The following is a 72,089-nucleotide window of genomic DNA, read 5'->3' as shown; positions in this document are numbered from 1 at the left end:
GCTGGACACCCCATTGCAGATGAGAACAGAAAATCTACATTAGAATTGCTGAATATTTGTCAGACAGAAGGAAATACTACGGCTTTGGAAGGATGCAATTTGTCAGAGGAATAACACTTATCATGGACATTTACTGAAGTACTTCATGCCCCATCCTACAAGCACTCCATATGTGAAAATCCCATTGATTGTTAGTCTTTGGAAAGTAAAGGTTTATTTTGCAATATGTTTGGTTGATATTTACTTATCTGCAAGGAGGGAGTATACAATTAGATTTATATCAGAATGCCTTATGTGGTTAGGCTTATTTTTTGTAAAGTTACAAACAGTACAAATCAAATTAAAAGTCTGATCTCTTTACGAAGATATGGTGACTGAGCCATGTTCTTTTCCTGCAACAGAAGAAGGGATGGACACCTAAGAACCAGTTATAGCTGCCTGATTACCTACCCTGTGCAGTTCCAGCCCTGGTGTACATTACAGCAGCTAAGTGCCTACTAAGTCCATAGCCATGACAATGGTCTCCAAAGGACCATGAGATGGAGCTTACTCCCATCACCTGGCAGACTGGCTTCATAGCCAATTATTGCACCTGTGATTGATTGATTGCCTCCTGCCAGAGAGAGTGGAGGTAGGTAAGGATCATTACACACATGGGCCTTATAAGGAACCAGAGGCAACTCAGTAGAGGTGAAATAGTAGTACAAACACAATTTGCCTGTGGAGAAACTTGCAAGGCATAGATATTGAAAGGGAGGTGGCTTGAAATAGGGCTTAAACAGGCATGAAGCCAGGTAGGAGAATCTAAAGGGAGCAGGTTTGGCTCCTGTGAGGGGAGAAACTGAGCTAAGGTTAGAAAAAGCACTTCAATGGAGCCTAAGAACAGCAAATGCTTATTAGTTAAGCATAGAAGGGAGATGCCAGAGGTCTGAAAACCAAAGGAAGTCTGGGTTAAGCATGGGGTGTGGAGAACCAGCAAAATGGGGCTTAGAAGTAGGAAGTGGCCTAGGGAAACAGCAGCATGTCTGAACAAGGGTTTCAGCCTTAGTAGCCGCTTAGTATATACGCCGTGGGCTGGGACTCAAAGTAGAGGATGGGCCTAGGTTCCCCTATAAGTCCCTGGGGAAGGGATATGCAAACCCAACATGAGGAGTATTGGGTGGGGTGTGACTGAGGGCTCTTTCTTGTTGAGATGATTTGTGAACTTCCAGTTGGAACTTATTAACCTGGCAGGAGACTGAACTTTATAACTTGGCCTGAGGGCCAAGCCCCGGAAGATGCAGTGAGAGGCAGATGGCATACAAGGAGCACTGGAGACAAGGACCACTTGCAGTATCACAACCTGACATAAGAGGGTGCTAAGTATACTACCTTACAGACCATCTCCAGCTAAGAATAGAAGGAGCATATTGGCCCTCTAACCATATCACTGCTTGTCCACAGAATCTCTCCTCCTTCCTAGCTTGGTGTAGGAGCTGCTTGTGCTAGCTTTAGTTACACTAAAGGTTACCTTCAAAATTTAGGTTGAAATACCACATGATATTCCCAAAACTATCATTCAGAAGCTAAAACAGACACACCAGATTATCATGCTATTAACCTAACTTTTACAAATATTGTTAGTTTGTCAATAGCACATTCAGTATTCCTTAGTGTTGTTTTAGTTTTCCAGTTCTGTACTGGGAAGTGATGGCCCAGATCCTGCAATCCTTAATCATGTGAATAAACCCATTTACTCCAATAGGACTATTTATGTGAGTAAGGGTATATGGTGTCCAGTGCTTGAATTGGTAAAGCTGTCATGCTCTTCTACTGAAAATAGAATATTTGTTAAGAATTAAAGAGAAAAAGCCAGTCATTTAACAGTGTTTAAAATATGCTTAGCAAATTTACGTTAAAAAAAAATCCAGTTAATCTAAGTATTGACAAGTGTTGCAAGTGAGATTGCTTAAACACATTCAAAGGTAAACTTTTTTGCATTAAAAATTACTTTGCCTAGCAAAGATACCAGTTTACATGAGAGTCTTTTTTTAAAAAGCCCAGACTTTTGCATTGACAAGGCCATCAATAAGTGGATTCTGGGAAGAAAAGACGCATCACACTGAAGAAAGTTTAAACCCCACGTGCTTTGCTAAAATAAAGATCATTGCTGGGAGACTGATGGGAGACTGACAGCCTGACTTATTCAGAAATTTCTGAAGTTGTGAGTAGTTTATAAAAACTCCCCACCCACATTATTCTCTGTGAAACATGCTCTTATAGATCTTCTCCTTCCATTCCTTGCCATTAAATTATCTTCTGAATGCTTTGTGCTTTGCCAAATACAGACAGACCAAGTTTTCTGTGTTACAGGGAATGTAACCTAAGTAGTTTTCCTGTCACTATAAATTTATCAGCTGAAGTGCATTAACCCTTTCTATATGTTATATATTTACATGCTAGTAACTGTTTAGTAATTACAACAGAAAAAAATAGCATGAGATATTGCAAAGGTTCAGGTTTTTTCCTTTATTTAAATATCCCTTTTCTGTTACATTTGGCACAAATATTTGTGGATGTGTTAACGTGTTATCATACTGTAGCTAAAAATGACAAGAAGGCTTTTCTATGCAAATCCCCTGTTTTCAGATGGGTGAAAAACTTCCACAAAATAATCCTTTTCAGGTTAAAGGTTGGCATGCTTGGCCGCAATCTGAGAAACAAAAACTTGTTTTACTCCCTTCCTTGCCCCTCCCCGACCCTTCCCCACATTCCCAGTCAAGAGCACACAAAATTGAAAGGTTTTGAATGGAGATGGTCCCGAGCCATGAGTTCGGATCCAGATCTGGATTTCTATTTCTAGCATTTGTAGGGGTGTTCTGGCAGGTGTCCATTTCTAGACTTAGGTAGAGATGGACAAACTGCAAAGGTTTGGAGATTTGATTTGGATAAGCACTCACAAGTTCTTATCTGAATTTCCCAAGCTATCCAGACAAACTAAGTTTCCAAAGGCAGGCTGGAAATCTAATGAAGCCATGCTGTGATGTGGTATTCTTAATTTCTTACTTAACATTTGCAAAGTTCCTTGAAGATGTAAAACTCTGTGTACCTCGCACAATCAAAACTCCCACTCACTTCAGGAAATGCTGTTGTAATTCACGTGAATCATATATCTTTTCCATTTTACTGTGAACAAGAAAAAGCAGAGACTTTAGATATTTCTAACCATAATTAGAGAGGATGCTGAATCTGAAAATCCAATTCTAACTACCAAAAGTATATCCATTAGCTCCACCCCCAAAAGTCATCTCCACTACCTGCGAAGTTTGGATTCTTCCCCAAAGGGACGCTGAATCCTTTATCCTCCTGCTATTTCTGTAATAAGCAAAACCCAAACTTCCCCACAATCTAAGATCTGACATTTATAGTTCAGGCTCATGTTTAACACATGGTGAACACCACTCAGTGCTTTTGTGCAGCCACAATATCCCTCCTTAGCTCTTTACTTACATTGCAATTGATTAAGTTGTAAAGCAATAAAACAAAATCCGTTAGCAGGTGTGTAAATGGAACTTGCAGTGAATGAAGTGTGGGAGCAGAGACTTTCCACAGCAGGATCTGTTACAGTTCAGTTCCGGACTGAGGAAACTGAGTGAAATAGTTTTTCCCCTGGAGTTGCTACAAGTTTGGGAAAAAAAGTCATTCCACTAATACTCTCAGCTAATAGATATGCCTCTAACTCAGTAGATAAAACTTTTATTTTGTCATCCAAATCATTCCCACATGAAATATTATGAATTCCTCTCCTGTGAGGAACCATCACATTAAACTGACCCTTCATCTGATTTTTACCCACACAGGTACCTTCCTAAGTCCTGAACAGCAGACCCCCACCATTCTATACTTAATCACTTATACTTACTAGGGTGCACTTAAGCCTCTGCAAAGTTTTATATATTTCCTTTACAAGCCTGAGCAGCTAATGATTATGGCTGTAGTCCAGTCTCCATTAGTTTGATCAAACAACAGAACTGTTCATCTTGGGAAAGATTATATATAGATAGATATAGATATGTACACACACACATACGGGTCCTAGAAAATGACAGATGCTAGCCCTCAATAAGCTGGCTTAGCCAAAGGACGTCAGTTGCATCCCTCAGAAACAAAAGAAACCCTTCAGAAAATTAGTTCTGTGGACAAACAATTGGCTCCAGCCCAGGAGATAACAATCAAAACAAATTATCTCTCTGGTTCCCAAGATGCAATCCTTAATTTATAAGCGGAAAAGGGAATTTATGGACTTGGAATCTGGTCTATCATCGGGGAAATACTTCTACTTTATGCAGTCTTTTTTGTAACCCATAAGAAAACCACCATGCCAAGATCTATGGGACATATCCTGCCCTGTTTATTCAGCAGTAAGTCCCTGAGTGCCATGTGAAAATACCCTCTAGCCCAGAGATGACTTGGCCTGGGAAGGTTTCACAATGTCAGAAAGTTTTGCAGTTTTTTTCTGACATTTCTGATTTCTTTTCCCCATGTCTATGAAGCAGCGACTCTCAGAATTGGATAGAAGGGGAGGAAAATTTCTCCATCTGTTGGAAGTCAGGAATTTCCTCAGCAGAATGGCTTTACATTGGATTCCGTGCAAGAGAGCCACTAAGAGCAGGTCTCATGTGAGGTCTTTCATCCTATCCCTACTTGGCCTGAAGGGGAAAAAGATAGAGAAATTTTTGCTGCATGGGCTACATGTATCCCCTAGGCCAGTGATAGTCAGACCTCAGTGATTCAGGAGCCAAATTAGTGATCACATTACCCAAAAGAGCCACAGTAGTGTGAATTCGTTGTCTCATTTACTATAGTACTATTCATATTTAAACAGCATGACGGGGAAATATTTCGCTTACATATATTAGATATATAAAATTCTCACAGCAAGTAAGTTAATAACTTAGTGCAAGTTGATAACTTAATTGGTTAATAACATAGTAAAAGCATCCTGATTGGTTAATAATTAAATCACACAGTGTTTTAATATCATGTACTGTCAAGAGTCACATTGCAAGCCGCAAGCGGCTTTTTAAACTGCAGTCTGAATATCACTGCTCTAGTCTGATCCTTTCTCTTCCTACAGTCCTAGCTCCCTAAACCAAACACACTTCTCAGTTGGTTTACCTTCTCTACTGACCCCACATACCCTCGTCTGTGACTGTAACTCAGAGATATTAAATAGCTCAACAGGAGCGCCCAAAGACAGAACTATTACATAGCTTTTTTATTACACAGCATGCCCCTTAAGGTGAACATATGGCTACAGAGAGTTACCAAATCCCTTACATAATGAGCAAAAAGAGCAAGACGACTGAAATCAAGGAGAGCTTTGCCACTTCCATGAGAACAGGATCAGAATGTAGGAAGATAAAGAAAATGAGAATTGACCACATTAACAGCAGGGAAGAGGAGAAGAATTATTGTGGTTCAGAAATGGGGAAGTAATAAGGAATGATTAAAAATAATATTTTTCAAGAGTTAGGAATGGGATGATTATCTTAATATGAGGAACTGTAAACATTTTATAAAGGGAGCAAGTATTATGGGAGAACAAAGGAAAGGATCAGCAGTTATGCTGGAGTCAATAATAAAATAACCTGGCAGGATTTAGTTAGGAGTAATGCTGGCACTCAACTCATATTTTGAAATTGAATAAAACTGCATGAAATTAAGCTTAAGAAAAGTGATAAACATGTACACAGCCAGGTGAGGAAGAAGCTTAGCTGCCATGCCTTAAACATTGCCATTATCCATCCCAGTGAAGTTGTATGCTCCATTTAAAAGTGGGTGACGTCACCAAGATTTTCAAGCAACAAGCTATACAGTGCCCTATTTGAGACTCCTTAAAGAGCCTGTGAGACAGCCAAGGAATGAGAGGGAGGTGAGGGAGCTACCTGCAGGAGACTTGAAGTGTGGAGCAGATTTGCTAAATGAGCTAACCAGAGACACCTGGTGCTGGGAAGGAACCGCAAGCAGCTGGTTCCTTAGAAGAGAGCTGAAACAGTTGTTGAGGGGAGCTGACTCTGAGATGTCTACAGGGGAGTCAGCTCTGAGCAGGACAGCTGCAAGCTGAACCCAGGAGGGTTACCCCAAAGAACTCATGAAAAGGAAAAGGACTAAATGAAGGAACTGTTTCACTCACCCAGGCTTTGAAGTAAGACCCATGCCTCAGGACAAATTTTTGTGACTCTGAGTTTTACTTTTGAGTTAATGTCTGAATAAACCCAGACCCTATAGGGATGGTGATTGGACAAGCAAGTGTGTGGAATCTCTGTAAAAAAGAGACAAGAAGAAGAATAAAGGGCAGGGCAGGGCAGAGCAGAGGCACTCTGGCCACAAGAGGATATATGGGCCTAGCCAAGTCTTCTACATCTCATGCCTGAACAGAGACTTGAACCTCCACTCCTCCAAGAGGGGCCATGGAGGAAATATTACTAGTAATGATACAGCAGCAACAAGCTGAGTAGGAGTGAAACCATCAGTTTTAGGAGGCCTTACTAGCCACTCAGTAATGCATACAGGAGACCCAGCTGGCCGAACAGGAAAGGAATCAAAAGTTCCAAGCCAAGGTGGCCAGGCTGTTCATGCAAGGTTTGCAGAGCTGTCCCATGAAAGTGTTCCCTGCTAAGACTCTTCCAGGGCCCATCCTAACCAAACTGACTAGCTCTGAGGACCCCAAATCTCAGGTGTTACTGACAATATTCAAGTGGGGGCAGCCAGCACTGGCTGGGAGAGGAGCTTCTGAGCCAGGCAGCTCACCCCTTGCCTAACAGGGAAGGCCCAAGCTGCTCACAGGGCCCTAAATGCAGAGGAAGCCCTATCCCAATCCGACCTGAAGGCTGCCATATGGGATCAGCTTGGATTCTCCCCTGAGGCCTATCAGAGGAAGTTTAATGAGGAACCTATCCCAAAAGGGGGGCTGCCCACGGGCTGTAACCCAACAGCTCCATGATTTGGCCACTCACAGGCTGACTCCAGAAAACAAGATTATGGGTAACATCATGGACAGCACTGTTTTAAAACAATATTGGAAAAATTGTCCCAATAGAGTACAAGCTTGGTCCATCAGTTCTGCCCAGCAACCATTGCAGAGGCTGTAGAGATGACAGAGCGGTTTTGGAAGCAGACGCCTGAAGTGTTGGAATAGTGAAGTCACTTGAAGCTCATTGGAGCTGGGCCTGGTTTTGGGGTCCTCCCAACAAGGAGGTATCTGCACTGTTGGGCCTCCCTTGAAGGACAAAACCTCTACCTTGTGGGGATCTCAAGGGTGCAGTGCTCCAGGCCCCCAGGGGGCCTTTGGTAACTGGTCAAGATGGCCCAATCAAATGTTATCATTGTGGGGAGCTGGGACACATGTGGTGAGAATGCCCCATGATGTGGTGTGACTATCTCATGTGTTACTTCATCCAGCAGAGTAAGACCTCAAACCCACTATAGAAGGGGGTCATAAGATGCTTAATGATTCCCATCATGATAGGGAACCAGGAAGAAGGGCTAATTGATTCTGGCTGTGGACAAATGCTCCTGAGCTGCAACTTGATCCACCCAAGGCCCTTGAACCTGATCAGACAGTTCAGATTTCCTGCATAAATGGGGAAAGGCATACTTACTCAACTGCCTTGATTATTTTACAAGTAGCTGACCAGTTGGGGTGTCTCAGGGTAGGGGTAGTGGAGCATCTTTGTTGGCCTGTAATCCATGGTCATGATTGGAAGCACCGCCTTGTGCTCCTGAATAGAAACTCAGTGCCTCTTACCCCAGATAGCTCGCAAGAACCAAATCAGTCTTGGGCCTGTGCTGAGCGTGCCCTGACATAGTCTTAGTCTGGAGGAAGTCTGGCCCAAGAAGATCTCCCAAAGAGCCCCTTCTCCCAAAGGGCCTCCAGCCACGAGAGAAATGGAGATCCTACCTGCTCTGTACTACCATCCTCTAGATGATACCTTTGATCTAATTGCTGCCCAGAATGAGGATCAGACCCTCTGAGAATGTTATAACCAGGTCACCGTGATCAATGGGAAAGCCACTCCCAGACTTGAGATTAGCCCCCTCCATCACAATGGTTGGACATCTGGATAAGGCAAAGATGCTTTAAAGACTACTGGCTTGGTTCTTTTGGCCAGGTATATTTTGGGAAGTTGCAGATTTAACTGAAGCAGATTTACCAGGTAATTCTGCTAATGCCTGGAAAGCACAGGAAAACATCTTCATCTAGTCAGAAGAAGGAGACAGGGACTTAGGACCCCAGCTCCTGAAACTGACAGATATAGGAGTTATGGGGTCGCACTTGAGGATGGGCTGCTCACTGGCTAGAGAAAGCAATTAGAGACCATGATGTACTTGTACCTGGACGTATTTTCACCATTTCCAGGACAAATCTCCCTAGTGACCGACCAGATTTGTATGAAATTGGGGATCCAGCCTAGTTGAAAGTTCTAACCCACCCTGGAGGGGTTGAAGTCCCAGTTCATACAAGAGGTCCAGGAGATGTTAAAAGTAGTTGTGATTGAGGAGTCAAGAAGTCCCTAGTGTAGTCCAGTTGTCCTTGTCCCTAAACTGGATGGGACCATTCAATTCTGCAAAGACTTCCACCAAATCAAAGGGAACTCTGACTTTGATGCTACCTGAAGTCTGCAGTTAATCACCTGCTCAATCAGCTTGGCCACACCTGATACATCTCAGAGTTCGACTTAACTAAGGGCTATTGGCAGATCTTACTCTGCCCGATTCCTGTGCCAAGACAGCCTTTTCAACCACCTTAGGCCTTTTTCAGTTTATTAATATGCTCATGGTTTACACATCACCCCAGCCACCTTACAAAGACTAATGGACCAGGTTTTGTGGTGCCACACCAACCTTAAACAGCAATCTACCTGGATGACATGGTAATCTGCAGTCAGGATTGGCCAAACCACCTCAGGATATAGCTACAATCCTTCAGGCCCTATGAGATGCTAATTTAACTGCAAACCCATTAGAGAAGCGGAAGACCACCTACTTAGGGTATTTTAAAGTGGGGAATGGTAAAGTACAATCCTTGATCAGCAAAGTGGAAGCCTTAGACAACACAATTCCAAGAACAAAAAAAGCAAGTTTGGGCATTTCTTGGGCTAGCAGGGTATTTATAGCTGATTTGTGCTCAAGTCTGCCTCCCCAAGGGCTCCCCTTACTGATCTCTTTTTAAAAAATTTTAAAAAAAACAACCCCTCATCAGGTCACTTGGTCTCCCCGTTGTGACCAGGCATTCCAAGAAATTAAGCGGATTCTCTGTAACAAACCCATACTGTGTAGCCCTGATTTTTCACAAGAATTAATTTTACTCATGGACACCTCACACAGAGCCCTGGGCAGAGCACTGCCACAGAGCAGTACTGCCCCAGATGTTCCAAGGTCAGGAACATCCTATTCTATATATGAGCAGGAAATTTCTGCACCGTGAAAGCTGCTATTCAGTCCTCAAGAAGAATCATCTAGAAATACACTGGACTAGGAAAGCTCTTGTGCTATTATTTGTTGGGGACCTTGTAACAAAGTGTTGGGCAACAGCACCTGAGCCAGCACTCTGATCACTGCAGCACCAATTAAACACTGCATAACAGACCTGGTGAGGAAGAGGTGTGCCTAACTTGTGGGTGGGGGAGAGCTGGAAGGCTAATAAAGCCATTAGGCAGAGGATACAAAAAGTCATAGGAAGGGAGTGACGGGAGCAGACAGAGAGTGATTGCTCTTCCCTGCTTGCCTAGGAGCTGAAGGCTCCTACAACTGTAGGAGCGCAGCTGTATAGTGTACAAAGGTGGTGGGAACCAACATTGTAAATAAGCTGCAACCGGGTGTTTTACCAGCAAAAATGTCTCTTAGCTGTTTGTGCATTTAAGCAGAGGCAGGGGTGAGTGGGTCTTGCCACAGACCCCCTTTCTTCTCATCAGTGATCGTGGAGTACTCCAGTAGCTCCAGATAAAAGATTCAAATGGCTGAGTTAGCCATTTGAACCTCACCTTATGGCCCTTTTGTTTAGAGCATCATCCCAGCAAGAACCACCAGAATGCAGACTTTCTGTTCGGGACAAATGAAGGTGGCAAGCCATGCAGTGACTGACACGCCCATTCCAGGCAGGGGGTGGTATGTTAGATAGCAAAGGGATTGAGGGAGCTGCCTGAAGAAGATTTGAAGCCTGGAGCAGTCTTGCTAAATGAGCTAATCAGAGACACCTGGCACGGGGAAGGAACTGCAAGCAGATGGTTCCTTATAAGAGAGCCGAAGCTGTTGTTTCGGGGAGCTGACTCAGGGAAGTCTACAGGGGAGTCAGCTCTGAGCAGGACAGCTACAAGCCAAACCGAGCTGGGTCACCCCCTAAGAATTCATAGAACGGACTAGATGAAGGAACCCTTTCACTCACCCAGGCTCTGAGGAGAGCCATGCTTTGGGGACAGATTTCTGTGACTCAGAGTTTTACTTTTCAGTTATTATCTGAATAAACCCAGACCTTATAAGGGTGACGATTGGACAAGCAAGTGTGTGGAATCTCTGTAAAAAAGGCCTGGAAGAGGAAGAATAAAGGGCAGGGAAGAGACACCCTGGCCACAAGAGGGCACACAGGGCCATCTACTTGTCTACAAGGCCTAATTTTCAGAAAATGGAAGCTCAGCACTTTCTGAAGATCAGGTCCCTTAGGTGTGTCAGGGTGGGCTTCCTAAAATCACTAGTTACTTTTGAAAATCTTGCCCGTATGTTGTTGAACTTAAAACACATAGTGGTTAATTTAGTTAAGCATTCTAACTCCTCTGCTAAGGATTATCATACATGATGCCAAAGCTTACTTTGTGCGAGGGCTGAGTCCTGGCACCTCTAGGCTTATCAGTTCATAGCCCCAGCACCTACAGGCTTGTTGCATCAGTTATTAATGTAAAAACATTGCTTGAACCCTGGCATCTAATTGCTTGAGCCCCGGCACCTCTTTCATTACAAATTAAACATTGCCTGGGACACATGTCTATCACTAACTAAGAATGCAGGCCTTGGGTTAAGCAGATGCTCTATTCTGGTTACAGAGATTTTTTTTTTTTTAGACACACTTGACATAATTGAGGTCAGAGTCTCACTTTTATTTTACTAAATATTGGAGCTGGTCAAACCACTGGAGAACTCTTTTCATGAAAAAGATTCGTTAAAGTTTTGAAAATTCTAAAGATTTCAACCATCAAACTTTTTTTAAAAAGCACATTGAAACACCCAACAAGAGCAACTCTGGGTATAAAACAAAATATGTTGACCGTCTTCTGTGGAAGAAGTATGGCATTGTAAAATCTTGCAAGCATTTAATAAAATGTTTATTAAAATATAAATACAGAATAAAGGCAACATAGCTCCAGGACCTGGCAATGGGATACAGTGAATCACCTGTTTGAGTAGAAGAGGAACATTTACCAGAAATTGTTACTTGATAGCTCTTTTATAGCCTTTGTGAAATGGGTTGATGATTCAACAAGAACTAGATGGAGACTAGTGCCCAAATCACAAAGCCACCATAGGCAATCATGAAAGAGCACATTAATTGTATTGCTTATGGAAAGCAAATTATTACTCTTCTAGAGTAGAGCTCTGAGCTCTGCATAGATGTAGGCATCCTCTCACACCACATGGTCCTTAGTGCAGGATTGGCTACATTTGGAGAATACTGATCAGCAGTGGGTTGAAATATATTGCCCGTGCTGTAAAAAAACCTCTGTCTTAGTAGAACTTTTGTATCAAATGCTCAGACTGACATTTTTCATAAGTACAAAGTTCACTTAACACACATGTTAAAAATGATTGTTGTTGGCACTAAATACCATTTAAAATATATCATTTGTTAGTCTAGCCTTATTTTACAGCACTTGCATACACTTTGGGTTTATTAAATTTTAGTATCACATCTTACCAGTTGTCTCTCTAAAAACAGGCTATTTGGGGGTCTTATTTAATTGCTGACATTTAATTTTTGACTATAATGTATTTCTTAATATTTCTGAAGAACACAAGTTCTTCAATTAAAGTAATGGAGATTGGGAAGAGGGATAAACAGCCTATAGTAATTAAAGACAAGGACATTATACAATATAGCTGCCTCTCTAACAATAGTTGCTATGTTTAACAATATATAGTGGGTGGGGTAGTGCCTATTCCAACAACTGAGCCTGTCCTGTCTCCATGTCAAGTTGCTGAGACAGTGTCACAGAACTGGAAAAAGTTAATCATGTTGGGTGACTTGTGCAGTCTAACTTGGCTGTTGAAGTGTTAACTAACCGTGTGTGTCAGCAAACAAGCCCACACTCCATCAAAATATTCCAGCTTCTAAAAATTTAAATTCTAATCCCTAGTCTATGTTACTGAAGAACAACAATTCATCAGCAGTGTCATTTATGAGTAGGTAGGCCTGAAAATCAGGGTCATGCTTAGAGTATGCAGCCCTCCCCATATGTGACTTTTTTTTTCTTGAGAGGGAGAGAGTAAAGTAGCTGCTCAAGAGTTATAGAAGAATTTGCAAAATATATTTCTCTTAAGGCTTCAGCCCTTAGGAAGCTATGCAGGAAGTAAGAGCAAATTCAAGATGAGTTCTGTTACAAAAAATGACTTCACAACACACAGGATCCAGTTGTGTACCCCCAATCCATGTGTGGATTGAGCCTTCCTCTCTCCCTTTACACACAAAAGAGGAGTCCAGCTCCCTCTGGCACCATTCACCCTCTCACTAGGACCCCACAGAAGGCTCTTCACAGAACTGGGATCTGCACAAGGGGAAGTACTAGGCCAGTGAATGGGCAGCCCCAGATGGGGTGGGACTGGGGCCACCTACTGATTCTTCCCCTGAGCACTGTGGAGATTTCTGGAGCTGTATTATCTGGTCCTCGGTGCCCCCTCAACACGTACCCTCCAGGGGGAGACCAGAATAATGCAGCTCATGGGAGCTACACTGCCAGGGAACAAGGGGAATAGCTCCTCATTAGTGGCACAGGGCCTGTGCAGAAGTATGGACTTCTGTGTTGATGGCCCTGCCTTCCTGTGACTCTCTAATCATCATAGTTCCTCAGGTTCCTCCAGGTTACATGGAGGCAAAGTCTGAAGCAAAGTGTAAGGGGAAATGACTATCATTCACATTCTTCCTCATGTTTTTCCAGAGTAAGTTGGTCGGGGTTTGCAATAGGCCTCTCATTTCCTGCACCCCTTCGGATGCTCCATAGGTGTGGGATGTCCCTGTCCTGTGAAGTTCATTACCATAGAAGGAGTTCAGGTCCAGCAGAACTTAGTACAGTGGTGGGCAGCCCATGGCCCGTCAGGGCAATCTGCTGGTGGGCTGTCAGACAGTTTGTTTACATTTGCACGGCCTCCTGCACCTCTCAGTGGCTGTGGTACACCATTCCTGGCCAATGGGAGCTGCAGGAAGCAGTGCGGGCCGCAGGGAGGTGATGGCCGCCACTTCCTGCAGCTCCTATTGGCCAAGAATGGCGAACCGTGGCCACTGGGAGCTGCGGGCGGCCATGCAAATGTAAGCAAACTGTCTTGCTGCCTGCCAGTGGATTACCCTGACAGGCCGCGTGCTGCAGGTTGCCCACCACTGACTTTGTAGCTCTACAGGGCAGGCACCTCCTTCTGTGGTTGAGAATGATGATGTCTAAACAGGGCAAGCTGGATAAGAAGAGAGGACAGAATTGTAAGCAGTCATGCTGGTGAGAGAAGATAGACATGTCAGGGAGGAAAGGAGCTATTAAGAAGATTTTTCTTTTCGGGTACTTAGGCAAGGCAATATTTTAGAGGCCTCAAAGGGAGATTTATGGACATAGTGAAATACAGGCAGAGAAATTTTAAATTCACTTGGAAAAGGTCACCAATTCTGCAATCATAGAACACAGTTTTAGCTCCCATCAACACAGTATCCAAGTGCTTCACAATTCAATTACATTTTATGGTGCAGTGCCTAATAGACTTCATGGAGTCTTCTGGCTTACCTGGAAATATGAGGTTTCTGTCTAGTTATGGTGAGAGAGCTTTCTCAAAGAGAGTGTTGTAATATGCTCTAAAAGAAGAGTAAACTCTAGATCAGGGTAAGCCCCCTGGCAGGCCAGGCCGGGCCAGTTTGTTTACCTGCCGCGTTCACAGGTTTGGCCGATCGCAGCTCCCCCTGGCCGTGGTTTGCTGCTCCAGGCCAATGGGGGCTGCAGGAAGCAGCACGGGCCGAGGAATGTGCTGGCCGCTGCTTCCCGCAGCCCCCATTGGCCTGGAGCGGTGAACCACAGCCAGTGGGAGCTGCAATCTGCCAAACCTGCGGACGCGGCGGGTAAATAAACCTGCCCAGGCCACCAGGAGGTTTACCCTGGTGGGCTGCGTGCCAAAGGTTGCCGATCCCTACTCTAGGTTGTCTAAGTTCTCTGGAAGCTCATTCCATCCCCAGATCAAGAATGCTTTATTCCTGCATCTTGTGAGCTTTGCCCTGAGTTTTGTGAGTTTCAGCGTCCCAGAAGAGCATGAGTATCTTGGCAGGTCATAGATGGACTTGCAGTTGCAGATGTAAGTGAGTCCTTATCAATTGATGGCTTTGAAGATCACAACCAAGGCCTTGAACGGGCATCAGAAGTAAACTAGGAGTCAGTGCAGAGAACAGAGGATTGGGTGATATGTTCACAGCACCCCATTGCATTGAGGTGGCAGGTGGCTACATTTTGCTGGAATCTCTGCAGTGCTTCCCCATTCAGTGAACTACAGTAATCCAGTCTGGGGTAGATAAAGACATTGATTACTGTGGCCAAGATTTCATGGGAGAGATGACATTTCCAAGCAATCTGAAGGTGGAAGGATGCGGTTTTGCCACTGGTGGTACCTAATCATTTAAAGTTAATGAAGAGTCCCTGAAACTTCACACCACCATGATAAGCAGAGTGGGTTTTTGGGTAGATGCTTATTATGGAAGCAGAAGACTGTGTTCCAGTTAACTCCCTGAAGCATATTCCCCTTCCAACCAGCATCATGTGGGTTGTGTTTGAGCCACCTGTTTTTCATTCAGGGGCTGATCTCCTTCTAGGCAGGGTGACATCGTGGCATCCTTTTAATGGCACTAGTTGCTTCTGTGGAAGATGAAATATAGAGGTGGTGGGTGATGTTATGTTGGCAGCACAGCCCCTGTCATCTCAACATTTCTCTCTGTCATCTCAGATAGGTATTGAAGAGGAATGGGTACAGGATGGATCCCTGGGAGATTCCATGTGGGAGGAGAGGGAAGGGGAGGGGGGCCTTGATGGTAGAGAAGTCTATCCCTACTCTCTGGATGAGGGAAGATTGGAGCCATTGCAGTGCTGCGCTATTTAACTCCTGCTGTACCAGTAAGTGGCTCAGTATTGGCTGACTGTCCCAAAAGCTATGGAGCAAGAGAGTAGAATCTGCACTGAGATGTGGCCTCCATCCTTTGCCATGAGTTGGTCATCTTTTAGTGCTGCTAGGGCTGTGTCTGTCCTGTGACATGGTCCGAAGCATCTAGGAGAGGCGTGTCAAACACACATTCAGTTATAGCTCCCCCAGGACCCTTTCCTGTGTCCTGCAGCTCCACAGCTGCTGCACTTCAAAAGAGCCAGTCTGAGTGGGAGGAGGGAGCTCATGCCTAATCAGTCACAGGCAGCTGAGCCATTTTCTCCTTCCCCACACTCCCATGGCTCCTGACCAGTAACCACTGCCAGCAGGTCTCCGGCAGCCCTGGTTTAAAGGACTCCTTCCTAATTTCTCTTTTCCCCCTTCCTGCTGCCACCTCAATAGGCCATTTAGCAAAAGCATCTGTAAGGCAAAGGCCAATGTTGGATTAGAACAATCATATGATTTCATAGTTGTACTTTAAAAAAAATTCAGATCAGCTAATTGTTGAATTTAAAATACCATACAAGTAGGTGTTTTTGTAAGTAGAATTTTGATTTCCCATGTTATCATCTTGTCTGTAATCCTGGAAGTCTTTTAGATCTCTTTCAGTGGATCTTTTAAATCTACTTTATTGAGAAAAAAAAGTTATATGGAGTTCTCGGCTAGTGGCTCAAATATTCTAAAATACCCTTTAAGGGAGATAGAATATGAAAGGAAAAGGGGATTCTTTGACAGCGAGACTGGGAAGCTGATGGGGGAAACCAAATTAATACTTCTTTCTTTGACTTCATTATTTTAATCAATATACAAGCTATACAGTATTAATAGTAGTCACAAGCTATACCATTGTCACAAGCGATACCATATTAATAGTAGTAGTACAGTACCATAAGTCCCATTTGAGATCAGGGTCCCACTGGACATTTTCACGGACACTGTTGCCACGAAGAGATATCTTCAGCTATAAAATGAGACACAGATTAAGTGGCTTGCCCACAGCCACACAGGAAGGCTGTGGTAGAGCCAAGATCCCAGTTGTCCCTGAGTTCCATTCCAGTTCCTTAACCACAAGACCACACTTCATTTCTTCTGCAGCTTCAAACACTGGAAAACTAAATACTTGCTTAAGTCCGTATTCTGATATTGCACTTCTGAGTAGCACTTTACTGCTTGAGTGGTCCACTGATTTCAGTAGGATTCCCGGTGGAGTAAGGCACTATTCAGTTAGAGTAAATGAATCAGAAACTGCCCTTTCAATATTTTAAAGGACCCAAAATGTTATTAGTTATTGCCACAAACCAGAACACCAAAGAGAAGCCCTCTTCAACCTAGGGATAGTACAGATCTGACTACTTTCTGAACATGGTGAGTTGGGGCCCAACTTCAGTTTGTTTAAACTTTACCATATAAAATGATGCATTTCTATACAGTATAGATGAGCTCTGCATTATAGCAAGCCTTCGTACTATCCTATTCTCCACTAAAAATCTATCTTTCTTTATTGTTTTCCATACAGTCCCTCAACTTGTAGCAACATTATTCCCACTGGTTTTCTGGATGCTTTGAACTCTGGAATCAGGTTTTTACTAGCATCAAAGCTACCGAAAGGGGATTCTAGCAAATCAAAATAATATTCAATTCATATTTTATTGAATTTCTCAATAGCAGTAAAGGAGAAAAATCATAGTCACTAAAGATAACAAAAAGCAAAAATGTAGCACACATTCTGCTAGCAAGTAGAATTACTCCATGTGTGGGAATAGGAACAATCAGTTCTCACCTAGCATTATATTAAAGAAGATATTCGGAAACTACTGAAGCAGCTACCAGGATCTGAGACATCATAATAGGAAATATTTTTAGTGTCCAAATCCAAAAGATTTAAAAAAAAGTTTGGATGCAATGCAACAGGTTGAAAACTATGTCCAAAAGTAAATAAAAAATATTGTCTGAGTGTTTTTCAATCATGCCAACCCAGATTTAGCTAAGCTATAACAATAAACTGAGAGCCTATTCTCTGTGATAGATACTTGCTCCATCGCGGAACTGGGATTTTAACTCAGTTGCAGCATTTATTTTTGGGACACTCTGTTTAAATTAAAAACTGTGAGACGGTTACAGCAGTAGCTTACCTCTCCATTGTCAGACGTGGCCACTGCCGCAGCTTCACTCATCTTGGTAGGATAGTTTAATTTAGCCCACCCGCTACACTAACAACTAAAATATCCACCCCTCGCAGAGTAAGAAAATATTTTGTTTGATTTTTGAGCGTACAAAATATCAGTCCACAAGGAATTATTGTATGAAAGGCATGGGTGTAGTACTTTGGTACCATACAATATTTGTTTCGGTGGAGAAAATCTGTGTGCATTAGCTACACCTACTTAATAAATTGATTAGGGCAAAATTCAGACAAAAGAAATTTTGCGGGTGATATTCTCAGCCCTAAAAAGAATGGCATCATAGCTGAAAATAAGCATTTCCCCCTACATAATCCCTGTATGTTCAGATCAACAGAACTATCAAAATCATCTGCAGTAGCACCATCTGATGACATCCAATAATGTCACAAATGGGAAGGACAGAGTAAGGCTCAGAAAGGAACCTTACAACCTAAACAATGGAGTCAATACCAAAGTTACGCAATCCACTATTTTATTGTCTCACTCCAATCTGGTTATAACTTTTCCCAGCTGGTGCTGCCAGGTCTCTCGGTGCAGGTTTGCTGAGGACTGGAGGAATTTTATCCATCTCAGTGAGGATCCATCTCTTTTTCCCACAAGATCCATGGGGTTTAATTCTAATAAGACAAATCCATGCAGCCCAGTTCTGGCTAATAAAGTAATATAAAGAAGAGTAAGAAGCAGTTCCCAGCAATGTACTCCCTCTCCAAGTAGTCATGTTACAGACTTCTGCAGATGTGTGCATGTGTGGTGTGTTTCTCTCTCTCTCTCTCTCTCTCTCTCTCCCTTTCTTGCAATTTACCCCTTACTTGTTTAACATGTTACCATCACTACTAAGCAATCATTTGCATGTATTATTATTACTAGATTCAAAGATGAAAGCCAAACGGTCCCTGTCCAAGCAAGGAAAGTACATGATGTTAAAAGAAAAATTATCACGTCAGTTGGAGTTTTCTGTTTTCCCTTTTTTTAAAAAAAAAGCTCTTCTGGGAAAAAAAAAGTCAGGGGATTTACTGAAAGCCAAGTCGGTTGGTTATGAGTCACCTTCATGACTTATAAAGGGTCTCAAGTTGTTTGGAGCAGGCTTTCTTTACCTAACTTGTGCTGCAAGGATATCAAGGTGACCAGCCAGACCAACAGACCTGCCATGCAACTGCTGCTGCCTCAGTTGCTTCCCTTGCCCCTGTTTGTTTCATTTTCTCTCTCTCTCTCTCTCTTTAGAAGAAGAAAAAAAATCAACAAGCCCAGTGCTCTTGGTTAACAAGTGAGACAGAACAAAGGAAGTCTGTGGCCTCCTCACTGCATTGGTTTTACTTGCATCTTTCTGTAAAGAAATTGCCTCGTAGCAGGTAGGTTTTGTTGGTTTGTTTGGGTTTTTTTTTAATGAAAATATCATGTGTTACAGGAGACGTGGAGCTGTCCAAGGGAGGGGACCCATAGACAGGGTTCAGCGGAGCTCAAATAATCAGTGCAGGCTCAGTTTCAGAAGCGTGTGCACACATACATCCACACACAGAGATGCACACTCACAGGAGCACAGACACCGTGCCATCACTACCTTTGTATCAGATTCACTTCTCTAGATTCATACACCTACATGTGACTGAAGTCACATCACACCTCGGGAAGACAGACACACGGTGGATTCTGTTGCTGCTTTTTAATTCCTTTCTGCCTTCCCCACCTATTTTCTAACTTGTTTTGAGATGCAGGTTAGAAGATCGTGTTATATAAAATGTCAGTTATAAACCCCTATTTTAAGAGGTTTCTGACTCCAACATAAGTATTCCCTCTGGTCCACAACTTGCCATAGAGACTGTCAGCTGGGAAAATAACCCGTTTTACAGATTTATTTTGACTTTTTAAATTTTAGGGACGCAAATTAAAATGGAGAGGTGGCCAGTTCCGGACCTCATTTTACAAATACACAACTGGAAAATACGTCCTTTAAAAGATCCAGATGTGCTTCTGTCACTTGGGTTAGGCTTTTTTCATTTTTTTTTTAAATGTAAATGTTTGGTAAATCATACTCATACAAGACCTTGTTTGATATGCATATCCACATTAACAAAACTGCAGCGGTATGCTGAGCATTGATACCTTACTTTGTAAAAATTCTGAAATTTACAACTCCCAATAAAAATTGACTGTGGACTAAAATTTGGCATTCAGTCTCAAAGCTCAGCCATGCTTTTATTTTATTTTTAATGTGGCTATTTTTAATGTATAAAAGTACAAAAAACATTTTATAAAAATATATGCTAAAGGATTTTAAAGATATTTATTCAATAACATGAAGTAGATCTCTGGGTGGGGGGCAGTTTAATATTTAAGTGAACAACTTTTGAAAAATGTGCAAAAATTTTTCACACATCCTTCTTCAGAGTTCTTCCAGTGTCTTGAGTCAATATGTTTATTCAAGAGAATGGGACAGAGCTGTCAGATTAAATACCTTTCAAATAAATTTTAAAGAGTACGATACTCTCTCTAACTCAGAAATTCTAGACATCCATGTACATATAGACAGAGGACATATTCTGTGCATACCCAACAATTGGTATACAGGGGAATTACTGTACATGTCTAATGCCCACTTTTCAAAGTTTAATATCACTAGAATTTTTAAGTTCTCCTAAATATTTAGGACAATTAGAATATATGATAATGGAATTATTTGATCCCATCTGAAACTTGTACATTATGCACAACTGACACCAAATAGTTTTGTGGGTTTTTTGGAAATGCAGGGGAAAACATTCCCAAAGAGACTCTTATACTGTACCAAGTTTTAGCCTTGATAAACTGCATAAAAAGTGGTGCCTTGGTTTATTTTCTTTTTATGGAAGACAGACTCTGCCAACCTTACTGACACTGACTAGCATGGTACTATGCAGTGTAAGTAAGAATGGGAGAATCTGGCAGGGGATTTTTTTAAAACTGGTAACGAGAGGAAATGATTGGCAGCACCTGTTAGAGTGAGATATGGGACAGCAGGTCCTCTGTAAGCTTTTTCAGCCAGTCCATCTGCAAAAACACCTCAGTCCAGACTGCCAAACATACCTGTTTTTTCTCCCCCCAGTGTTGAGCCTCTGGTCACTGAGTAGGGAGTAGATTGAGACTGTGCATGTGATCTGTGTCACATTTGAGCTCAGGTATGCAGAGGAAAAAGACCAGCATACTAAGGACCTGTGCCAAAGCCCACTGAAGTCAATAGGAGTCTCTGCATTGACTTAATGGGCTTTGGATTAAGCTCTGACACATCCGAGCATTCAAACATGTTTGTAAGTAAAGCTACTTGTGAGTATTTCCAGAATTTGGGCTTTGGTGAGCTGTTTCTTCTCCCTTGCATTACTCCACAAAGAGGAGGATTTGTATTGGGAGTGTTGGCACAACCTTCCCTGCAACATCACAAAGCTCAATGTTGTAATGATTTTCTGCAGCACACATTTCCTTTATCTTCCTTGAAATGACTCAGTTCTTTAGCAAGCTGGAAAATGAATTATGTCAGAGAATTAAAATAGAAACGTGTTCAGAGTTTCTCCAAGAAGTCTAAATTAGTGAATATTGGGGGGGGGGGGTGTTAATTAGCAGCTTTCCCTCTTCTTCTGGATCTAGAGCAAATGATCTGATAAAATCATGGCCCCTTGAAGTCAATGGCAAAACTCCTATTGACTTAAAGAGTCCAGAATTTCACCATGGTGTTTAGGATTTCTTAGTTTCAGAGGGAAATGTGATCTAACCTACTTTGGTTGACTGTATTAACAGGTTTTTAGTTTGTTCTAAAGTACTGAAACATGCTGTACCAATCACAATCACAGCAGCATTCTAATAATCTCTGTTTTTACCTCATGCTACAGAGGTGAGTGACAACCTGTAGCCACTGGGAGTTTTAGGCTCCTGTAGCCAATTGGAGTTTTACTATTATACTTCAATGGGGCTAGGATATCACCATAAATTGGCAAATTAAGGTTTCTCCTCACATCATAAAAGGGCTTTGGGGAAAAGAAATATTGAAAATTACATTTGCTTTCAAATGAACAAATTATTGTCTCTGTTTCATTGTTCATTAATAATAATCTGCAACTCACAGCACTTGGTATCATCTAACCAACTTCAAACACTATAATTCGACAAAGCAAAGAGTAGGGCAGCCCTTATACAATGTAGAAAAGAAAATGTGGTATTTTTAAAAAGTGCTAATTGGTACCGAAGACCAATTAATTGTTTGCCTTTAGGGCAAAACAGGACAGGCAAACTGTCTGTTCAGAAAACAGCGTGATAACAAGGTTAAATAGCTGCCAATATAAAATAATAGTGAAGAACAAAAATAGAGCTGATCTAAGCTAGTTAAAAAATGTTCAGGCTGGAAGCATTGTGCAGTTCTGCTCTTAAAGTGGGTTGAGGTAGTTAACTCCAAGTTTCTAGTCCTATTGATGTCTAAGGAGTTGGCTAAATGCAATGGCATGCAGTTTGTAAAGGGATGCAAAGCTATGATCTGACCTGCAAAAATATCACAGAAACCAGACTTAACACTGAGGGCCAAATTCATTCCTGGCATTCATCCCTCCATTGACTTCACCAGTTATCACAGACTTCAGGGAAGTTATGCTGGGGATGAATTTAGTTGCTTGCAAAACATGCACAGTTAAAACAGACTAGTTTTAAATACTCAGGTTCATACATTTTAATAAAGAAAAGCAGGCATATGAGATTAGGGAATAAAATCAAAAGTAAGGAATTAAGTATTTCAAAAGTACATAAAGTGCTTCATATTGCGCTAACAGGCAAATGTAAATTTAATGTGGGAAACATCAGACTAGTCGAAGCAATACATTGTGTATGTGTAATTTAAACAACAACACGAACCCTAGAATTGGCTTTCCAAGTCAGTGACAGAAAAAAAAAATACAATATAGAGTAGGGACTTGATCAGAACTCACTTGCATTAGTTTCACTCCATTGTAACTCCATTGAGTTCAGTGGTATGAGTCATACTTTACAACACTGCATGTGAGATCAGAATCAGTCCTAGGGCTTCCATGGGGTGCCGCTGTTAGATTGATTTCAGTCACAGAGGGACCTCTCCTGTAGCATGTATTCAGGCAGAGCTCCCATTGAAGTTGATGGGAATTTCAGTATGTATGACTGAGATGTAAATAAAGAGCCTATCATTCAAAATTGTCAAAGGGATAATGTGAACCTCTCAGATTACACTACAATTAAAGAGTTAAAAGGATTGAATCCTCTTCCGACTGAAGAAAAATTCAATCCAAAAAACATTGGAAAAATTCCAGTTAAATTCAGTGGGACAAGAAGCAGGTCCAAAACTGACTGAAGCTATATTAGGAAAGCTAGTGTTGGGACAAGTCATTGGGACTTGTGCTCCTAAATCACTTTATGGGTTTCTGAAAATCTCACCCATCGTGTATATGGAAAGGACTGGACAAAATATTTAGACTACAGAGCAGTAGATTCATGAAGGTTTAAAGTCACTGGATTAATCTTCCCTTTTGGAATACATACCAGTCCATCTGTATTCTCCCTGAATTCAACTGGATTTGAGACAGATTCCGCCACCCTCACTAATTGTGAGTCGTGCCTTATTGCATGAGAAGTGCCCCCTGAATCAAAATGGGTCGGAATAAGCCCATGAAAGTGGACTGAAGAGTTTATTTTTACACCACCTTAAAGTGGCTAAGGTAGGGTGTGCTGTCTGCAGCGCACGTGTTCACGGTTTGAACAGCAGCAAAACTAAAAGGCAGGTTGTGCTAGTCGTAGTGCGTTATGCTATGTGGTCTGCAGAAACACTCACTCAATTCATCATTACATTACAATAGTGAGAGATGCGTAGGTGCTGCGTGTTCCTAGGAGATTAAAGATAAATAATGATTCTCTCTTAACTATTATTAGCTCTCCACTAATAATTTGGGCTTAGAAAAGCGGGGCTGTCTACTGACATAAGAAGTTATGAATGTGGTGAGTTGTCATATTCTGGAAGAGGCCTTCAGTGCAAAGTCAGTCATATGTATTATGTTTGTATTATTAAATATATTTATATTTGTAGTTTTCCAGAGGCCTCAGTAAGGATCAGGAGCCTGTTGCATTAGGCACTGTACAGAAATAGAGGCGTACAGGACCCCTGCCCTGAAGAGTTTGTATTGGAGCAAATTCTATATTTTTATACTTATATGAAAGGTGGCATGAGAGGGAAACAATCTTTTATATTTTATAATTAAACGTTAGTGTATCCCAGCCGCCTCTCAGCCTAGCCAGCAGATTTCTTGTAGGTGTCATGGTAGAAGTGGAACTTGAGGCCAGATTTGAAGTAAGAGAAGAGAGTAGTTTTTCAGATCTGCTCAGGAAATGAGTTCCATGCATAAGGGGTGGAATAGGAGAAAGCACGAGGAAGATTGTGCAAGGAGTGGATAAGTGCAGCAAGCAAGCAGTTGAGGCACACATCACTGGTGTGCAGGGACGACACAATATGAAGCAATTCCAGATAAGTCAGGAGGGCAGAGCTGTGACTGACAATGAAGGTTACAGTAAAAAATCTTGAAATTGATACAGTGGAAGCAGGGGCATCATTGAAGTGACTCAAAGGGAGGGGAGGCCAGAGAAATGAACAAAGAAAATGATCTTAGTAGCTGAATACATGGGGGGTTATGAAGATGTCAGGGAAGCCAAAGAGCAGGAGGCTGAAGTAATTAAGGCAGGAGATGATGAGGGCATGGATAAGGATTGTAGCTGTCTGAGTCTCAGGTTATTTGCAGAGTTGTTGTAGCTGTCAGTCCCAGGCTATGAGAGAGACAAGGGAGGTGAGGTAATATCTTTTATTGGACCAAATTCTGTTGGTAGAAGGTACAAGTGTTTGAGTTACACAGAGTTCAAAAGCTTGTACCTTCCACCAACAAAAACTGGTCCAATAAAAGATATTACCTAACCCACCTTGTCTTTCTCAGATCATTGACAGAAAATATGGTGATTTTTTTAACAGTGACAGAGAATGGGGAGAGCAGAGAGGGTTTTTGAAGCAAGATAAGAAGTTCCAGTCTGTTCATATTAAGTCTACATCGATAGTGAGATATCCAGAAGGAGATGTCAGAGAGGATTAGATGGAGGCCTGCAGGTCCAGGAGTGGCGAGGTAGATCTGTGAGTCATTAGCAGATAGATAATACCTTGATAGTGGGGGTGATGGCCTAGAGAATGGATATTAGACACACCCAGGATGGAGCCCTATAGACTCCCACAAAGAACAGGAGAGGGAAAGACCTGCTGAAAGAGACACCAAAGAAAGGATCGGTGAGGCAGGAGGAGAGAATCACAGTAGCCAAGGGAGAACAAGATTTTAAGAAGTAGGGTGTGGCTGACAGGGTCAAAAGCATCAGATGGATCAAAGTGGAGGAGGAGTTAGCCTAAAAGAAATAGATAGAACTTGGTGAGAGCTGTTCAGTGGAACACAGTTAGTGGAAACCATTTTGAGGGGATCCAGGTTGGAGTTGGAGGTTAGGAAGTAAAGGCAAGGGTTGTAAATGGCATTTGAGTTGGAGAACAAGCAAGATACTTTGGTATCACTAGTAGGAGGAGGAGAGGGTGTTGGAAAGAGGAGGAGGGAGGTCACACAAGATTTTGTCAATCTTTTCTATGAAAATTTGCATGGGGAGGTAGGAGGGGATTTTATTTTATTAAGCATGGGTGGAAGGATGGAACATCTTTTCCATTACCTAAAAAGCTAGTTTCTACAACCTGGAAAGAGAGCACCATCATATCCACAAACTTGCTAATGTAATGGAAAGCAGACAGCTGTGCAAAAAGCTGTTACAGAGGTTCAGTGAGAGGAAATGTCATTTCTCACCACTTCCTGATAAAGTAAGACTCAGTTGTTGTTTTAGAACTTAGAAATAAAACATTTAACAGGATTCTGGAATTTACACAATGACTGAAGCATAATGGGATGCCCAATTCACCCACACACACAGGGCCCACACAAGTCCCTCTCACCACCTAAGTCTCACACTGATATTCCATGGGGCAGTGGGGACAGCAAAGCACCACTGACAGGGTCTTTGTGCTCACCAGAGCTGCCTCCCCTCCAGATTTTGGCTGATTGTCTGCACTAATCTCAGGCTCCAGCCTGCTGCTTCTAGCTTTTCTTGTAGCCAAACAATAAGATGGGATGTGTGTGTATGTAGCTTTTCCTTCCAACCACCATTAGAGGCTATTGGCTTTTCTGACTGCCGGAGGGAACCAACTCAGCCATGCCCCTTTGTTCTTCCTCTGCCTCAGCCTTTCTGCTGGAAGACTGTGCGCTAGGGAGCAGGTTGAAAAAGAAGAGTGCCTACCACAACAAGTTGCTGATACATGCCAAAGACCCAACATTGTTTTGGTTATTAAAACCTATGGGAGTCTGTGGGAAAACTCTAAATGGATTTAAATACATTGGGGATGTATGATGCAAATGATTCTTACTTGGGACACATTTCAGATAATGCAGCCTGATGAAAATGCAGTGCACTGCTCATGTATGCTGATGGGATCTTCTGATGAAATCAGTGGCAGTGTTCCGTGTGATTTCAATGGGCTTTGGATCAGGCCCTTAATTGAGATGTATGCCCATTGGACAACAGCAGGGAAATAAGCAACAGGGAATGTAAATACATTAAAAATGGGAAACAATACAGAAATTGCATTACTGAAATGTCTTCCCATCTAAAGTACAACTAAGTTGGATGCTTTGTCCTCAAAAAAGCAATGAAAGGTTAACCTTGTATCCCCATGCCACACTCACCTCACAGTAGTACTGAGGTAAATATTACAAAAGCTTTAGAGACCTTTTACCTCATTTAAACATGCTGTATTACATTTGCATTTCTAGGTAACAGCTGAGTTCAATGGGAGTTTTGCCTGAATAAGTAATGCAGACTATGGCCCTTAATCACTGTTTTAATCCTGGGTCTGGAAATTTCCAAACCACTGGTTTTTTAGCTCACTAAAAACTCTATTCACTGTGGAATTTTTGTTTGCCTCTTAGATATTTCACTTGAATCATGCACACATTTAAGGAGTTTCATTTTGAGTGGAGTAAAGCAGAAGGTAATTTCCCTAAAATCTCTAAATTAGACCACAGATTCATGACATTTTAACTTCCCCTTTGCGCTTGTGTTGATAAATGTAAGAATGCTATAAAAATACACACAGGTCTCAGTCACTTATATACAAAGAAAGTGCCAAAAACATGTCTTTACAGAACAAGTTTTACAAACTTATTTATTGTGATTTGGGAATAAAATGGTTATTGGATGGATTAAAAGACAATACTTCCTTTTAAACAGTTGATAAATCATGCTATGATCAAAAGATGAGGCAGATTTGGCAGAAGTAACATTGAATGGTATATTGATTAGGCTGGAAAAAGATAGTTCTCAGTGGCTGAATCAACTATTCTTCTCCCAAACTTGACTAACTGAAATCTGTCTAAAGTTTGTGTAATATGTTAATGAAAGAAAATTCTGTCTGACCCCTCTTTCTTTAGTAGATTCATTTCCATGTGATCTTATATTTGAAACATTATATATAGTATCTTATCTTATCTCTTACTCTTGCTTCCTTGTTGCAACATGATTACTCTAGCTTTCAGGACATGACTCACAGATGGGCAAGATCAGAAGACATAAACCTTAATAGTAAATACAATCCACTCAACAAAGTTTTCTGTATTAGTCTATGATATTTATCCCTTTCTTCTATTATTAAGTATTCTCCATCAAAGCATCAGTGTCTTGTAGGTCTTAAAAAGTGTTTATTAGACAGTGGGCTGTTTAATAAACAGAGGAAAAAACCTCAATTCTCTCTCTTCACCCTATTGGAAATTAGTATATACTTCTGAAGTATATTGGCTCCAGTCCTTCAGCTGGATCTATGCAGGGGGCTTTGCACCTACATGGTGCCCAATGATTCCAGAATCCAGCTGGAGGATCAGGCCCTTTATTCAACCAGCAGTAAATGCATATTGATGAGGCTACAATTGCTATAGTTGAATTTTCTATATTTTCTCAGAATATCTAGAGCCTGTGATAGACATCTTTATACATTTTAAGACAATATAAAATTAAAAGATGCGCTTATTATAACCAATTATTGATCACATGCTAATTTTCAGATGATTATTTAGTACATTTAAGTATCTTGATTATCTATTCCAAAGATTCAAAAATATCCAAGACACTGTAAGCAGCATAATAAATAAAACTTGTTCTCTCTCCCTACATCACTATCATTCTTCTTGTGCAATGCAATTTAGAAAAAAAAGGAAGATGAAACTGAAGTGATAGGAGAAATAAGTCAGTAAACACAATGGGTTATTTATTCTTACTGATATTATAAAAATAACTTTAAAATTATTATGCTAGTCTGAATTTAATATAACTACAATCCTTTTTTTACGCTATGGTGTATGTTGTCACTCTGTAACAATTTACTGGATGTATTTCTCTCTTTATATTACAGGTAAACCAATGGGAAAAACCAGTTCAGTTCTTTGTGGCTCATACTCAGTTCTCTGGAGTTCTTCTGTAGGCTGTATGTTGTTAATGCTAATCGTGATAGGGGTTTTTACCTATGACTGACTCCTACATGTTAGCATTAACACTGTATGATGCCTTTTACCAGAACCCATATGGAACAAACTGCCACTGTGGGAGGAAGACAGAAAGCATGAATGAGTCACTACAGTGCTGGGAAAACCTCCATTCTGCATGTAAAAAGAAGGGCTGCTCTACATACAGGCATGTTTGTTAGAATGTATTGGTTTATGGTTGCTGGAAAAGGGGGAAAAAGCAGCTTCATATATCAAATGCCTCTTTAGCAAGATTTATAAATGGATGCATTTTGGGCTGACCAACTTATATTTCATTTTACCCTATTGCCTCTCAGATGTAGCGAGTTTTCTTCCCACACAAGTCACTCCTTTGCTTCATCATTCCTTTATTGCGGGGAGGGAGGGATGATTAATTAAACCTATGGCATGCCTAGCTGTGCACTGTAGTCATTTATAAGAAATATTTTTATACATAGGAAATTTGACTCACAGAAAGTACTTTACCATGATTTTTAATGTTGAATATTTAGCAGTTTTTTTGAATGTTGCTTTTCTTAGGAAATTATGATTGTGATAAATTATGATACATCTTAGTCAAGGATTTCAAATGCTATGCAAACTTTCTGAAGCCGCACAACATGCCTGTGAAACAAACAAGCTATATCCATTTTGCAGGTGGAAAACCTGAGGCACAAAGCTGTGAAATGCTCACACTGACAGAGCAAGCGAGTGACAAAGCCAGCCTAGCTGCCAGTCTCTCATCCTCATTACACCTACTTTATTAACTCAACAATTTAGTTATGACACTTGAGATTGACAAGAAAGAAACTCAGTGGCGAATGTGAGATATAATGGGATTCATATTTAGGCACCTGCAAAAAATATATGTTTAAACTTTCACAGGTCCTAACGGTATGGTGAACCCCCAACTATTGTAATATACAGTTTGTACAGAGTTAATTATATAGGGCACAGATCCTGCACACACTTGTGAATGTAACTTTACATGTGTGAATAGTCCCACTGAGTTTAACGTTTCTGTTCATTTGTAATTACTCACAGCTGTAAAGTGTTTTCAGGCTCAGGCTCTTAGTCTGGTGCATCTTGTGTGGGAATACACATAATGCTGACCGGGGACAGGAGCTCAGCTTCATTCCTCCACAACAGAACAGATTCTGAATTTTTTGAAGTTAACATTTCCATGTATCTCATTGGATATTTTAGCGGTGTTATTGGGGGAAGGGAAGGTTGCTAGGAATATCAAGATTTTTTACGTTTAGGTTTGGGAAAATTGTGTAAAATATCCCGATGTTAAAGGATGAAGAGAAATTTGTAACTAGGAAACAATAGATTATAAGCAGAACCTGGAGGACAGTGTTAAGGATACACAGCATTTCCATTCTAAGACCCTGATTTTCCAATAAATGCTACATGGGCAGACCTCTGCAGCCCTAGGATCAGAATTTACAGGTTCCTTTTCAGTTGCTTATAGCTATAAAAAAAATTGCATTCTTAACTCAGAGTTGAAATTTAATTTTTGTGTGTGTTTAAGTTAGAGTAACCATGCCTCAGCCACTTTTATAGGGGAAACTCTACTTTCAACATTAGCAGATTTGAGACAAACTTGCCTGTTGGCAGTTTCAGTGATCTGATAAAAAGTGACTTGTTTCTGGTCCCCTTTGGCAAGCCAGAACAGGATTTCATTCTCTCTCTCTCTCTCTCTGATCACTCTCTGTTGCTTCTGTCATGTGGGGACCTGCTGGCTTGGTGAAGGTTGACAGGAAGCAGCCTATGTGAGGTGACTGGGTCAGTGCCGCAGTATTTCCAGGCTGCCGTAGGTGATGTTGTGGAGCAGACACAGCTGATATAGAGTCTACATTCCACACACAAAAAAAGCCACATTGTAAGGCTAAGTTTGCAGTGAAACACGCAAAAGTCAGAAAATGACATGAAGGCGGTTTCTATAACCTTAACGCTTCCCCGCAAGTGTATGGATTACAATACAGTTTTATGTAATCACATGTTATTATGTCAAAGATGGTGGTCATTACTGAAGGAGGCAACTATTCAGTATTTTAATTCTCATTGATCTGGGCGTGGCCTGGTCTAGTTTACTGCACATCACCCAAAGCTGCAATGAGGAGTTATCTTTCTTTAAAGCTTTTTATCAACATCACATTTGAGCTTCTCACAATCTTTGATCCATGTATTCTGACACCACCCGGGTGAACTATTCAGTATTTGGTAGGCTGATTAACAGGTATTGTGCCCCCCACTAAGGGCTCCTTTAGCCAGGGAATTATTCCAAAATAGCTATTCCTGCTTAACTCCATGTGTGAATGTTCCTATTCCATAACAAAAGTGCCTTATCTCGAATTAGCTTAATCTAAATAAAAAGGAGTACTTGTGGCACCTTAGAGACTAACAAATTTATCTGAGCGTAAGCTTTCGTGAGCTACAGCTCACTTCATTGAATGCATGCATCCAATGAAGTGAGCTGTAGCTCACGAAAGCTTATGCTCAAATAAATTTGTTAGTCTCTAAGGTGCAAAAAGTACTCCTTTTCTTTTTGCGAATACAGACTAACACAGCTGTTACTCTGAAACCTTAATCTAATGTATTTATTTTATACATGAGTAGTCTTATTTAATCCAACTGCATTAAGATAACTGAGAATAAGGAACTGCTATTCTGGAATAAGAACGTACACAGGTTGTTAATCAATAAGTATAGTTAATCCACTTTAAATTCACACCCTACCTTATTCTGGTTTAATGTTCAGGTGTAGGACAAGCCGTTAAATCTACCACTCCTGCTTTCACAACTGGTATTGCCACATTAGTCATTTTATTTATCATTAAATTCATTACTTCTAACATTATGCCAATAGATATTTACTAACAAGGGGGGAGATGGTCTTGCCATTCACTGTTCTGATTCTTAACTGTGTTCAAATTATACTTATGTTCTTCCATGTTCTCTCCCTAAAATACACAGTAGGTATGAACTGCAAATATAGGAATTATCCACCAGATATAAATGAGCATCACACCACTTACACATATCCCTTTCTCTACAAATCTGATTCCTCAGAAGAGGCATGTTAGATTTTTGTCATCAAATTCGTGAGAATTTTTTAAATAGCTTTTCTTTTTACTCTGAAAAATGTTAATGCTGTCCATGACTGGGGTTTCAATCTCATGAAAGACCACAGCATGATAGCATTACCATTTTCAGATGGTTGGTATTCTTCAAGAATTTTCCATTGTCTGCTCTTCCAATAAAATGCCTCTTAAAAGTTTGGTGAATTATGGACTTCCTGTACCTGGATTTCTAATAAAATTCAATAAAGTAAAATATACCTATATCAGCAAGTTCCTTGACTTCAGGTGAAACCATATTGCATTTAGCAGAGTTGTATGGCATTGAATATCAGTAAAGAACTACTACTTACCGGTGGTTAAAGTTGATCAGAATAGAATGGGAAGCTCACCTCTTCTCGTGGTTGTCATGACAGGACTTGAAGTCTAGTGATGATCCTGCAGTTTCATCGTTTGCTAATGGGATGCACAATGATGAAGACAGCATTCACTTCCTCAGGGAAGAGTTTCACTTACCTAGTATGGATAACTCCTTCCACTGAGTGAAATTCTATGGCCTGTGGTTGTACAGCAGGGTGGACTAGTTCCTTCTGACTTCAAAATTCATGAGAACATGAACAAAGAAAAGTTTCTGAAAGGAGTTCCTGTTCCTGAGGAGAGCCCTAGCTTGCCAGAAGTAGGGCTGTAAATTAAATTAAGTTTAAAGTAGGACTGTAAATTAATCACAGTTAACTCAGCGATCAACTCAAAACAAATTAATCACGATTAATCACAATTTTGATCACACAATTACCTTTTCTTGAATATTCTGTTCTTTTGCAACATCCAAGAAATGCTTTACACATATTTCGGCATAATGTCTCTCTTCAGCACGTGTTACTGTTGAAGCAAACAACTGCAGTTTCCATGCAGCATCAGTTATGCTGTGACTCCAAGACAGCTGTGATTGCTCAAGAATGTCCAGTGATCACTAGTCAAAGCAACAGCTAGTGCATTTTGCAGAAGCTTCAACTTTGTAGTCTTTTCATTGTGATATAGGTCATGTATTCATGATGCAATAGTTCTTTGACAGGGAAAGGTATATGACTGATTGGAAGTAGAATTTGAATAACACCTCTTGGCCCTCTGTCGCTTGCAATGTTGAGTGGTCTGTATTCCATAGCTATCCACTTTGCAAATAGCATTGGTTAAGCTGTTGTACTTTGTTTGAATCATGGGCTTGTAAAGATCTTGAAACTCTGTAAGCATACTCTGTCATGGATGGCAGGATTCATTTTCTGTTGATGGGTTATCTGTAGCACAGGAATTGGAGGCGAAAGCATGTTTAGCATGTAGGTGGTACTGCAGACTTGAAGTAATTCGATGGTATTGGAACTTAGCCTTGCAATAGCTACATTTAACTGTCTTTTTATCCAGTGTGATCAAAACTGTGATTAATCGCAACTAATTTTTTTAATCCCTTGACAGCCCTACTTATCAAGCTCAGTCTGGGAACAAATTAGGCAATGTGCAGACTACAGGGTTTTGTTGACAAAACTAACTAAACTGCTGTTGTATGTCCACACTATGCTTCTTGCATTGGCAGAGCACATCCACACTAGCAGCTCTTGCATCGACACAGTGATCAGTGCATTGTGGGTGGCTATCCCACTATGCAACTGACTGCAGGGTGCTTTGGGAAAGGTTTGCAATGCTTCATGGGGCAGGTACAGCGTCACACAATGCAGGTTTCTTAATTCCATCGTTCCATGGGCATCCTATTAGATTGCCAGCCGCTTTTTCAACTGAAGTGGGTGGCGGGGAGGAGAGTGTGTGACAGGGAGTGGGTGGGGGGGGAACGAGATAAAGTATGTGTTGGGGGAGTGTGTAAGAATGGGGGTAGAATGTGTATGTGAGAGTGTATGTGTTGGAGGAGAGTGAGCATGTCAGCATGCAGTCTCTAAATTCGGACAGCCGCAGAAAGCAACCTATCCTGAGCTGGGGTATGGGGAACAACCCTGACATCAGCCCCCGCCTCTCGCCCTGGCTCAGCACAGCACAGCAGTCTCCCTCTCTCTCTCTCTCTCTCACACACACACACACACCCCTTCCTGCCTGCCTCTGTGTAAAAGAGAGCAACATTCCACTTAGTGATTTGCTCTTTGCTGCCAGAGTTGAGTTGCACACTCAGCTGTCAGACCTTCCTGGAGCTTTGCAAGGGGAGGGGCACATGCCTATGCAGCAGCAATGTAGGGTAGCAGAGTTCAAAACAGTGAGCAGAGCAGTATTGGCAGGCATTGTGGGATACTGAAGGAGGCCAGTTCTGGCAATATAATGAATGGCAGCATCTATGCTGTTGCTTTGTAGCTTTTAGTTTGCCACAAAAAGCTTTATCCCTCTTGTCAACGTGGTTTGATTTTGTCGCCACACCAGGGCAGTTTTGTGACCAAAAGTGGCATTGCAGTGTGCACACCTCCCCTGTTTTGCTGCCAAAAGCTGCCAGTTGCCGACAAAACTCTGTAGTGTACACAGGGCCTTAGTTTTTTTGCCCCCACTGCTCCCCTTGGAAGGCTGTTCCAGAACTTCACTTCTCAGATAGAAATTTCTAACCATCAAACTTCAAACCTAAACTTGTTGATGGCCAGTTTATATCCATTTGTTCATGTAGTGTCACTGGCCCTTAACTTAAATAGCTCCTCTCTCTCCCTGATGTTTATGCCTGAGATGTACTTATTGAGAGCAATCATACCATCCCTCAGCCTTCGGTTTGTTCGGCTACACAAGCCAAGATCCTTACCTCCTTTTGTAAGGCAGTTTCTCCTTCTCTGAACCTGTTCCAGTTTGAATTCATCTTTGTTAAACCTGGGAGATCAGAATTGTACCCAGTATTACAGATGAGGTCTCACCAGTACCTTGTACAATAGTAATAACACTTCCTTTTCTCTATCGGAAATACCTCGCCTGAAACATCCTAGGATTGAATTACCTTTTTTCACTGCTGCATCCCATTGGCAGCTCATAGTCATCAACCAATCCACCCAGGTAGGGATGCCAACTTTGGTTGGATGAATTTCCGGAGGTTTCATGACATGACATTATCTTTAATTAAAGATTAAACCTTTAATTCCTGGAGATTCCAGGACAATCCTGAAGGGTTGGCAACCCTACACTCAGGTCTTACTCCTCCATCACTTCCAACTGATAAGTCCCCATGACCTTTCACTTTGAACTAGGGCTGTCAATTAAGGATTAATTCACAGCACAATTAACACATTAATTATTTTAATGCATTAATTGCACTCCAGAGGCTGCAGTGGGGGCTGAAGGCCAGAACCCCATACCCTGAGGGGGGCTGAAGGCCAGAGCCCTGCAGGGCTGAAGGTAGGGGAATGACAATTTTTTTTTTAAGTCCAAATGGGGTCACCAGCACAAAAAGTTTGAGAAACACTCTAAAGTTTTACATTGTTTTATTTTTGAGTGCAGTTATGTTTAAAAGAAAAAAGAAAAAAAACCAACCCCAAAACCAAAAAAAAAAAAAAAGACAACCAAATTTGTAAGTTGCACTTTCAGGATAAAGAGATTGCACTACAATACTTATGAGGTGACCTGAAATACTCTTTTTTGTTTATGTTTTTAATAGTGCAAATATTTGTAATAATACAAAGTGAGCACTGTACACTTGGTATTCTGTATTGTAATCAATATATTTGAAAATGTAAAAAACATCCAAAATATTTAAATAAATGGTATTCTGTTATTAACAGAGCAATTAAAACTGCAATTAATCCCGATTAGTTTTTTTAATTGCTTGACAGCCCTAATTTGAAGCTGGGGTTGATAGGAGGCACATCCCTGATGCTCCCAACCATCACTCCTATAAATGGCAGGATTTAAATTTGACCAGGATGAGAATCTGCATTGATGTAAACACCACAAATAAAATGGAAGGTCTAAGGACCCTTCCCACAGGAAAATGGTGAAATCCCTGATGCAATCTTCTACACTTTTGAAGAACTCAAAATAGTTCAGAATATTTTATGAAAACCAAACAAATTTAATATTTGACCAACTTGTCAGAGGCATGTTAGGTCCTATTAACATATTGACCCCAAACCAGGAAGCCTGCATAATAAAAACAATGTGCTTTCTATCTATAAGAATACTCATGTTTTCCTAAATACACCTAAAATGAGGTCTCTCAAGCATCAACATTCGATCCAAACATGGACCCTGACCTCTGGAGCAAACATTAATGGGAATTCTATTGCAATATTTTGGCACCACACTTTTATACAAAACCAAAAATTATTTTACTAGGGGTCAAGCGTTCAGCTCTTCCCTTCATTTCCTTCAGTTTCTCCACCTTTTTCTCTTTATTCTGCAATTCTTTTCCCACTCACCATCACTTCCCTTAGAATCAGACTTTCAATCTCACTGTTTAACTGTTTCAATCCCACCTTTCATTCACTAAATAACCCCCCCACCTCCACCACTCTCTAAATTTGCCTGTCACCCCTTTCCATTCCCATTCTTCCATCCCTCACTACTCTCATCTGACCCTGCATTCGCTTCCCCACTCCCTCCGCCCACAATGGAGTGTCATGGAGGAAAGAGAGCCTGGGACAACCAACCTTGTCAGCTTTCTTCCCACTGGAGTCTAGAGGAGATGGTGAGGGGCAGTGGCTATAGGGAAATAAGGATGTCTTCTCTCCTGTCCCTTGTTCCTCCTTTGCAGCCTTCACAATGAGGTCTTCTTCCTCTCTCCCCATGAGAGAAGGAGGAGCAGGTGACAGGACATGTTCATGAAACTGATTGGGGTGGGGAAGCCTCTTCTCCCAAAGATGCTGCTAATACTCTACCTAGTAGGTAGGAAATCTGAAAGCCCCAATAAACTTGTGAGCCAGTTCCCACCCCACATTCTCCTGCCTGAGAAGTGCTCACTCCATGAGACAGGCAGAATATGCAGAGAGGGAGCCCTGGATGAACAATGATCACCCAAGCCAGGAAAAAGCAAAGGAGAAGGAACTCTCTCTCTGCTTATAGCTGCATTCCCCCTATCCTTAACCTCATATAGTTATCAGACCGAGGGGACAAGACCAATGCATTAGCTGACTAGCGTATCACCACTAGGAACTTACTATCATATCAACAGTTGATCCAAATTTCAGAGCCATGAAAACCACCTTTGCCAACTGACAAAGTTCATATTCACTTTCCCAGATCTAAGCCTTCCTCTGCAGTTTTGGTTCCAGGTTGAATTTAAATCCCAAGCACATTTCAGGTTGTGATTCAGATGTAGTTGAAATCTCACAAGGACAGATTCTGGCATGATTTTGGCTCAGACGATGGAAATCACACAAGGACAGCCGAGGTCCCAAGCAGAGCTAGTAACAACAAAAAAGTTACAAGATTTTTCAGGAATTTTTTTTTTAAATGCGGACCAAACTTTTTGAACAACAGTTCTAAAACTTGTAAAATTGGGGGGAGGGATCTATTTTACTCAAAAATGTAATTTTATCATAAATCTAATTGAAAACTCAAAATTCAGTCACAAGATCTCCATTCATGGTGGAAGTCTCAGAATATTTCAGTGCCATTGAATCCAAACCACTCCTAATTCTGTCTCACATCCAAATCTGAATAATTACCAATAGTCCAGAACCAAATAGAACCACCATCTTGTCAACCCATCTCTATTCAAATCAGGTTCGTTCAGGAATCAAGTTATTTTAGTGATCTCCCCATAATGTTTAACCACTGCATTTAGAACACTTGGGAAAAAAATAATCACACTTTCATAGGTTTTGTGAAAATTAAGAGCCAATTCTGACATGTTCAGCTATTTTATACAGAAAACAAAACCTGGTTACCCAGGCAAAGAAAATACAGCACTGCAGTTTACTTCAGAGGCCATATTTATCAAAAGATATTCTTCCAAGCCAGAACTTCACTAACTAAAAAATGGTGATATGCAATTTAATTAGCGCTGTATTTTGTCATTGTACAAGCCTATGGAATGTAGAACATGCCCTATGCCTAATTTGGTAGACAGAGTCTATGATTCTAAAGTTATGAATAAATATAAATAAAATTTAAATATACAAGGTCAAAGTCCCTTTAAGTGAAACAGGAATATTCCCACATTAGAATTATACAGTACAACCTTGCTTAACCAAACCTTAATTATCTGAAACTATCAAAACAGGATTATAGAGAATTTAATGGAGTGGGAAAGTCCCAGAGCTCAGTCTCCGTGCCCGAAAGTCTATACAGCAATGAAACGGCCAGGCAGCAAGCGCCCCGCAAGCCTGAGTTGGCTGGCACAGGCTAACTTCTTTGCAGTGTATAAATACCCTAAGTATACTGACATAATTGTAATTAATGGTGCCACTAATTAGAAGAGATATTTCTAGTTAAATATATTTTATTGTATGTTTGTTGTTCTTTTGCTAATTTGTGACATCAGTTTGTTAAGAAAGCAAGTGAAATTTCAAAAGTATACCTAATGGTAAAGGAGTCAGTGGGACAGAATTTAAAGAATGCATTTGCTAAATAAAATGTTACAGTAAGTATGACTCAAATTCTTTTCTAGCCAAGAAAAAAGCCTCTGAGCCAAAGGAAAATGAAATTTTGACACTCTTTTCAGCAGAATCTCTTGAGGATTTGTTTTGTCAGCCACATAAACAATCTAAAAAAAATAAAGACTTATTACATGGAGGGCTGGGAGTTCCAACATACCTCCCTACTAGTTAAGGGAAATGGTTTTCACATAAGACATTAACTGCTTTTTTTTTAGCAGCTGAATACTAACAATGCCTCAAAGAACACAGAGGACATGGAGAGATTCAGAGATTACGCATCTAAAAATGCTGACATGTAATTGATAACAATTGGACACTATTCTAGAGCTCTCTTTCTGGGGAAGGAGAGGTCTTAAAAAGAATTACAAGCAGTTTGACGACAAAAGAACTTACTTCCATTTTTAAGTGATTTAGGTTTATTACCTATTGCTATTAATGTACAAGACACCAGAGATCTGAAGCAGCAAAGATTTTTGTGACACTTGTGTGCTTTTGCAAATGGAAGAAAAAAAATAATTTTCTTTGACTTGTTATTGTAGGAAATGTACATTTTGTGACATTCCACTGGGGAATAATTTTGGTAAGAAATTGAACTAGCATTTCAGTGGATACAAAGTTGTTGTTTTTTTCATGGCAGCTGAAACAAATACTAAGCAAAAATTGTTTTGCATGTTACTGAATGAAAAGAAAATACATCAAATTTGTACAGATGGACTAGCTCACTTATTTTCTGTGTACCAAGCTGGGATATTTATGGAATAGAATACTCACAGAATAAAGGTTTATCAGAATCTGGGATCATGAAAATACCATGAATGAGCTGAGTGTTACCAGACACGAAACATTCAGGTCTCACTCTTTTCAAACTTTAGTTCAGATCTAATTATAGTTTTAACAGATGTGGAAAATCAAGTAAGTCAATTGAGATATTAGCCTTAAATTTATCCCTGATTTAACTTTGTTCAACTGAGTTATCAGGATTGAACTTGGCATTTTATCTTTATACATAACACACAAGACATGTTCAAAACATTTTTATTTTATTAATTTACACATGAAAATTAAAGAATTATGTTGATACAGTTTTTGCTTCCAGACTTCCATCTTTTGCTTCCAGACTGCCCTCTTCAATAACCTGCAAAACATCAGTGTTTGGGGGGGGGGGTTAAGTATAGTTTCATTCTCTCACCACACCCTGTACATTCTCCCCCTCTGCTGTACTATACTTGAGCAAGGATAGTATACAGCAAGAAGTACTACTGCCTTTAAAATTAAACAATATCAATTAAAAACACTTTCAAACTGGTTTATAAGAACCGGCAGAACCCTGTTTATCCTATCTAACTGGGACTGGCAGGGGTGGCGAGTTATATGGGCCTATGGTGCCCGGGCTCCAGCAATATTCAGGACCTGGAGCCCAACTCCACCAAAGCTTGGGGTTAGGTCTCTCCCCCAGCCCTGCTTGCTGCCCACGTGTGCCTCCCCCAAGTGTCCCCTGGTCCCCACTTGCTGCCCCCGTGCGCCTCCCGAGGGCCCTGGAGCATCCCTGCCTCAAGCAGGTGGCTGCCCCCCTGCAGCTCCCCTCTACGCTCTGATCTGCTGGCTCTCGGCATCAACTGCTGCCACAGGGTCCTAGTACCCGCCATCCACTAGTGCCAAGGCAGACTGACTCTGACCCTGCCCTTTCGCCTCGGACACTTCCCTTTTCCAGCGGGACCCTCCACCAGCACAGGGGCCCCCCTGCTCGCAACCACCACTCCTGCCCCCTACTGGGCAAGGGGCAGCCCCATCCCCCACCGCCAGTGAGGCTACAGTGAGGGGCAGCAGCAGGGGAGGAGGTGGACATGTGATGGCAGCCTCCCCTCCCCCCCCAGTCACCCACCACAGGGGAAGCGAGGGGGATTCCTGGACCTGAGAGGGGCCTTAGGAGCACGTGCAGTGACATTGGGGCGAGGTAAGCATGCGGCCGGGAGGGAAGAGGGGGGCCCCGGGGCAGCCTGCCTGCACCCCAAACTCCTCAGCCCCGGCCCTGCCCCACCCCAGAGCCCATACCCCCAGCCAGAGCCCTCACTCCCCTGCACCCCAACCCTCTGCCCTAGCCCTGTGCCCCTCCCACCCCCCAAACGCTTCATCCTCAGCCCCAGCCAGAGCCCTCATCCCCCCACACACTAACTCTCTGCCCCAGCACTGAGCCCCCTCCTGCATTGTGAACCCCTCATCACTAGCACCACCCCAGACCCTCACATTTTTATATTATTTTAAAAAATATATATCTGCTTACAAGGCAGGTGGGGGGGGGGCAGGACTTGGAGCTGTTCTGGGCACCACCAAAAATTATACAAACCTGCTGCCCCTAGGACTCGGGCCAGATCAGATAATCAAAAATCAAGATAAACCAGAGAATGGAAAAGTGCAATGCTTCAGCGGCATCTAGCGGCCACAGGAGAGCGTGCACTGGTTGTTCGGTTAATATGGATAGTGGAGGGTCAGATAAATGGGTTCTCTATTGTACGATATTTTAGCCTTGAGCATGCTTCTTCATTAGCGGATTGTGGAACAGATGTGATATGCTTTTTCTCTGCTGCTATTCAAACAGCAAGCAGAATATTGGCGTTGGAGTTTTAAGAGTCTGAAAATTTTACTATTTAATCTTTACCAAATTTCCCCAAGTTTAGTTATATCTAGATGTTACAGTAGGGTTCCACTTCCTTTATTCCATGAACATGGTTTTTGTATTTATTCAGCCACTGTAAATGCTTCCTTCGACTGGCTTCACTATTACTTTCTAGTCCTCTCTTCCAGATTGAATGTTAACAGGAAACTTCCTTTCCTTACACCAGGCACATTTTACTTTTTAGAACTCTTTCCGGTTACCCTCACATTTAATTTAATGCAATCATTTCCCCTTTTGGCTTCCATTAGCTTCTATATAGGCTCACCCCTAGTATCAGCTTTCTTCCTTGGACGCGAGTGAAAAACTTGACTCATTTGTCTTGTTATACATGAGGCACAAAGCTCCTGTATTTGTTTTTAACCCAGATGTCTGCATACAGTTAGAACATTAAATTGCTTTTTTTCAGTTTTACTTGTATTTCAAGTTCATGCTAAATCTTCATTTCAGATTCCAGATTCCACATATAACCTTAAACATGTAGAAAAATAAATATACAAAGATGCTAACATTCTATTTTCCTCATCTTTTAGAAATTTTGAAAAATGTCAATTCCTTAAAGTTACTTAATAAGAGCTTACAAAGAGTCTATTCACGTGAGGGAAGGGAGCAGAAGAAGGAGACTCCGCCAGTTGGAAGGCATAAGATGCACTGTCCTAGGGTTGGGGGTTCCACGACCACCACTCCCAAGAGAAGGAGGCGGGTGGTGGTGGTCGGGGACTCTCTCCTCAGGGGGACTGAGTCATCTATCTGCCGCCCCGACTAGGAAAACCAAGAAGTCTGCTGCTTGCCAGGAGCTAAGATTCGCGATGTGACTGAGAGATTGCCGAGACTCATCAAGCCCTTGGATCGCTACCCCTTCCTGCTTCTCCACGTGGGCACCAATGATACTGCCAAGAATGACCTTGAGCGGATCACTGCAGACTACATGGCTCTGGGAAGAAGGATAAAGGAGTTTGAGGTGCAAATGGTGTTCTTGTCCATCCTCCCCGTGAAAGGAAAAGGCCTGGGTAGAGACCGTCGAATCGTAGAAGTCAACGAATGGCTACGCAGGTGGTGTCAGAGAGAAGGCTTTGGATTCTTTGACCATGGGATGGTGTTCCAAGAAGGAGGAGTCCTAGGCAGAGACAGGCTCCAACTAACGAAGAGCATCTTCGCGAGCAGGCTGGCTAACCTAGTGAGGAGGGCTTTAAACTAGGTTCACCAGGAGAAGGAGACCAAAGCCCTGAGGTAAGTGGGAAAGTGGGACACCGGGAGGAAGCACGAGCAGGAGCGTGTGAGAGGGGAGGGCTCCTGCCTCATATTGAGAAAGAGGGGCGATCAGCGGGTTATCTCAAGTGCCTATGCACAAAGCCTGGGAAACAAGCAGGAAGAACTGAAAGTCCTGGCAAAGTCAAGGAATTATGATGTGATTGGAACAACAGAGACTTGGTGGGATAACTCCCATGACTAGAGTACTATCATGAACAGATATAAGCTGTTCAGGAAGGGCCAGGCAGGGCAGAAAAGGTGGGGGAGTTGCATTGTATGTAAGAGAGCAGTATGACTGCTCAGACCTCCAGTGTGAAACTGCAGAAAAACCTGAGAGTCTCTGGATTAAGTTTAGAAGTGTGAGCACCAAGAGTGATGTCGTGGTGGGAGTCTGCTAGAGACCACCGGACCAGGGGGATGAGGTGGACGAGGCTTTCTTCCAGCAACTCGCAGAAGCTACTAGATTGCACGCCCTGGTTCTCATGGGAGACTTCAATCACCCTGATATCTGCTGGGAGAGCAATACAGCTGTGCACAGACAATCCAGGAAGTTTTTGGAAAATGTAGGGGACAATCTCCTGGTGCAAGTGCTGCAAGAACCAACTAGGGACAGAGCTCTTCTTGACCTGCTGCTCACAAACCAGGAAGATTTAGTAGGGGAAGCAAAAGTGGATGGGAACCTGGGAGGCAGTGACCATGACATGGTCGAGTTGAGGATCCTGACACAAGGAGGAAAGGAAAGCAGCAGAATACAAACCCTGGACTTCAGAAAAGCAGGCTTTGACTCCCTCAGGGAACTGATGGGCAAGATTCCCTGGGAGAATAACATGAGGGGGAAAGAAGTCCAGGAGAGCTGGCTGTATTTTAAAGAATCCTTATTGAGGTTACAGGAACAAACCATCCTGATGTGTAGAAAGAATAGTATGACAAATATGGCAGGCGGCCAGCTTGGCTTAACAGTGAAATCCTTGCTGATCTTAAACACAAAAAAGAAGCTTACAAGAAGTGGAAGATTGGACAAATGACCAGGGATGAGTATAAAAATATTGCTCGGGCATGCAGGAGTGAAATCAGGAAGGCCAAATCACACCTGGAGTTGCAGCTAGCAAGAGATGTTAAGAGTAACAAGAAGGGTTTCTTCAGGAATGTTGGCAACAAGAAGAAAGTCAAGGAAAGTGTGGGCCCCTTACTGAATGAGGGAGGCAACCTCGTGACAGAGGATGTGGAAAAAGCTAATATACTCAATGCTTTTTTTTGCCTCCGTCTTCACGAACAAGGTCAGCTCCCAGACTACTGCACTGGGCAGCACAGCATGGGGAAGAGGTGACCAGCCCTCTGTGGAGAAAGAAGTGGTTCGGGACTATTTAGGAAAGCTGGACATGCACAAGTCCATGGGGCCGGAAGCGTTGCATCCGAGAGTGCTAAAGGAGTTGGCGGATGTGATTGCAGAACCATTGGCAATTATCTTTGAAAACTCATGGCGATCTGGGGAAGTTCCGGACGACTGGAAAAAGGCTAATGTAGTGCCCATCTTTAAAAAAGGGAAGAAGGAGGATCCTGGGAACTACAGGCCAGTCAGCCTCACCTCAGTCCCCAGAAAAATCATGGAGTAGGTCCTCAAGGAATCAATTCTGAAGCACTTAGATGAGAGGAAAGTGATCATGAACAGTCACCATGGATTCACCAAGGGCAAGTCATGCCTGACTAATCTAATTGCCTTTTATGACGAGACAACTGGTTCTGTGGATGAAGGGAAAGCAATGGATGTGGTGTTCCTTGACTTTAGCAAAGCTTTTGACACTGTCTCCCACTGTATTCTTGTCAGCAAGTTAAAGAAGTATGGGCTGGATGAATGCACTATCAAGTGGGTAGAAAATTGGCTAGATTGTTGGGCTCAACGGGTAGTGATCAATGGCTCCGTGTCTAGTTGGCAGCCAGTATCAAGCAGAGTGCCCCAAGGGTCAGTCCTGGGGCTGGTTTTGTTTAATATCTTCAGTAATGATCTGGAGGATGGTGTGGATTGCACCCTCAGCAAGTTTGCAGATGACACTAAACTGGGAGGAGTGGTAGATACGCTGGAGGGGAAGGATAGGGTACAGAGGGACCTAGACAAATTGGAGGATTGGGCCAAAAGAAATCTGATGAGGTTCAACAAGGACAAGCGCAGAGTCCTGCACTCAGGACGGAAGAATCCAATGCACCGCTACAGACTAGGGACCGAATGGCTAGGCAGCAGTTCTGCAGAAAAGGACCTAGGGGTTACAGTGGACGAGAAGCTGGATATGAGTCAACAGTGTGCCCTTGTAGCCAAGAAGGCCAATGGCATTTTGGGATGTATAAGTTGGGGCATTGCCAGCAGATCGAAGGACGTGATTGTTCCCCTCCATTCGACATTGGTGAGGCCTCATCTGGAGTACCGTGTCCAGTTTTGGGCCCCACACTACGAGAAGGATGTGGAAAAATTGTAGATAGTCCAGCGGAGGGCAACAAAAATCATTAGGGGACTGGAACACATGACTTACGAGGAGAGGCTGAGGGAACTGGGATTGTTTAGTCTACAGAAGAGAAGAATGAGGGGAGATTTGATAGCTGCTTTCCACTACCTGAAAAGTGGTTCTAAAGAGGATGGAGCTAGACTATTCTCAGTGGTAGCAGAAGACAGAACAAGGAGTAATGGTCTCAAGTTGCAGTGGGGGAGATTTAGGTTGGATATTAGCAAAAACTTTTTCACTAGGAGGGTGGTGAAACACTGGAATGCGTTACCTAGGGAGGTGGTAGAATCTCCTTCCTTAGAGGTTTTTAAGGTCAGGCTTGACAAAGCCCTTGCTGGGATGATTTAATTGGGGATTGGTCCTGCTTTGAACAGGGGGTTGGACTAGATGACCTCCTGAGATCCCTTCCAACCCTGATATTCTATGATTCTACCAAAAATTCCATACTGACAAAATCTGCAATCACATACACATATCATCCAAGTTCCATGATCTGTACTGCCCCAGAGAAATATTTTTAATGCAACTCAGGCTTCCACAAAGTTCAAATGTTTTCCTTCTTACAAAAACAATTAGATTATTTAATTTATATTCTAATGCAGCATTCAATTTTTCTTAAGATTTGGCCTGGATTCCTTCCTTTAAATAAATGTATGTATCCTCCAATTATGATTATCTAACTTCTACAGTACGACACAATTCTATCTTTTACTTTAAGAAAAAGAAGTCATTAAAGCTGTGTATTTAGCTGCTACTTCAACTTACCAGTCTCCGAGACCTTTCCAGCAATCTTCGCCATACTGTGTGATGAGCCTGGAAAAAAGTGAATTAGTGCAGTGAATTACTTATAATTAAACTGAAATCAGGTCCTGTGGCAAATGTGAGGTAATATCTTTTATTCAGTTTGTGAGAGAGACAAGCTTCTTCTAGTCTGGGAAAGGTATGACTACACCAACACTGTAAACAAAACTAAAAATACAGGCAGTTTGATTGCTCATGTTGAAATTAGTTAATTTTTATTACGTTTCCAACTGGACAGGTATCTCTCTCTTGCACACTTGGATATTATCATGCAAACACACATATGAATAGTCCCACTGAAGTCAATGGACCTATTCACATGAATATATTTAAGCAAATATAGAAACTTTGACAGGATTGGGGTCTTCTTTATATCTTTTCTGGTGTAAAATGTATAAATGAAAAATGTGTCTTGAATATTCTGTTAACAGTCATAAGTTCTCTCCCTGCACCTTTAAGCATAAAACATTCACTATTTCCTTAACAAGAATACAAAACTAGGTTACAAGTTGCACATCTTTATTTGCTCAGCATAAAAGACGAACAATCCTCATTTTACAGAAACATTGTCAAAAGAATCTTTATTACATCAGGAATAGGCAACACTTAAACAACATCTACAAACTATTGTTAGCCATTACGCAAAAGAAGATGGAACTTCTCTTTCTCCGCCACCCCCCCCACAACTATAAAGAATCTACCAAAGGCTGACAAACAAGGGTAGCATCCTGATTGCCTATGCACATGGCCCATTGCATTCTAGAAATTAATCAAGTTTTAGAGAGGAGTATAAAAAAATGTAGATTTAAACGAGCTAGGAACAGTGGGTGAACCAAAAGGTGCAAGTTTCAGAGGCCAAACTTTTCTGATACCCAACAAAGTTCAATATATAAAATCTTCCTTAAATTAGATTCTGTATATTTGTCTTCTTTATAAACCAGATATATTTCTTTTTTAGTAAATAATTTGTCCTGTTTCTTCAAGATAATTCTCTTGTTCTGTATTAGGTATTCTATATAATTAAAATAATGTACTGATTACGTTCCCCAAATTCACAGGAAATATAAAGGATTTTGTTTTCTGTATAAATGATCGATGCAGTTTAAATATGGCATAAGAAGGGAAATATTGAAAGTTATGAGCACTTAATCTATGCAAAGCTTGGAAATAACAATAGAAATTGCTTAATAAGGGAAGAGGAATTCCAAATAATAGTCCGGAGAATTCAGAAATACCTTCAAATTAATCAAACATAAAAAGACTCCAACAAAAAAGGATCAAAATTTGTTCTGAAGTTGAGCAAATAATTGGATTTCTCAGTTCATTCACCCTGAAATGATTTTTTTTCCTTTCACATTGGGTTGTTTTCACATGCTTTTCACTGTTTCCATTTTTTAAAAAAAGTTAACTAAATTTCTAATCTAAACGTCATTTCAAAATGAAATGTTGAAACTGAACTTTCAAAGTGGTCAAAACCAACTGTTTTGATTTTCAAAATCTCTTCCTCTTTTTTTTTTAAATATACAAAGAAATTATTTACCAAACAACAGAAATTTGTGACTAGTTTCAGTGCCCCAAAAATGCATTTTTCAATTAACTTACTATTCATCAAAATGATGTTGCCTTGCTCTAATTATACATTGCCATCTACTGGACACCAGCTGAAGTAGCAGAGAAACTATAAATTGAAAGCTGAGAGCAACTTTTGGCCAGGGCCCAATAAAAAAATAAGACTGCCCTCCTCCAGCGAATCCTGAAACAGGATATATAAATTGAGATCACCATATGGGACCCTAGAGCTCGCGGAATCCATGTGGGCTGCCTCTTTCCTTCTCCAGGGTTACAGCACTAAGAAGAGTCGACCAAAACCACAGAGACACTGAAGAATCTAGAAGTGCTACAGATACCCAGAGTAGCCATGTGAAAGACTCTCAGAATGTAACACTTGATATGCCACACCTCCAAAACATTTCCCAAGCTATTGTTTTTACTAAGCATGACAATTTAAATGTGTGAAGTGGAAGACTTTTCAGACCACAGAAGATCAACTTTTCTGGCCGTTGCACTATAGGCCCCCGAAGGGAAAAGAAGAACACCCCCCATCCAAGGGTTAACAGGACTAAGCAGCAGTGAGATTTTGTTTCAGAGATTGTATTTCTCTTTCTGTTCTTTAACATTAACAACAATGTTATCTGATTGAGTCTACACTCTTTCACGTGAGATCTTAAGTAACCATATTTTGGATTTAAACGAAGGGCTTGTCTACATTTACAGGACTGTAGCTGCATTGCTTTAGCACTTAGTGAAGACACTACCTATGCCAACGGAAGAAGCTCTCCTGTCAGCATAGATACTCAATCTCCCCGAGAAGCGATAGCTATGTCAATAGTAGAAGCCCTCCCATTAACATAGCGCGGTCTACACCAGGCAAGTTAGGTCAGTTGGTTGTGTAGACCAAGCCTAAGTAAAGCAATATACATTCTCCTTTATAAGCCCAAGCAAAGTGGCCTGACAAAGAAAAACAGTAACTTGAAGCAGTTACTTTTGACATTTTAAACATTCCCCTTTCATACCAAAACAATTCCAATAGTAGGGACCACATTCACAAAAATGCCTTAAGACAAGTGCATCCTTACTCCTTGGTGAATTATCTGAAGTGTGACAAATGTATTAAAGGCACTAAAGAACTGATAACTGAATATTATGATGTAATAAGAAATCTTGACAATTTGTTTTGTTCTCTGGTGTAAGTGCTTGACCTCAACAGTTGTCTTTATTAATTGCTTAGAAGACTGTGTATCTTGTGTTTAGCACACACCTAGAACATTTGCTGTATCTAAACTGGATTTATGAACTGTTGACTATATAGTGAGATTCTCGGTGAATTAATAAACTGTGGATTGATTAAGAATAATTAAAGTGTGCTGATCTGAGAAATGCTCCAAGGTAAAACTTGACCTGAAAAGAACCTAGCGCTCATTAGCAAGCTAGCGTTCCCTAGACTCAATAAAAAGTGGTTTCCCTAATTAAATTCTATGTCAAATTTGGCCTCAATGCTTCTCAAACTGGCAAATCTAGTTTGTTCAATTTCAGCTTTAAAAATCTAACTGGCACCTCTGCAAATTCATAAAATTGACCTCTCATTCACACTTACACCAGCAGTGTCAGCAGAGGGAAGTAGTGGTGAATTATAGAGGAGACAGAGAAGTACCCTTCCCAGCAATTAAGTGTCAGCTAGTGTTAGGGTTTATACACGTTAACAGACCTATATGGGGGAAAAAAATCACACTGCCCATTAACCACACCACACATTCTGTGACTGAAAGGCTTGAGGTATCCGCTGCTGTTAAGTATTTTGACAATTTAAAAACCCCTTTTAAGCAAGACATTTTCTAAGTTTTTGCTTCTGCAATAAACTGCTCTCAGCAAAAAAATGAAGGCCAGGAGGCCACTAGGTTGAGACCCCCAGATGATCTTGCATACATTAAAGGATTAGCCCATGGACAGCTGATCTGGCTCTCAGTAGGGGCAAAAGCTCCTACCCTGCTCTGCTGGCAACTGAGGCAGAGAAATTTGGGCTAATATAAGACTAACGGTAGCCCCCAAAACATAAGTAAACAATTTAGAAAGGTGTGCGTATGTGTGAGAGGAAGAGTGTGAGAAAAGAAGAGACAGGTGCTAAAACTGGAACTTGGCACTCCCCGTATAGATAGGGCCATGATGCACAGCATAAGCCAGAAGCTAACTAATGGAGGTTAGAAAGAACTTTACTCTATGGGCAAGATATTCCATAACTGTCACTACAGAGTTTTTTGCACCTGTTTCCGAATCATCTGGTATAGATGATTATAGACAGAACACTGAACTAGAGGAATCAGAGGTCTGATTCTGAATGGCAATTCTTATTTTCTACTTTGGAATGACGTGCAGCGAAATTTCACTCATTTAAAAGAGTTAATAGACAGTCTGCTGTTTCCCTTGGAGGAAACATTCTCAGTAACACACGAACAAGAAAAATGTGATGGACAATTATAGAACCTCTCCAGAAATGACATGAGTAAAATAACTGTACTGGAAGACAAGTATATTTTAAAAAAACAAACTAATGTCACAGAGCCTGGTCTGTATTAAAGAATTTTGACTCAATATCTAAAATAGTGCCCGGGAAACCAGAGCCTTGACACTCCTAAAGTAATCACTCTCTGGGCCTTCCACTCATCTACTTCTCACCTAGGGTGACTAGATAGCAAGTGTAAAAAATCGGGACGGGGGTGGGGTGTAATAGGTGCCTATATAAGAAAAAGCCCCCAAAATCAGAACTGTCCCTATAAAATCGGGACATATGGTCACCCTATTCTCAACACAACTATGACAAGATATTGGCACTGCATATGCTAAGGATTTGAAGACATGTAAAAAGATTTCTTCCACTCCTTCCTGCCCTAAGCAAAGAATATTTGTACTGAATGCATTACTTACCTTTAAGTGAACCGGCAGAGACACACCCTGAAACCTTCGTATAGACTCAGACTGGCTGGTTTGGAGATTATGGGCTGCTGTCACTTCATACTGGAAGCAAAAACTTGTCCTCGGAATGTGAAGGCCTTCACTAATATCTACAAAGTCACCAAACCTAATTGGAGCACAATAAAACTCACAGTAAATGTACGTGTATAGTGGCATTACAAACATGGTTATTTCTTTCTATCATCACTTAGAAAATGCCTATCTACAGAAAATTATAGTGAACCTCTGTCTAAACCAAAAGAGAAAACCCACACAAATCCCAAACCAAGCATCCCACTACAGTTCAGCATTCTTGGTATCTGGGGAAGGAGTGCCCTTGAAAACTTCAGGTTAGCATGTTTTCCTAACCTGAATAAGTAATTTAAAACTAGAGTCCAAAAGGCAGATCTTCAGCTGATGTAAACTGCCATAACTACAATGATTTTAATGGAATTATGACAATATGCAGGATCTACTCCCAAAAGCACACACTAAATGTCCACTAGAACTCCCTTGCCTATGGTGAATGAATGCAACACCGAGAATGTAAGTAACCGGGGGCACCGGCTGGGCTTTCTGGGGAGGGGGCGAGTGGGCGCTGGGGTGGCCGGACCTGCCTGTCACCCAGGGAACGGGTGGGCTGAAGTGCCTTGGGGGCTGTGTCGCTTGTGTGGCTGAATATGACTGCTCTACACAAAGGACGGCCTGCGTAGAGAGGGGTGGTTGTATTGTGTCCAGACTCACAAATGTCTCAGAAGAAAAACTGCTAGAGAGAAATGTGCATTTGTTTCAGCAGTTGTTGGCCCTCTCTGTACCAATATAAACCCATAGGTGTAATTTGAATGAAAGACCCTGTACAGAATCAAACTGTGTAATTTAAAATCCGCAGAGTGGAGCCTGGCATTGTGGGTATATATTATGTTCCTACTGTTGTGACACTGGTTCAAGGCACTGTCCTGGCAGCTGGATGCTGTTAAACATCCAATGAAGTGAGCTGTAGCTCATGAAAGCTTATGCTCAAATGAATTTGTTAGTCTCCTTTTCTTTTTGCGGATACAGACTAACACGACTGCTACTCTGAAACCTGTTAAACAGATGTTTCACAGGTGTGTGAAGAGTATTGTTATTGTGAGTGCTGTCATTGAGGTCCAATGCCTGCTTATTAAATTACGGTTTAACTTAGTGTTTTTCAAGAGCTTGGTTTACTAGTGGTGGTAAAAAAAAAAAAAAAAAAAAGAGACAAACCCTGTAATGTTTTAATGATGCATCTTATATAGTGCAAATTCAGTACTGTCTCATATATTAGTGATGCAGAATTTGAGAAAAATAATCTATCTGCTCTGATGTTTGTAAGCTGAAGTGTAAAATAATCGCTAAAACAAGCCAATAAAGTACTAGTAAACAGGCTGCAGAGAACAGTCCTCGGTGACCTAGATAATAAGTCTTTCCATCTCTAATTTGCATGATTATTAATGACTAGAATAATAGCTTTATTGTCACTTATTCGGAGGATATTGGAAGGTCCCCTTTTCTGAATTAGCAGCAAAGTCAGAAAGTCCTTCCTCTGTTAAAAGGTAGCATTTGGCAGTGAATGCTAAACATATTCTAAATAAAACTGCATGTTTTTAATGAGCTCAAACAGTAATATCATTAGCATTTTATCTGAAATATTTTTAATATGTAAATAAATTGTATGTAGAAACTTAATATAATCAAAAATCAACCTCAGTGAGACAAACCCTCTCTAAGTAGGAACCTTATTTGCTTAAAGTTGAGACAAAACTTATTTGACCTCAGAATAATCATTCTAAAAGGAAAAATTATTAGGAAAAAAACTGGTCTTTTTGTGTGAGAAGGTATGCAGATGAGTTGTAGTTTATACTGCTCTGAAGCATAAATTACAGTGAGCATTATTTATATTTCTTTCATTATGAATAGAACCCAGTGTCCTTTAGAAACCATATGCTGGGTCTGAGTGAAAGTGACTGGGGAGAGAGATACCTGTTTTGGACTGAAGTAAGGAAAAAGAAGATTTAGGCTGAATATTAAGAAAAACTGCTAGATTTGTTAGAGAGCAAGTAGTCCTCTAAGGGAATTGGTGGAAGCCCTATTGCTTGAGACATTTTAAAACAAGACCAGACAAAGCATTAGAAAACATGCTGCATAAAAGAGTCACTGCATTGGCAGGATTTGGATTTTATTGACATAATACTCATTTCTCACTTCTATGATCTTTATTTGTTTTAGCCTTTGGTACAACCTGCCGGCTAAGGGCTGTATTGAGCAAAAAGTCAGCTAAGCATATTTTGTTGCAGAATCTCAATGGGCTTCAGCCCAAGGGCCAAAGCTGCCCTGTGAAAGAAAAGCATTAAAAATGAAAATTGTAGTGGACTTTTGTATTCAGTTGAACTTCCAAATGGCTAAAACAGATTCCCTTGTAATGTTTTGCCCAGTCATTGTACTCCTAGCTGCATTGGATCAAAGTTTTTAAACTCCATTTTGGCCTCATCCTGATCAACCAGTCAACAGTGCCCTTGTTGCCAAGAAGGCCAATGGCATTTTGGGATGTATAAGTAGGGGCATTGCCAGCAGATCGAGGGACATGATCCTTCCCCTCTATTCTTCCCCCCTAAACTAATCCTAATCTGGAGTGCTGTGTCCAGTTTTGGGCCCCACACTACAAGAAGGATGTGGAAAAATTGGAAAGAGTCCAGCGGAGGGCAACAAAAATGATTAGGGGACTGAAACACATGATTTATGAGGAGAGGCTGAGGGAACTGGGATTGTTTAGTCTGCGGAAGAGAAGAATGGGGGGGGGATTTGATAGCTGCTTTCAGCTACCTGAAAGGGGGTTCCAAAGAGGATGGATCTTCTAGACTGTTCTCAGTGGTAGCAGAACACAGAACAAGGAGTAATGGTGTCAAGTTGCAGTGAGGGAGGTTTAGATTGGATATTAGGAAAAACTTTTTCACTAGGAGGGTGGTGAAGCACTGGAATGGGTTACCTAGGAAGGTGGTGGAATCTTCTTCCTTTTGAAGTTTTTAAGGTCAGGCTTGACAAAGCCCTGGCTGGGATGATTTAGTTGGGAATTGGTCCTGCTTTGAGCAGGGGGTTGGACTAGATGATCTCCTGAGGTCCCTTCCAACCCTGATATTCTATGATTCTATTTATTGCTTCAAGGAGGATTTCCCCCTATCATATATCTGAAAACTCGAATGAATGAATGAATGAATCTAACTAACTAACTAAAAAAAGGAACAAAGATACCAACCCAGGAAAATATACAAAATGCAGGAGAAACCCTTCACATCACACACTTCCTTCAAAGATCAGCCAACCCGTCTTCCCTTCTGTCCTCAGTCCCCACTCTGTGCTCTGCAAATATAGTTTTCCCAGGAAAAACACTATTGCAAAACTAGCCATCTCTGCAAAGCCTACTTTTCCATAGGGAGTTTCCAAACCAAAACCACAACTCATGGTAACACACAAACATCAAGTGGTCTGAATAGCATGCATGAGGTTAAACCAAAAATGGATCCTTTTACAACTCATGGACTGACAAACATTTCTTCCCCTCTCAAGCAATTTCTCCCTTCACCAATCAGATTCCTACAACTTTCTTCTGCATTTCTTTCTTTTAACACCTGAAGCCAGTTCCAATCTGACTCCAGTGTAAACGTAAGTGTAAGTAATGCAATGCTGACAGGACTACAGTTTGCCAAAACTGGAAAAGGAATGAGATTTTGGCATAAAAAGGTTATCAGGAACATTTTAGTTTTTGTTTTAAAGTATTTTCCTTCTAATACAATCAAATTGCTAAAACTAGTTTTTAATTTAGAACCTTAATATAAAGCTTTTAAAGTGATGGGTTTTTTTTCAGTGTTTACCATCAGTAAGAGATGGGAGGCAGGAGGGGAAGGAAGCCCACTATCTTAAAAGCTTTCTGAAAAGTTTAATGAGCCCCCATCAAGAGTTAAATATAACAATAATGGTGATGTGGAAGAACCTATATAGATCAGAATACAGCTAACCCAGAAATCAAAGTTTAATTAAAAATACATCACAAGTCATTTATCTTTTTTTCAGATGCATATAATTTTGCAAAATAACTGGACCTTATTGTGAATCATTACAAAATAAAATTCAAGTTTTACTCACCTATGTAACTTTACTATACCTTCAGGATTTTGCGATGCTTTCTGTTCTATTGAATCCATTTTGTACCTTGAAAAAAAACCAGCACACTTCACAAATTTGTCAGATATAAAGTTACATATATGAAGAAGCAAAAACAATCAAGTTGCTTCATATTATTTTTGTAATCTATAAGGGTCTGATGCAGAAGCCCCCTGAAGTCAATGGGAGCCTTTCAGAACCTAATCCTTAACTCTACTATTAAGTTAATACGGGAAAAATAATGAGAAAAATCTTTGATCTATGCATCAAAGAAGCCTTTTTAATAATTGTGCTCAATATTCATAAGATTAGAAACAATTTTAAACCCTTACCTTTCATATTTTAAGGCCTTTTTGACATATCTCAAGAAAAGTATGTATGTCATGAATGAGCCAGTCCAGCTCAAAGCAGTTACATTCATTTTGTTTTGTGGAAAGAATGTTTCAATAAAAATAAGCCTTTCTAGATACAAAGATGTTAATGCCAGAGGGACCATCTGATCGGACCACCTGTGCAACAAAGGCCACAGAATTACACCCAGCTACCTTGTAATAAGTCCACTAACTTGTGTTTAGCTAAAGCATAATTTCCAGAAAGGCATCTAGCCTTGATCTGAAGACATCAAGTGATGAAGAATCCACCACTTCCTTCAGTAGTTTGTTACAATGATTAAACACCCTCACTGCAGAAATGTCTGCCTAGTTTCTAATTTGAATTTGTCCAGCTTTAACTTCCAGCCACCGGGTGGTATGCGTTTCTTCACTTGATTAAAAAAAGAGTCCATTAGTATCCATTATTTTTGTCCCACAACTATGGGGTGCGGAAAGAAAGGCACAGAGAGGTAAAGCAACTTGCCTGAGATCAAAAAGTAGATCATGGCCAAGCCAGGGATAAATCCCAGGCCCTGGTCAGTACCCCATTTATAGGGCACTTCGTTTTTGGGTTTTATTTTATTTTTCACAGGAATTGATCAGTGTTTATCACAACAACAACAACAACAGAAACAGGTGAAGATCGGTGGAAAAAACTAGTAAAAAAGTATTCAGTAGATTAATGCTTTGATTAATGAAATTCAGCGTGGTTTGCTGCAGAACTAAAACAGAACTCAAAACACCAGGCCATCTCTGAGTTTAAGAAAACAATACCTCTCCAATCCCCAAATAAAACTTTTCATTTAAACAAACAGTTTACCATTGTAGACTTAGAACTAATAGCCTATAAATATTTACATTTAATAACTGGGCCCTACCATTTGAGGGTATACACTCAACTTCATCCTTTTCTCCTGGTTTTTGTTTGTTTTTTTTAAACTTTAATACGCCTTGTTTTCTGAAATGTATTCTGACACATTTTTGTTTTCCTCCCATTTTTGGGTGTCAGCTCTTTAAACAGCATCTGCTAACAGCTTGAAATGTGTACGAAGTGGATGTGAGATTCATTAGTACATTCAGATGCACACACACTTCAGAGCTTGTGTGCGTGCCTGTTTGTTTATTGTGTGCATCTTCTAATCGAATACATAGCCTTACTTCAACAGACAGCTTTGCATATACACACACAGACTAATGCATTACCATAATACATCTATCTCATGCAATGTATTGTATTTTCCTAATAAAACAAGTTATTTTTATATATTTGAATGATACAAAAGTAAGGTGAAAGTCGGAAAAAACAAATAATCCTTTTTGTAAAATCTGCGATTTTTCTGGTAAAAATCGGTTTAAACTGAAAATGAAGGGGCTTACCTATCTATTAGATCACACTGCCTCCCAGGTAGTTGGGTGGAGTGCCAAGCATAGCCAGTCACCTGTTAACCAAGGCTGATGGTAAAATGTAATGGTATTTAGAGGATAACTTCCTGGATTCACATGTTGAATTTGAATCTCTCAATACAGAGATGTGCTGTATAGACCAAAAAACTTAAAAGAATAAGCATGTGAGGAATCTAATCACGAATAATATGGTGAAAGAACTTTAAGAATGTCAAGATATCACTAGTTTGATACTAAATACAAAATCTCATAACTGTTCCAAGTTCTTAAACACCTCTCAGTTATACACTGTAGTGCCACCTAGTGTACGCATTTAACAGGAAAACTTAGTGTACATTAGTTTAGCTCTACTGAAGTCAGTGGAGCTACACTAATTTACACTGAGGATCTAACCCTCCATACTTCAATTGTCACATTTTTAAAGGTTATATTTCCTTTCGCAATCCAATTTGGTCTTTACTATTTTTGTTTAAATCTGAAATAAACACTGACCTGTTATGCTGAAACATTTCTAATGCCACTTTTGCGTCAACGTGCAATGTTTCAAATGGCAGATCTTTGTGAATTAGATTGTATGCTTCTTTTGTAAGAGAACGGAAGTTGTCCTTAAAACAAAAAAGTAGACTATGTTACCCCTGTTCTTGAGCTGCTCTTTAATACACACTGTATGTATAAAAAACATTGTAACAAGCAGTAAAAATGGTAAACGACAAACTTTTAAGGATACTCATAGTAGATCTATAAATTCCTATAAATATATCTATCAGCAATAGGCATGGTAATGATAACTGTAATGTCCTACCAACAGTAATTTTAAATGGGAGTGGCCCCTGCCATTGAAATCAATGGGTGTGTTTTCATTGACTTCAATCGATATTGCATCAGGCCCAAAGAAAATGGGAATTCCTTATAACCGACGCACTCCCATTTCCAAATTTTTAGTGAGACTTCTAATTCATTGGAAGAGCTTCCACAAGCTCCTCCAAACATACTATATGCATAGACATGATCCTGCCACTGCTGAACACTAATCTGGCTAATCCCTGGCTAGTTTTCCAGCGATCAATCAAAATCCCACCTGGAAGTGCCCTCTTTACTAACAAATTCAAAAGAGTGGACGTTACTGATACATCAATAAATACAGAACTGATTGCCCACTCCAAAAATCAAACTTCAGTACTCAGAAGACATTTGCAACAATCAAAATATTTACTTGATTGAGAACCTGAAGATGACTCACAACTACCTTAGAAAGTTTTTCAAAGTGGGCAAGTTAAACTACAGCTTGCACTGAAGTGAAATTCTGTATTTTGTTAACATTGCCCCCTTAGCCATACATCTTTTTTTCCCCTCTTCTGGTGAGCATGCATTGTAAGAAGAAACACCTGCCCAGTGAAATATATTTGTTTTGACTTAACCTCACAAGAAGTCATGAGGCTTGATTAAAGGTCTAAACAGCTTTGAGCCCTCTGCTTAAACAGGCCATATAGATGCAGACTATTGAGGACAATTACAGTTTAATATTTAGTACACTCATAATATTTCTAAGTAAGCATATATCACCTTCTCCATACTTGGAGAAAAAAACTGTGCTAGCTACAGCCATCTTTAATTTAATGGGGCTCCACATGGGGGCAGAGGTTTGCCTGCGGTAGTCAGGTAATAGGGGTCTCTAAACTGTTGCCACAGTAAAGCAAGACTGTTCCCATTTTAAAAAAAGAGAGGTCACCGAAACAAAGGAGGAGTAAACTATAATACACCTCTACCCCGATATAACGCAGTCCTCAGAAGACAAAAAATCTCACCATGTTATAGGTGAGACCATGTTATAACGAACTTGCTTTGCCCCCCTCCCCATTCCTTGTTTCCTGACCGCCCCCTCCAGAGACCCCCAACCTTAATCACCCCCAGGACCCCACGCCCTACCCATCCCCCTGCTCCCTGTCCCCCGACTACTCTGACCCCTATCCACAGCCAACCCCAACAGGCACTCAGCAGCAGCGGCGGGAAGCAGAGCAATGCGGCCTCAGCCCGCTCCACTCCGCCAACTCCCAGTGGCGGCACCCCGCTTCCCACTCACCTGCGGCAGGAAGCGGAGCGCCGTGGCTGGGAGCTGGCAGAGTGGAGAGGGCTGGAGCCGGGCTCCTCCACTGCTGGTGAGTGCAAGGGGGATCCCTTCCCCCAAACCCCCTCCCCCGAGCGACATGGCCAGGGCAAGGGAAGTGGAGCGGGCTGCTCCTGGCCCCCCGCTAATCCCCCGGGCGATTCTGGGACTACGGGTCCCCCAAAAGTGCCCCCCCACAGCTCCCGCCTCCCAGACCCTTTGGGGGTGGGGGTGGGGGGAGCCTCTAACCGCCCTTGAGACCCTCTGCCCCTTTTCCAACCCCTCAGCTCCAGACCGGCACCCTTAATACGCAGCTCAGAGCAGCATGTCAGAGCTTTACCGTGTTGTATGCGAACCCGCATTATATCGGGTCACGTTATATTGGGGTAGAGGTGTAATGACTTTTCAGAAGATAAATTGTACTTACTTCTGTTGGTTTCCAGTCATCAAGCCTGCTGTCCAAAACAACATCATAACAGAAAGCTCCAGAGATCACTGCAGAGCCAGAGAAAATGCTGTTATTTGTAACAAAGTATACATTTTGTTTCATGGCCTCAACATTTTTACAAAAACATTACTAGTCTGAATAAATAAGGGCCAAAACAAGGCTGTTTCTGTTATAGAAAGATAGCAAGGATCACAAGCTGAAATCTGTGGATTATAATCACAGCTGGACAGTTTGGGTTTTATAAAACCCAAATGACAGATTCTGTTTGTTTCTTAAATATTCACCCCAAAAATATGTTCCAGGTATTTACAGTTTTTATAAGAGCATGGCAGTCTGTACCCACTCATCAAAACAGTTTTTTTCTGGATAAGTATGACATAAATTCAGGCCCTCCTCCTCTCTGAAGTATTTCTGCACTTTTCACTTGTACAGATGATTGTATTTCTGAAAGGTGCCAGACAGACAGAATATAATATTGAAGTCATTTATTTATCCACAGAGGAGGTAACACAGGCAGCAGCAACACCATTTCAAACTCTGACAACATACTGAGGTAGGAGGAGACAGCATGGTCTCCATGCACATTTATTCAGTCCTTGGCCTCTCTGCCTAAAAGCCATTTGGAGTTATGGTATGTTATTGTCAAACCTGACAGTCAGTCTACCAGCTTCACAGGTATCAAACACCTAGGGCTCGTCTATATGAAGACTTTGTGCGCAACAAGCCAAGGTGTAACTGTACTGTGCACTAATCTGCCACACACGAAGTCACGGTGAGGACCCTGCTATGGCACACTAAAAGTTTCATAGTGCACTTTGACATACTGTCAGATAGCCAACCAATTTCAGGCTTCGCTTAAGTAGCCCAAGGATGAAATGCTCTCTTTCCAGCAGTCTGAATATATATTCTTAACAATAAATATGAAAACCTTTTGCTTATGTCAATTTAAAATTGTAAAAAAATTCAGACTACAGATTAGCAGAAATTGTCAAGGCTCTTTGCTATTATGCTTAACTATTACAATAGTCCCCCAATATAACTTGATATTTTACATGAGTAAACAACGTTAAAGGAAATTTCACACAAACATCAGTTCATCATATCCGACACTGGCTGCTTTAGCTTATCATACAAGGTATAATTTAAGGTCCTTTTCCTCATCTTAAAAGCCCTAAATGGGCTTGGAGCCAGTTATGTCAGAGACCTCCTCTATTTCTGCACTCTGACAAAGCAGCTGTGATAAGCAAAGACACTTCCAACTGAGGCGAGACTACACCTCAGACCGGTCTGGGTCACTGTATCCTTAATGGAGGGTCCAAAACTGTAAAACTTGCTTCCAGCAGAAATTAGGCTGCGTCAGTCTTGCCACTTTCAGGACATGGTGCAAGACCACTTCTTCATGCAGGCATTCTGGGTGGGATTTCAAGTGTTCAGATAAGCAATTCTGAAATCCCAATTATTACAAGCACATTAGTGATGTCACTCCAACATCACTAGATGTTAATGTCTGACCCTTGAAATGATGAGGGAAAGGGGAAGAGAGAAGGTACAACTGGGCTGTACTCCCAGAGTACACATTCCTTGGACATAAAATGAATGTCTAGAGCACCCAGACATTACAGTGACACATTTTAGAAATGCAGGAATAATAAATCCCTCTCATCAGTAGGAAAGAGAGCCCCTAAATGTGCTGGAATGCACCTGAACTGGGTCTATGCAAGCTTATCAACAAAAAAAATTTATATCACCTGGCACTTCTGGAGCTCTGATCAGACTGACTGAGTATTCATCTTTGAATGCCTGCTTTAACACACATGCCATGATCATGGCACAGGAACGCCAATAGGCCTGTAATAAAGAGCATTTCAAACCAAATTTACTATACTGAAGTTGCCAATTCATGACAGACTAGTTCAGCTATTGATTCAAATAGTGACTCTTCCTTTAAAACTGAATTCCTCATAAATTTGCTAGTTTCCATTGTGCATTAGTATTTTAATAAAATATAAGTATTTTATTATTTATACAGTGCTACAAACATAAGCTTTACAAAATAGAACTCCATGTTCACCCTTTTGGAAGAAGCTTTGAATCAACAGTCCTGATCTTTCAATAGTCCACCCATGTGGCTCTAACTGCAGGATCAGGTTCTAAGAGACAGGTCAACTGATAAAGAAAAAGGTAAAGGTAAAGAAAGGTGAGAAAATAAGGTATAAAAGATTTCTGGAAAAAAACGTATTTCAAGGGAGGGATCTGAAAGAGGATGGAGAGAATATCTTGCAGACTGTTCAAGTTGCAGGAGGCAGCATGAAAGAGAGTGGAGAGAGCATGAGAAGGAGATAAAGGGAGAAGCAAGGAGGTAGGGATGCAAGTAGTAGATCAAGAGAGAAGAGAATTAGCAGCAAGTGAAAAGAGAGGTGTAGTGAGGTGAGATTATAGAGGACCTTGAAAGTGAGGATAGGAAGTACTAGTTACTATGTATCTATATCTTCAGGCCTAGAGTAAGTTCTAAAGTTTACAGTATTTCAAGAAAGGGGTTGAACTGGAACAGTACACAGTGATTTTGCAAGCTAGTGCTTTGTCCCAGTGACTGCATTTTGTGGTCTAAATTTTCACTGAGAAATAATCAAGATACTAACCCCTTACGGATGTGAAGATAAACTTCAAAATGTGAACCAGATGTAAACTAATGTAGTGTCCACTAATCAAGTGTTTACTGGAGTCTTTAGACAACCTGAAACAACAACTCTGATGCCTGAACTGACAGTTTAAACATCAACATTACCACCTATATTATTCATGCCCACAGAATTCAAGGAAACAGATGGATGTGGAACTTGAGTTGTAGGGGGGCATTTAGGAGACTACCATGTATTTCTTCCAGAGTGACCCTGTTTTAAAGCAGAGGGAACACTAACCCAGCTTATGCACTCTTCGGCCAAAATGATTCTTTACTGAAGTTAACATCACTGACTAAAAATGTAAAGTATTATTATTTTTAGTATGCAATATAAGTAATATTCCTCACATCATCTTTGAAAGGTATGTAGCAAGTACAATTTGACCCTTTTATATATAGGTTAATGGAAAGACAGAGTTTAAGTGACTTGCAAAAGACCACACAGTCAGGAACAGAACCGGGCAGTTCTGACTCCCAGTCCTTTGTATACTACAATATTCTTCTGTATCTATGTGTGGTCTCATGTTCTACACTTAGATCATAAGCAATTTGGGGAAGAGACTTTTTATTCTGTATTTGTACAGTGCCTAGCACAGAGGAGTTCTGATCAATGACTGGGTTCCCAGGTGCTCCCAAAATATAAATATAATAATGTAACAAAAAACATTCCTAAATTGCAAACTAGGATTTCACCTGAATTCTTAGAATTGATGGATCAACTACATAAATAAATATATTTGGTGAAAGCAACAGATACTTACATGTAGTGACAAATCAATTCTTCTACCATATTTGAGCCAGTATTAATGCACTGAAGACATATTACAAACACAACTACTTCTGCTCCTCCTCTCCCTGTCTGGAACTGTTCATAAACCCTCTTTCCCTCTATATAATGTAGAATCTTTAGTGTAGGATTAGTAGGCTATAAATTTTTAGTTACAGAAATTTAGACTAAACTTATTTTATGCATCCTACTACACTTTCAGTAAAGTTTTTCAACATGGTTATTCCCAGCTACTGCAGTGTCAATCTTGTTCATATGCAGCTTGAAGGAAAAGGTTTCTTAATATCTTAGTTTTCAGGCTTTAATACAACTCTTGGTTTCTCTAGAGTGCAGACTAAGATTTTGCTTTCCTATACAGGTGGTGATAGTAGACTGTCCAAACAGCAGCAGAGATGAAGCCAACAAAAAATGTGTGATTTTAACAACTTGCATTTTCTCATGTAACCAAAAGAGCTAGAATTTCATTCATTTCATTCAAACTAAGGCCCTAACCTACTCATTGAAGTCAATAGGAAAAACGTCAATGACTTCCTTGGGAGTTGAATCAGGGATAAGACAGGAAAAACTGCATAAAGAAATAAGACGCTGACTTACCTTGTTCACTTCCTCTGGATTTTCATCTTTGAAAGTAAGAAACTGAATTTCACATGATTTGGTCAAAGGCCGATACATGTCCCAAAGCTCTCCATCCACAAGTGCCAATACTGATTTCTTACAATGCCATTCACTTAAGTCTAAAAAAGAAGTGAAAGAATTCAAGGCAGTGATCAACAACCCTCTAATATAGCTAAAATTTGCAATTTAGAGTTCTAAACTTATCATACCAAAATGCAAGAGTCATTGCTGGAAAAACCTTTGTGCGGGAATACTATCAGAATCCATGGAAATTAACTTTTTCCTTAAATCCCACTATCTGTACAAACTGAAATACTATGATTGTATGTATTATTACCTGGACCACTACGTTTGTCTTTACAATGACCACAATAGTAGTATGTGCCAGTTTGGTTGGTAAATACATTTATCAGCAAAGTGATTTTGATACACAATGGAACAGTTTGTGATTCCATTTACTTACGCATGGCACAATTGTATGGAGTAGACAAAGCTTTGTTCATAACAAATGAAGTGCCAGGATGAGATTTGCCAACATATTTTACTTCAATCTTCTCAATTCGTGGATAGAGAGACAACTGTCTCTCTTTCTCCTTAGTGAAGAGTTCATTACGCATCTGAACAATCTCAGCTCTTGACAGTTGAGAAGCAGGAGCTGTTGAAATAAACCCTGGAAAAAGAAGTGACTTAACTAAGCAACATGCAGCTTCTCAAAATATTTCACAAACAGATATAAATAGACTAATTAGCATAGTCAATGAGTAGAAAAACATGAGCCACTAACTCAACAAACCTTTAATTGTAATACAACTGTATCCATATTGCAATGCAACTAACTTCCAGTTCACACTTAACATTTGTAAGAATCACTCATTATGCAAAAACCAGACCCTAAATATTCAAAAGTTAAACAACATAGAAATAGAAACATAGAAAGGCTAGCCTTTAAATAGAAAGGCTCAGCACAAACCTAAAATCTTACTTTTAATCTTTCAGACTCTGTATTTGAGACTATTACAAGCCATGATTGCATCTGTATCTCTCTCTACTTTCTCCTCATGAATACATAAGAGGAATTGTGGGATAATTTTTTCTCAAAAGAACTTGTGTTCTGATCCTGTATGAAAAATCCTTGCTGCATCATGTCCTGTAAACCGCCCCCAACTGCGGGAGAATAACCTGATGTTTTAAAAGAACACAAAAATCCAGGCATAATTAGTTTAACTATGCAATGGTGCCCATGAGGAAACATTCCTTTCGGACTCCTACAACAATTGTCTTACATCATGAAATCCGAGATTTGATGACCCACACCTTAGCATGAGTAACTACAAAAATTATTGTCCATATTTATCCAGAGCCATTTTTAACTCAATGATTATAAATAAGAAGCACCTCAGATCACTAAATTAAATACATTAGCTAAGTCCAAGCCTTGCAAAGTTATAAAAATTTACCAGCTGACATCTCAGCCTTTACCATAATAATTTTCTTGCCTATTTAAACAAATTTACTTGTCCCACATAACTGAATTTTGCAAGCTTTTGTTTTTAGTAACAAACATCTCATTTTATTTTAAAATATGAATTTTATTATTTATACAAGTGATTCTGCATGCACACACACATCACATGATTTCCAAAACATTTCACATTCTGTAGTCCACGAGGAAATGATCCATGGATCACTGGTGATCCACAACGAAACAAAACATTTTGGAAATCAGGCACGGGGGGTTGGGAGAATATTACTCTTACAAAAAAACCTGCACAATACAAGAGCTGCTTCCAAACCCCTAAGTTAAAACATTGTGCCTAGACAGGTAAACCACAGAGTTATAACCGAGGCCAGGACCACACTAGAAATTTACCTCGATATACCTACATCTCTTGGGGGTGTGAAAAATCCACACCTGTGAGACATGTAACTACACCAACCTAACCCCCAGTGTAGACTGTGCTATGTCAGCACAAGAATTCTTTGGTCAAACTAGCTACTGCTTCTCGGGGAGGTAGATTAACTACAGCAACAAGAGACGGGAGGGGGGGAGGGAAGCCAGGCTCCGGGCAGGGAGATTCATGCCTGGTGTCTGGTCAGCTGCTCCGTTCCTGGCAGCAAGCGGGGAGCCAAGAAGCCCGGCTAGGGAGCCAGGAGCTGGCTTTCTTGTCCATTTCACAGCTCCAGCACAGGTAGTGTCTATGGTCACTACACTACAGACCTGTATAACTATGTCACTCAGGGTACGTCTACACTACCCGCCGGATCCATCCAGCGGGGATCAATTTATCGTGTCTAGTCTAGATGTGATAAATCGACCCCCGAGCTGTCTCCTGTCAACTCCTGCACTCCACTGGTGTGAGAGGTGCAGGAGGAGCGGGGGTGGGGGTGGCAGCAGACGACTCACTGCGGTGAGGACACCAGGGTAAATTGATCTAAGTACCTCAACTTCACCGAGCTGAAGTTGCGTAACTTAGATTGATCCCCCCCAGTGTAGACCAGGGCTCAGTGGTGTGAAAAAAATCTATATGCCTGAGCAATGTAGTCATACCAACCTAACCCCCCCACCACCCACACACACACGCACACACGAGTGCACTATGTCAGTGGGAGAGGTGAGCTACAACCTCTCAGGGAGGTGGATTAACTATGCCAGGGAAGAGCTCTCTCCTGTTGGTGTAGAGCATCTTCACTGAAGTGCTGCATCATTTTAGTTGTAGCCTTGCCCTATGCCGAAGTGCTACAGAGGCACAGCTGTCGCATTTTAAGTGGAGACAAAGCCTCAGGTCAGCAGAGGGAAGGAACCTGGTGTTCACACCTACCACACTGCGGAAGCTATGCAAATAACACATAGCTACACCCAACCCCCAATAGTCAGTGCAGGGCCGGGGGGGGGGAGGTCACTGCCCTACTCCCTCCCCCCAAAGTGCGGGGCCGCGGGGCGGCGGCACTGCCCCTACTCCCGCGCAGGGTCGGGGTCACTCACGGGCGTGCTGGCTCCGCAGGCAGCGGGTCGCCCAGCGCGCGGCCATGGCCCAGCTGCTGCTGCTGCTCCCTGCGGCCTCCCCCGAGCGCGCGCGCACCCGCCGCAGGCTCCCCCGGAAACACGGGCCGCGGCGCAGGGATCCGCCTGCTTCAGCCGCTAGGGGCGGCTGCCGAACGAGTCCTCGGCTTACCCGCCAGCGCTTCGGCGCGCGGCCCTGAACCGTATCCTTCCGCGGGGAGCGGCTCCCCAGCCTTTGCACGCGCGCACAGTCGCCGCGCTGCGCCGGGAACCCATTCCGGGCGAGAGTGGCGCCCCTGGTGTAACGGGGTTCCCGCATGCAATCCCATTGCATAAGCAGGTTGCTGCATTCTGCACTGGCTGCAATTTTTAAGTTGTGCCATGGCGTAGGTGCCTTGTAGTGTCCCGTTTCAAGCGCAGAGAGATAAAGTACAACCACTCAGGCCCCAGTCGTCAGGGATCACCTCTCTACTATATCCCGGCTTTAAAGTACATTCACTGAGGCTGAGGAAACCTTGGGATTAAAAATGTTCCACCACAAACTGCCCAATAATTTTCCTCCCACGAAAGAAGATTTGAGTCAGGCTCAGGCTGATACCTAGACACTGTCAACATAAGAAGATGATTTCGTCAACAAAGTAAACCTCTTAAATTGCTTAGACAAGTTTGTTACAATTTTGCTGTGTTCACTCATGGCAGTGATTCAGCCAGATCACAACAGGACAAAGATATGACAGACACTGAGCATGTGAGTAACAGATAATTGTTTTGACAACATTAACTCCTCTGGAAGTTAAAACGTAAGAAATTAAAAATGTCTTATACCTAAATTCACGATTTAAAAATGAATTTAGAAAACACTGACAGAGTTGCAATGAATCTGCATTCAGTTAAAGAGTTTTCCATCTTCAGAAGAAGTATGAACCAGGACTTCTGGGGTATATACTTGGCTCTATCGCTGACTAAGGCCTGGGCTACACTACAGAATTAGATATCAGTGTACATACTATAGCCTTGTCCCGCCAATGAAGTGCCCTATTACACTGACATCATAACTCCACTTCCACTAGAGCCATAGCACATATGTTGGTGTAGTTAGGGCAAGTCAGTTCCTGTAGACAATGCCTTACTTATATCTGCTGTTGGCTGTCTTGTCAATTTCAGGGCTGCATGCTCAGTACCTGGTTTACATGGAGCAAGGCCCATGCTCAAAAGGGGCCCTGGCCTGCTCTGCTTGCACGGTGCCCTGAGACCCCGCCAGCCCACTAGCTCCCCGCTTCCCCTGGCCCACAACTTGCTCTTCTTGGCCTTTTCGCCGGCCGGCCAAGGGCTCTTCTCCACCCTCTGGCCCCACCCGCCAGCTTCTCTCTGCCTCCTGGCTTGACCTCAGTGCACCTCCGGCTCCCGTTTGTTTCTGCTTCCCACCACCTCTAGGGCCCCATCTGTCTCCCTGGAGCTGAGCCTCCTGGGACTAGTGCAAAAGTCTGGCGAGTCTCAGACAGTGTGTGTTGGGGGCTTGTTGGACCCCTCCAGGCAAGTAGGTCCTGAGGGAGCCCGGCTGGGGCAGGCCATGGCCTGACTGATAGTGCCACTCCCGAAGGGCCAGAGTGATTCCCCACCCTGGGACCAGCCTTGGCTGCACTGGTGGCTCAGCCCGGCAGACACAGTCACCTCCCAGCAGAGCCGGTTAGTGCGGCCAGGAGGCAGGGCATGGAGGAGTGGGTCTCTGGAGCACCTGAGCTGGGGAGGTGCTGGGCTGTGACAGGGCAAGGAAGATCTCTGTGTGTTGGGGCACTAGGGAGTGGGGTCTGTGTGAAGTGCTGGGCAGTTGTGGTAGAGCTGTGGGCTGGGGGGCACAGAGCAGGGGTGGTGCTGTGTGGGGTGCTGTGCATCTGTGGCAGGGTGCTGGGCATAGCGGGTCCGGGGAGGCTCTGGCCATAGGGAATCGGGGGAGGGGGGTGTTCTGATGTTGGGGGGGTGCTGTGTGGCATGGCATGGGCCCACCCCCAAGAGGAAGGGGCATGCTGGCAGTACAGGGCCGGGCAGGCCATTGTGTGTCTGGCAACTGCTGATTTGTAAATAGTGCCCTCGCACTGGGCTGGGCAGAGTGGGGCCGCCCCTGTCATGCCATGCCCCTGGCCGGCCCCTTGCTCCGGGGACCAACTCTCCTGCATCATGCTCCATTGCCCCCATGGGGGCCCACAACTGTGTTTGGCATCCGGCCCACAAAAGGTTAATCCAGCCCTGTCCATGCTGGAGCTGTGAAACTGACAAGAGAGCGGCAGCCAGATCCCAGCTGGCTCTGGCTCCCGCTCCCAGCTGGGCTGAATCCAAATGGCTCCCCACTCCCTGCTTAGGGAGCTGAGAAGCCCAGACTGCTGCCCCCTGCTCCTGGCAGGGAGGCAAGAAGCCTGTCTCAGCTTCCCACCAGGACAGGAGCACAGCAGCTGATCAGAGTCTGGGCGCGGATCTCCCCACCAGGAGCCCGGCTGTCCCCACAGGCTCTCTGCTCCTTGCCAGGAACGGGGCAGTCACATTCAGCTTCTCACCTCCCTGGTCCCCTCTGGGAACAGGACAGTCAACCAGACAACAGATGTGAATCTCCCTTAGAGGTTTTTAAGGTCAGGCTTGACAAAGCCCTGGCTGGGATGATTTAGTTGGGGATTGGTCCTGCTTTGAGCAGGGGGTTGGACTAGATCACCTGAGGTCCCTTCCAACCCTGATATTCTATGATTCTCCCTGCTGGGAGCCAGGCTTCCCCCCGACCCCAGCTCTCGGTTCCCCCACTCCCCACTGGGAGCCTGGCTGTACCTGGCGCGGAGCTCCGTGCCCAGAGTCCAGTCAGCTGCCCCATATTCCGAGCAGGAAGGGGGCAGCCAAGAAGCCCGATGCAGCTGCATCATTCCTGGCCTGGAGCAAGAAGCTGAGGGAGGGTGCAGCCAGGCTACCGGTGGGGAGCTGTGAATGGAGACATCTCCACACACTGCCCCTCTGAAGTCGATGGAAGCACTTCTGGTGAGGATGTGCAGGGCCAGCCTTAGGAAAAATGGTGCCCTGGGCAAACTTGTATTTTTGGTGTCTTTGGCCCCCAGGGATGTGGCACCCAACCCCCATTGCCCTTGGCCCCAATGCGCTCCCCACCCTCCGTTCATCCCTAACCCCTGCACTGTGCCCGCCTTTGCCCTAACCCCTGTCCCTCCCTCCTGTGCCCCAGACCCTGCCCCTCCTGCACCTCTAACCCCTGCACTGTGCCTCCTTTGCCCCCAACCCCAGCACCACATTCCTGTGCCCCTAAGCCCTGCACCCACCCTGCTGCACCTACATGGGGAAACTGACCTGGATGCACAGAGCAGCTGGCATTGCTGCTTGCTTCCCCGCCCCCCAGAACACTGCTCCTCGCCACCCCCTCTAGGGGACTGTGAGTGTGGGAGCGATGTTACGATTCCCTGCATCCAGGTCACTTTCCCCACCTGGCCTACATAAGGGGTGGGCAGGAGAGCAGCAGCTCCTAATGCCTCACAGCACAGCCCAGGTGGGGAAAGTGACGTGGACGCAGGAAGCCCTGGCATTCCTCACTCCCCTCCTTACAGCAGTCTAGGGGGACACAGAGGAATTTTTTGGGGGAGCAGCATCTATGCATCACCGCTCTCTTTCCCCGCCCCCCATGTTCCTCTCCTGGAGGAAGCAGGGAGAAATCTGGGCATCCCCTCCCCCCACCCATGGGGCACTCCCCTGCCAGCCAGGAGCAATTTCTGACTCTACATCGGCAGTGCACACCTCTGTGCTTCCGCACGGCGGCCCCTTGATCATGGCGCCCCTGAGCAGTCGTCCGGGTGACCCACGGCATGGTGGTCCTGGCACCATCGACAGAAGAACGGCAGTGTGGACATGAACAACCACAGGAATTACTGCAGTGGCTGTAAGTTGACCTAACATAGGTCAACATATGTTTATAGTGTAGACATGTCCTTATTATGTTTACTTGGGCCGTAATGCAGCAAAGCACTTAAGCATGTAAGCAATCCCACTGATTTAAATGGGACTATTTATATTTAAAGTTCAGCACATGCTTAAGGATATTTTGCTACACTGGAGTTTTGGGCAAGTCCTTTATCCTTCCTGTGCCTCAGTTTCTCTATTTGTAAAACTGAGTTGTTAATATCGTTATGAGCTGTGTGAAAACTAGTTATGGATTGAGTTAAAACCTTGTTCAGACTTATGTGTTAACATGGCTGTGACAGGTTAGGCCCCCCCAACCTCCCCTGCATCCGGGATGCCACCTGATGTGCTGGGGTCCCACTCAGCCACCCGGCCCTGCCAGACTGGGTTTCCCTTGCACAGGGTTGCTGTGCTAGACTCTCAAGCCCCTTTCCAGCATACATCCTGGCAAGACCACACCCAGCTGCAGACACAGACTGCAGTCAGATCTGTGTGAGAAAATTCACCCAGCACTCACGCACCCACTGTGGAGCGGTAAACCCCAGATAATATTGTCTTATGCTGTATAGAAAGATCTGCACTGTGCAAGCTCATAAAATTCGCCCTCTCCCTTAATGTAGAGAGAGATATGCACAAATTCTTGCCCCCCCATTACAAATTGCACAAACTGGGTGTAATAATAAACAGAAACAAGTTTATTAACTATAAAAGGCAGGTTTTAAGTGATTATAAGGGATAGCAAACAGAATAAGGCAGATTATTAAGCAAATCAAACAAAATACGCAAACTAAGCTTAAGATCTTAAAGAGACTGGTTTCAAGAAATAATTTCTTACCCTAAATGTTGTTTCAGGCAAGTGCAGAGTTTCTGTAGCTTAGAGTTCCAGTTATTTCTCTTTACAGACTAGACTCCTCTGTCTCAGTTGTGACTCACTCAGCCCTTGCCTTTTCCTCAGCTTAGTTCCTTTGGGCTTGTCTACACTGGTAAATTTTGTCGATTAAACTAATGTCAACACAAAAAAAAGACAAAAGCAAAGTCACCAAAGCGAGCCTACATTTGCTTTCTCTGTCAACAGATCGTGTCCACATTCGGGGCACCCTTGTCGACAGCATGAGCAATGCACTGTGGGTATGTATCCCACAGTGCCTGGCAACACCATCTGTCACTAGGTGTTGTGGGAAGGCAGAAGCGGAGTGCGGCGCATCCTGGGATGTGCAAAATGTCCCGTCCTGAACCGCTTTGTGTTCCATCCCTCCAATGGTTTCTGGCTTCCTTTCGCACCGTTCCTGACTTTCCTTTCATGCTGTTTTTCCAATGTCAGTCTTTGTAGTACGTGCCAGCATCTGCAGTGAGAGAAGATGGATCCCGCACTTCTCTCCTATGCGCTGTTAACTGTTGTGAGGACATCACACATGGCAGCAGAGTTACTCGCAAAGTTACTGACAGAGGATGAATCGCAGGCACCCAAGTGTGATAAGAACAGCAGCAACTTATCAGTGCTTTGTGCATTCACAGAGCAGATGCATTCGGTTGACCATCGCTTTTGGGCTAGGGAAACAAGCACTGATTGGTGGGATTGCATTGTCATGCAGGTGTGGGATGACAACCAATGGGTACAGAACTTTAGGATGCGTAAAGCAACCTTCATGGAGCAATGTGCTGAGCTGGCCCACAACCTATAGTGCAAGGACACCAGAATGAGAGCTGCCCTTCCGGTAGAGAAGCATGTTGCAATCGCTATGTGGAAGCTGGCGAATCCAGACTGCTACTGGTCAGTTGCAAATCAGTTTGGAGTGGGGAAGTCCACTGGCGGTGCTGTATTACTCCAAGTGTGCAGGACTTTAGGCAGGCACACAGCTCCTTGAGCACCCCAATCATGGTGAGCGTCGGGAGTGGGGGGGAAGGCGGTTGTGCATACAGACAAAACGGTCACAGCTTGCAGGGCAGCTTTGCAGAGAACTCACTCTAAAATTATCACACACTTTTTCAAAAGCGGCGAACCTGCTTGCTGACATCTCACTACTGCGGGTGAGCAGGGAAACCAGGGCACAACTATGGTATGTTTGCAGCTTTCACTCCAGTCTATATGCAGCTCAGCCATGTGCCGCTTTGGTCCCAGCTCCAGTGATTGCTAAATGGAATGGTACAGTTTCCTACAATGGGGGAACTAACAAGACTGCAGTACCTTGGGATCTGCAGCAGAGGATTAACAAGTACCTACTGGAAACTTTCCAGAGCCTCTCTCTGGAGGATTCCCTGCAGATCTCAATATCCATCGACACCTTGCTTGGCCATGCAGATTAGCTATGGCAATGTCCAGCTCATAGAAAACACTACCTGCCTTCCACTTTTCGATTCCCTACACAGCAACTTACCCGGCATCTCATCTGCTTCCTGCTCCCTGTTGAGCACTTCTGGAGTGGAGAAAAGTTCCTGGCTGCCTGCCCCACCGGGCGACCCCGCTGGAAGCTCCACATCCTCTGCTACCTCCACTTCTTCATCCAGAATTTCAGCTTCCGGGTTACCCCCTTTCAGCTGCCTCCGAAGTATCCACGGGGCTATCGGTGATGGAGGTGGGGTCACCACCGAGGATAGCATTTAGCTCCTTATAGAAGCAGCAGGTCTTAGGTGCACCACCGGAGTGATGGTTTGCCTCCCGCACCTTATGGTACGCCTGCCTCAGCTCCTTTATCTTCGCTCTGCACTGCTGCGTGTCCTGATCATAGCCCTTTTCGCACAAGCCTCGAGAAATTTGCCCATATGTGTCCCGATTCCTACGGGTCAATCGCAGCTGAGACTGAACAGACTCCTCTCCCCATATACTGATCAGATCCAGCAACTCAGCAGTGGTCCAAGCGAGAATACGTTTGGTGCGATAGCCAGCCATGCTTACCTGGGAAGCCAGCAAGCAAGAAATGAGATTTAAAATGCCCAGTCTTGCAAGGTGGAGGGGCGGGTGGGCTGCAAGGTAGTGGAGTTTAAACCGCTGCGCAGAGTGG

General features: G+C 42.4%; 1 protein-coding gene across 1 annotated transcript; it reads right to left on the bottom strand.

Moving 5' to 3' along the window:
- Positions 1–38,867: 38,867 nt before the first annotated feature.
- Positions 38,868–65,485, bottom strand: MRPL39 (mitochondrial ribosomal protein L39; the record flags this gene model as incomplete). Its single annotated transcript, XM_084651066.1, has 10 exons — positions 38,868–38,979; positions 45,024–45,071; positions 49,539–49,692; positions 53,724–53,789; positions 56,009–56,121; positions 58,048–58,115; positions 59,817–59,916; positions 62,130–62,269; positions 62,614–62,820; positions 65,134–65,485. 10 exons carry the CDS (start codon positions 65,483–65,485, stop codon positions 38,914–38,916), a joined length of 1,314 nt encoding a protein of 437 aa, XP_084507192.1. The 3' UTR covers positions 38,868–38,913.
- Positions 65,486–72,089: the final 6,604 nt, after the last annotated feature.

The sequence above is a fragment of the Lepidochelys olivacea genome (genome assembly GCF_965140295.1).
Source record: "Lepidochelys olivacea isolate rLepOli2 genome assembly, chromosome: 1".
Lineage (NCBI taxonomy): Eukaryota > Metazoa > Chordata > Testudines > Cheloniidae > Lepidochelys > Lepidochelys olivacea.
The sequence above is the reverse complement of the archived record's forward strand: the minus strand, read 5'-3'. Positions and strand labels throughout refer to the sequence as shown.